Here is a 60,948-nt window from a genome sequence, read left to right as displayed (position 1 = left end):
ACAGGGCTGGAGAGTTGATATACCACGGAGGTAGGACAGTGAATGTAAACTGCTGGCCTTGCTAGCTGAATGCAAACTGTTTCTGATGGTCCTTATTAATAGCTATTGAGAAAAAAGCATTTGCCAGATCAATAGCTGCATACCAGGTACCAGGGGATGTGTAGTTTTGCTCAAGAAAAGATACCACATCTGGAACAGCAGCTGCAGTTAGTGTGACCACCTGCTGAAGTTTGTGATAATCCACTGTTATCCTCCAAGACCCATCTGTTTTCTGTACAGGCCAAATAGGAAGGTTGATTGGGGATGTGATGGGAATCGCCATCCTTGCATCCTTCAAGTCCTTGATGGTGGCACTAATCTCTGCAATCCCTCCAGGAATCAGTATTTCCAGAAGCAATACTGGTTTACTATTTTGCTAGGCAGGGGAAGTTCTAGTGGTTTCCACTTGGCCTTTCCCACCATAATAGCCCTCATGCCACAAGTCAGGGAACCAATGTGGGGATTCTGCCAGTTGCTGAGTATGTCTATTCCAATTATACATTCCAAAACTGGAGAAATAACCACAGAATGAATCCGGGGTCCCACTGGACCCAGTGTGAGATGGACCTGAGCTAAGAGTCCATCGATCACCTGACCTCCATAAGCCCCTACTCTGACTGGTGGACCATAGTGATGTTTTGGGTCTCCTGGAATTAATATCACTTTTGAGCCTGTGTCTAATAATTCTGAAGTGTCTGATTATTTCCTTTTTTCCATTGCAAAGTTACCCTGGTAAAAGGCAAGAGGTCTGTTTGGGGAAGGCTGGGGAGAAGAATAACATTGTAAATTTAACATTGTAAATATTTGGCAGTGTAACAGGGTCCTTCCCCAAGGGGACCTGGCCTTCCCTTTATTCAAGGGGCTCTGGATCTCTAAACTGTCTAGGAAGTGATTAAGGGGCCCTGACTCTATTATTATTATAATTTTGTTCACTTGATTTCGAACTCTTCTGCTTATAAGATCAAGTAAGAATTTAGTAGATTGCCCTTCTATTTTACCTCCGGGTATCCCGTGTTCTATTTGCCAAAGTCATAGGACTATGTGAGTCAGATTATTTTGATTACTGCTTTGAGTCTGCTTCATCCATTACAGTAGCCAGGCCCACCTTGTCTTTGGCAAATAAGTGCTGTCACTTGGCTTCTGCCAACCCGGGATCCGCTCTTCCCCACTGTGTTTAAGGATTCCAGCTCAGTGACAGCAGTTCCCACAGTAAAATCTGACCTGCAGAGAAGGGCGACTACAGAGCTCTTCAGGGATGATGGAGGTAGTGTCACACATTTATTCCTTCACAGTCCTGGTGAAAGGTGTGCTTTTGGGCATTCCTTGAGGTATGTGGGCAGCTCTTCCATGATAAATCCACTGTAACTTTCCAATCTTTCTAAGCCTTTTGATCCCCTCATCTAGATTACACCAGGGCAATCTGGCATTTCAACTTCAGGCAATGTAGACCACCTTTTGTTCCATGCTTAAGAAACCACCCATGCAAACTGTCAGAGCCCTTTCTAATCCCTTGGGCTTCAACATGGACTTCAGACACACACACACACATACACATGTATATATATTTTAAATATTATGAGATTTTTGGTAGTAATTGGCTCATGCAACTGTGGGCATGGGCAAGTCCAAATTCTGTAAGGCAGACTGCAAGCTGGAAACTCCAATGATGGTTTTCAGTGAATTCCCCAGGAGAAACTGGCTGGCTGAAGTAGAGATGGAAATTCTCTCTTCTGACTGCTGAAACCATCACTTCTCCCTTTAAGGCCTTCAACTGATTGGACGAGATGTCTCTCATTGCTGAAGGCTATCTCCTCTGTTGATTGTAGATGTAATCATCCATAGATGCATTCAACTGGCTGATGATTTAAGGGTTGCTTGACCAGACAACTGGACACCATCACCTGGCCAAGATGACACATGAACTTAATCATCACTCCATCTCTTCCGGTTTGCTAATGCTGCAGTTTTGCAAAACACCAGAAATGGACTGGCTTTTATAAAGGTGTTTTATTTGGTTACAAAGTTACAGTCTGAAGGCCATAAAGTGTCCAAGGTAAGGCATCAACAATGGGGTACCTTCACTGAAGGATGGCCATTGGCATCTAGAAAACCTCTGTTAGCTCAGAAGACACGTACGTGGCTGGCATCCGCTTGCTCCCAGGTTGCGTTTCAAAATGGTATTCTCCAAAATGTTGTTCTTGGGGCATTTTGTCTTCTCTTAGCTGCAGCTCCTCTTCAAAATGTCACTCTGAGTTGCTCTGAGGTCCCTCTGTTTGTGAGCTCTTTTTTTAGGACTCCAGGGAACTAACCAAGACCCACCCTGAATGGGTGGGGTCACATTTCCATGGAAACATTCAATCAAGAGGTCACACCCTAATCGAAGGTGTCACTCAACAGTTGAGTGGGTCACATCTCCATGGAAACACTCAATCAGAAGGTTCTAATCTAATCAACACTAATACCTCTGTCCCCACAAGATTGCATTAAAGAATATGGCTTTTTCTGGGGGACATAACATATACAAACCAACACATCATCAAATAATTAACATAAGGAAGGTAAGAATCGGAGGCTGCCAAAATGTTAAATGGAGCCAGTAAGGAAGTGGGGCTTGTTTTAATTTTTTTGGACTGTATAGCTATTTTTGTAACTATTACCAAGTGCATTGTTATTGTGACGATCAATTCTTCAGTGGAGAGACTGTCTTTGGACAAATGAGCTGCGTAAAAGGTCTGCTGTGATTAGGAAGTGTTCCTTGATCATTACTTTTACCTTTGGAGGCAACATGGGGTACTAATTTGGGGTCTGAAATCCCCAGTCTTGGGTTCAAGTGGTGGCTCCTCCACCCCTCATTTTCCAGCCTGGGCTAAATCACTCTGGCTTCATTGAGCCCTGTTTCTTGGCCATACACACTGGAGACAGCAGTGCCTCCCTTGTGGGCTGCTGGAATGACTGTACCCCAAAATAGACACACACAAAGTGTGTCGGATGCATGGTGAACACTCGGTAAATATAGGCTACTACTATCATTTTAACTTAAAACCAAGGGAATTTACACCTAAATGGGCATACCCGGACATGATTCTCAAGATGATTTTTGAGGGGAATCCAAGGATCTTAGGACTGCTGAAGAAACCTTGGGAGTCGCTGATTCTAACCTCTTATTCAATGCAAGGATCCCTTCTTCAGCATCCTGCCAGGGAAGATCCCATATAATTTCAGGACATCTTTAATTGTTTCATAGTTAGAAAACCGAAACCAGCCTCTCTGTGACTTTGATCCATTTGCTGGAGCTCTGATCTCTGGGGTACTGCAGAAAAGGCTCACATCTGACCATCCTTCAAATAATACTGAGGCCGGTCATCATAGCTCGTCCACCCTCAGCTTCTCTCTCCAGCCTGAGAAGCCCCAGTTACTTCAAGCGCTCCCCATGTGTTGTAGTCTCCACACGTCGTTTTAAAAAACAATTCGAAACAAAAAACAAAAAACAAAAACAACTCGAGCAGAAATCACCCACCCAGATTAGTGGGGCTTTCCTCCAAGCTCTTGCCCTGGGAGACTGTGTTTACGTACCTGCTCCTGCTCTGATTCGCATGCGATTTTGGAAATTCCCCCTTGGAATTGCCTCATTCCTTTAGAGTCATCGTTGATTCTCACCAAACATGGTATTGCCCCAGACTGAACATCAGCCTTGCCTGTCCATGACTCTGGAACGGTTCTAAATATCAAATCCATCCTGAAACAATGATTTGCTGTGCCCGAGGGTGTTCAAAAGTATGTGCTGTGAATTCTTAAAGTCATGTGAAAACTTAAGCCATAGCAACGCTATTGGTTCTGTTTGGGAGATGGAAAAGCTTTGGAACTAGAGGGGGAGGGCTGCAAAACCCTGTGAATGCAATTAATGCCACTGAATTGTACATTTAAAAATGGTTAAAATGACAAATTTTATGTCGTATATACTTTACCACAACGAAACCCAACAAAACACTGCTTGCTTAACTTTAAAAATAGTCTCAGTGGGGAAGCCTTTCTAATAACACAAAACCCAAACATCATAAAATAAATTTGTGCAAAAATAACATATGTTTGATAAATTTAAATACATAGAGATAACAAAATTCTGCATTGAACAAACCACCATAAACAAAGCCAAAAAGTAATATCAAAATGGGGAAAATATTTGCAGCATATTGTATCCATAATTTCCTTACTACATAAAGAGCTCCTAAAATCAACTACAAAATGACAATAATTGTATAGAAAAATGTTCAAGGCATGTGAACAGATAGTTTACAGGAAAGGACATACAATTGGGTCTTAAACACACCAGATGCATTAGGTCAATGTATATTAAAACTACCAGCCCCCCCCCCCTTTTTTTTACTTACGAAAATGGCAAAGATCAAAAAGTTTGGCCATAACTATAGTTAATAGTACAATTATATTCTTTCATCAGTTGTAACAAAGGTACCACACTAATGCAAATTACGGGGTTGGGTGAGTGGGTATATGGATATACTGTAATTTCTGCACGATTTTTCTGTAAATCGATAATTTCTCTAACAGAAAAAAAAGAAGTTTGGCCATAGCAGTGTTGGCGAGGGCCCCAGGCAGCCAGCAGGACGGTCTGTGAGATGCTGTTTTAAGTGAAAACAGAAAGTGGGGCATGTGTGGACAGCAGGCTAGTGTGTGGAGCGGGCCACACTTGTCTGGGAGCCAAAGGCCCCCCAGTCTGGGCACGCTTTTTGGGGAGGTGCGAGTGGGAGAGGCGGGAGGGGACCCGTTTGTGTCTTCACATCCAGGCCGATGTGCATGTGTAGCTATTTTTAAGAAACGAGAGCCTACTTTTGTTATCAACAAAAGACACTCAGAGCGAAATGACTTGCACATTTTGCTGGGTCCTGAAATATTCCATGACTTATTGGGTGATCTTTTGGGAAACTTCCAATTATTCCTACTTTTTTTAGAAGTGAGATCACTGACTTCCTTTAAATGGACTGAACCGATTTTCACTTCTAACTTAATGAATCTTTTATTTCCCGGCCTACTGAGTCCTTTAAATACTTAAACCATTGGGCATTATGGAGGGCCAGGGGCTGGGGACCTGCCAAGGCAGGGCTGCTAAGTGTCGGCGGGAAGATGGGCTTTGTGTGTCCTTGGCAATGGGTTCGTCCTTGTGGGTTTTTTTTTTAAACTCGGGGGTGGGGAGGAAGCCTCTCCTGCTTTGTCATTCTGTCTGGGTTGGCTACAGACCTCTGGACCTCCACCTCCACCAGTTCTAAGTTTTTGGGGGAACCACTGGCAGTCTTCATTGGTGGTTTGTGTTCTGGGGTCTCCCTCCAGCCTTTGGAGTTGTGTGCTGACAACCACAGGCTGGAGCGTGGTCGCCCCCTCTTTTCCTGAGCACCCTGCAGGCCCGGAGCTGCTCCACCTTCATTCAGACCCCTCTCTTACCTCTGCCCCCTGCAAGGAGCACCTTCTGGGTGCCGAGGAGGGCTCTTTTCTTGCTTCTCACGTGCAAAAAGCTCTTTTCCCTCCTCTGATGGCCTCTCACATGTGCTTGCTCACCTGGGCTCACAGGGCCCCAGGCACCCTGAACCCCAGCCTGGCTGGGATGCTGTGGGCCCTCAGTGCTCAGATTGGGGGCTGGGTTCCGAGGTGTTTGGGGTACATGTCCCATGAAAGCCAGGGAGGCCCTTCCCAAACACACAGGGTCTACAACGTGCTCTCCAGCCTCTTCTGGTTGGAGAAAACCGAGATGCTGGCAATGCCCCCAGAGCCTCAACATGGCCCATGGGGTACTACTGTTCCCGGGGTGGGGTGGGGTGGGGACAGTCTGCAGAACCCACAGAGGCTGCTTCCAGCTTGTCAGAGCAGCCTGTGCCCCATGGGCCCTGCTGGTCGTGCCAAGTAGGACCACTGACTGGTGGGAGGATGTCAGGAGGAACAGATGGCCAGGCCCCCAGGGGCCTCCTCCTGAGGCCACCTGAGATAAACTGAGAGGCCTTAAAGCCACCACACCCTCTGCCACCCCACTTGGGCAGGGTTCTTCAGATGTGAGTAATCGGGGCCTCATGCTCCCTCCACTGTGGCCAGGGTGGGTGGAATGCGGCTGCTGTTTGCACTGTGAGGGGTTAGAGAACACAAGAACCTTGTAAACCTTTATTGGAGTGGAGCACACAGGCCCAGCTTATTCCAATTCCTGTACATTCACAGAGCTCATCACGACCCGGACGTCTCCCGCTGTGGACGGACAGACAGCAGGGGTCCTGGGGCCGCAGCTCTACCCGTTGGGCCGCCGTACCCTCCGGCTGTGGCCTTGGCTCAGGGTAGCAATACATTCACTAGATGAGGAATTGGGGACAGACTGGGAGGGCTCAGAACAGTTTTACACAAGTACCCACACTACACAGACGTCACTCAGAGACCCGGGAGCTGAGGTCCCACAGCTCTAAACACATGTACAGTAAGGAGCTCTCAGCATCTGGCTTGTGTTTCAAGGCTTGTGGAAGGGCTGGGGTGCCTGGGTGAGTGAGGAGGTGCTGTCCCCAGCCCCTCTTCCTTGGGGAGCATGTAACCATTCGTAGGGACGACTCTGTCAGTGAACCCCAAACCAAACCACCCAAGGGTTCGAGGAAAACAGACTCAGGTCATCTCACATGTCCACTCTCAAGGAAAAGCCGAACACAGTCAGTTCGAGAGCTCCCAGTGACACCCACCTCCGGAGAGCTGGCAGTCCTGGGGCGCCCTGTTCCCACCCGACTCTCCCCAAGAGCAGCAGGGCCACCAATACAGCTGCTCCCCGAAGGTCGAGCTTGGCTCCCTGGGGAAGAAACCGCAGACGCAGCCGTCCCAGCAGGAGCACCCTGCGGACGGAGGGCCGTGGTGGGGAGCTCCCAGCAGGGCTTGCGGCTTGCACACAGCAGCTCATGGCGTCAAGGCAGGTAGACAGAGGCATCTGGGCTGGGGGCTCCACTCTATCCCTGCCCCCCCGGGTCACATGGGGTGCAGCTCCATGCTGCACAGGTGATGCTAAGGCACAGGCCAGGCCTGTGACACTGAGAACCCACAAGGTCTAGGAAATCTGCACAGGGGACCCCACAGCCTGCAGAGGGAGGAGGGCGTGCAGGCCCCCGGGGCCTGGGCTGTAGGCATCCTCTGGCACATCAATGGTCAAGTCAAGGATGAGATCACAGCACTGTGGGGCCAAGTGACGGACTGGGACAGAGGCTGCTCCCAGGGAGAATGTTGCCATTTTGAGAGGATGCTTCGGGGTAAATCCAAGTGTCCCGCCATATGGGCTGGGGGCCGGGAGTGGGGCAGCTCGGGGACAGGACACCCCATCGAGGAGCCGGGCTGCTACGAGGCTGAGCTCTTCTGTCGGCTCAGGGAGTCAATGTAATGAAAGATGGCGCCCAGGGCCCAGCTGGTCTCAACATTGTCGATCTTCCGTGTCAGCTTGAAAACACAAGGGAGGCAGAAAGGGCTGTCACACAGGAAAACCTGGGGCAAAAAGCTGTCAGGCATGTGGAGAGGCCGAGGTTGGGTCATCACACACAGAGGCTGGGGTCAGGTCATCCCACACAAGGACAAACCAGGGTTAGGTCAAACACACGGAGAGCCTGGGGTCGGGTCATCACGCACAGAGAGGCTGGGACCAGGTTGCATGCATACAGAGAGACGGGGCCAGGTCATGACACACGCAGAGAGGCTGGGGTTGGGCCACAGGACAACTGTGTGCAGAGGCAGGAGTGTGTGGAGCAGATGTGAAGCCACTGTGGGACTTCAGGACTTCAGGGAACCAGGAGCGTGTTGGGGAGCCACACCTCAGGGCCGCCTTCCCCAGACATGCACCGTGTCCAGGTGGGAGGTGGAGGCCAGACAGGCAAGTCCTTACCTTCAGCTCCTTGTCCCTGGGAAACCCGAGCCCCTGAAGCAGGAAGCTGATGTAGGTGAGATCCATGCACACGAAGGGGGCGTTCTGTGGGCGGAACTCCATCGTCCGGCACACTAGGGGAAGGACAGCAGGTCCCATCAACGTCCAGAAGATCTGCTCCCCGGGGATGGGGGCGCAGGGGAGGCGTGCAGACTGCGGCTCCACTACCTGGGGGCACCTGTCACAGCTGCCACCCAGTCCCCAGGGAGCAGGCAGCAGCTCAGAGCAGGAAGCTGAAGGCGAGAGCCCCCATGCAGGTGGGGCATGGGGACTCTGGGATAAAGGGGGACCTGCACTTTAGGTCTTGGTGTCCTGGTCGGAAGGCACAGGCCTCCAGGCTTCATCTCCGCCCTGGTGACCCAACTGCTCCCAAGGCGTGACCCTGGTGGCCCCTAGCCCCTCTGTAGGAGGGGAGCAGCCCAGGCTGGCTCAAGAGACCAGAGGACAACAGACAGTCCACCCCAAGCTGTCCCTGGATTCTCCCGGGAACCTGTGTCCTGATGGAGTCGGTTGGGATAAACCTGAAGTGACGTGAAAGTTTTAAAAAAACAATTCTTTTTGGCAAGGTGAACTTTCAGTGGGGAAATACAAAGGTGACCTCTTTTGATCTGTGAACTGGGAATGGTGGTCAGAAGGGCCAGACTCCACTTCCCAGTGGCTGTGGGATGAGTGTGGGGTGGGCAGGGGATGCAGGACGAAGAGGACCCAGAGCGGCCTGGCTGCATCCTGGTGTCCACGGGGACTGCCCTGGAGCCGTCCTCAGGTTCATGTGGCCACTGTGGCTTGCTGGGACACCCGAGCAGCCTCACAGAGAATCAGGAAAACAGGAACCCAGGGAGCCTGTCCCTCACCCCAAGGAAGGGCCTGGCACAGTGGCTTGCTTGCAGCTGGGAGCCTGAGGCCGAGCAGGGGGGTCCTCAACCCTGGTTAGGACGAGGCAGCCGTGGGCTCAGGCCCTCGGAACATCACGCCCTCACCCCCTTGGTGCTGGGGGTCCCCTGTCTGGTGCTGGGCGGCCTCTGCTGCTTTGCCCCTTGGCCTGGGGAAGCGTCACCACTACTCACTGTACTTGGCTGCGACCTCGAAGTCCCCGACCACCAGGCTGCCTCCTTTCTCAGCATCTGTGGGATGAGAAGTGGATGTCGCAGGCGCCCAAGAGCCATGAAGCCAGGACTCCACTGTGGTGCTGGGCCTGGGCATGGGGGCCGGACCGGAGCCCCAGGGTGCCCATGGCCACATCCAGACTCCACAACACACACCCAGGGCCTTTGTGGCACACCCTGCAGCCTGGGCCACCAGGGTGGGATGTGTCCCCGCCTGCTGCAGGGCCAGGGGCTGCCACACCGACCGATGGAGGTTCTGGAGGGGACGGAGCCTGGATGGGCAGGGGTCTGCACAGGACCACCTGGGGAGGCTGGGCAGGCAGGGCCACCTGCACCCCAGCCATATTTCCCCAGAAGAGGCCCACGAGACCCCTCGGCCACAAAGACTGAACAGTCTTAAAGTTAAAAAAAAAAAAAATGAAAGCAGGGAATTGCAGATGTTTCTGGAAGCTGTGGCACTGAGCTCAGCAATGGTACACTGGATCGATTTTCCGTTTGAGAAAGTCAGAAGTTCCCCAGTCAGCAGTGGTGTGCCAGGTCTTCGAGATTCCCCCTTGGAGCACAGGGGAACAGCTTCCAGGGCTCTCCGGGGGAGGAGGCCCAGGCCTCCCATGGCCTGACAAGAAGGGCCCTGCAGTCCACGAGGACTGCAAATGTTTTTATAAACACACTTCAAAACTTCCGTGCCCAAGAGAGGGTGGTCCTTTCCTGGTGGGCCTGGGAGGGGCCTGCCCACGTATTTTTGGGCCATTCTACATGTTGAAATAAGGATATCTCCTGACTTTTCCTTGGCTTTGGGCATTGTCCGTTAAGGGTGGATTTGATTTCTGAATACAGACCTAAGCTGTTTCTCCAGAGCCAGGTCTGACCAGTGGGAGAGATTAAACTAAATGACACTGAGCAGCCAAGATACTCATCCCTGTGAGTCGGCACAGCCCACTGAGCTCCGCCAGCCCCTCCTGGCTGACTTGGAAGATGGCCCTCTGGGGCAGGGACAGCCTGAGTCAGGATGGGGCCCCCAACAGGCTGCCCACAGTCGGAGTGACCCCAGATGCCAGGATGCCCCAAGTCAGGAGAGCTCAGGAGTCAGCTCATGGGGTGCCAGGGACCATGCCTTCTCTGTCCTGCTCCATGTCAGAGACCTGCTTGGGGCGAGGGCTCGTGGTTCCCCTGACTGCCCAGCCCCAGCGGGGTGTCCTGAGCACACTGGGGCATGAGCAGCAGAGCCCTGCAGAGACTGGGACAAGCAGCCAGGGAAGGCCACTCCCGCACCTGTGACACCATCTGCTTCTGCAAGTTTTTATTTAAAACGTTAATATCCTGACCATAGCCGTTCACTCTGGTATTCACAAATTATTTCATTTAAAAAAAAAAAAAAAATTCTGGTCATGACCCACTGAATTGACTTCACAGCCCTGTCATGAGCTTCCTTCCACCCACAGTCTGAAGTTCCTGACCCTGGGTGGTCTCGCTGGGGTGTGGCAGACAGGTGAGACCTGGACCCCGAAACATCTTTAGGGAGACGTGAGTAACGCGTCCTTCCCCTGCCTGGGGCGGACCAGCCAGGCACAAAGCGGAGGTGGGGGGCCAGGTGGAGGGCCCTGGCCTGAGACAGCCACCCCTGCGCAGGCCGAGGGCTGAGCCTCTGCAGGCCTGGGTCACTTCCACAGGCTCCCCGCACGGCTCTGAGGCCCCGGCCCGCCTGGGAGCAGGTGTCTAAGTCCCCAGCCGGTCACTGGATGGAGTCTAAGAAACGGTGTCTATTCATAGCAAGTGGACTTCCTGCTTCCTAATTGGATGACACGACAATGCAGAGCAGCCCGGACCCCTGCCCAGGAGCCCCCATCTCCCAGGCCCTGGCCCCCACCCAGCCCAGCCCAGCCCTGTACCTATGAGGCTGACACTGGCAGCGAGGTCATAGTAGTAGGAAAAAGCGTAGAAGTCCAAGTCCTTCACCTCTTCTGTGGTGTGTACTTTATCTCGGAGGACCTCTGCCACCCGGCTGGCGCACAGCTCGTAGAGGCCCGCTGTCGGGGGACAAGGAGGGCGCAGAGCGGTGGGAGGGCCGGTTCTGAGTGCCTGAGGCACACAGCCCCTGGGGGCTACCCGGTGACCCGGCCCCGACCTAAATCCGCAGGGGAGGTGGGACAGGAAACCCAGACATATCTGCACCCTAAGTACTGCTCGCCAGCTCCCCACAACTTCAGCCATGAGCAGTAAGAGCAAGGGGAGAGGAGACCCCTGGTATTAGGGTGGCTGGAGAGAACACACCTTCCATGACTGGGGGGAGAGGGGGTTCCCAGACCCCCACATGGGGTGGCCTTGGCTCCATGCCTCACCCCTAGACCCCTAGACAGGGCAGCCATGAACTCGTACAGCCACGCCATCAGCCAGCACCTCCCTCAGCTGAGGCCCCAGTGTGTGTCCATCCTGGGCCTCATCGCCACCTACGAGATGGGTGTACTCCCCCCAACCCCTGCTGTCTCTCAGGTGAGGAACCTGGGAAAACGGGCCACCTGCCAGGCTCACAGGCTGGTCTCCACGTCCTCACTGGATGGAGGAAAGCACCAACATGACAGGCATCACAGCTCATCCCGCCTCACTCAGCTCCCAGCCCTCCAGCCCCCTGACCTGCTCCAGCCCACCCCCCATCCAGCCAGGCGGCAGCTCTATCCTTCAGCTCCGAAGGCCAAAACCTCAAAGACTTGCCGTTTCCTCGCTCACACCCCATACCCGACCTGTATCGTCTGTACCTGTATCTCCATATAGTTCACTCTATCCGCTTCCACTGCCCCCAGGGGCCTGCGGTGCCCTGCGCCCCCCACTGCCTTCCACTCTCCCGGCCAACCCGGCCGCTGCCCTGGGCTGCTGCGCGTGCGGCTCACTCCCAGCCTCCTCACGTCCTGGCCCAGGGCTCCCTCGATCACCCTATTTAAAACCACAGTCACCCCTTCAGCACTCCCTTTCTCCTTCCCTGTTTATTTGTCTTCAAAGCGTTTCACTCGCTCTTTTCAACTTCTAGCCAAGCACACTGTTCCCTACTCAGCCCAGTTGCCCCGTTTCATGGCTACTTTTAAAATGTTCTTCAGAGCATTTCTGATGGGTCTCACTGTCTATCTCTTCCCACCAGGATGTGGATTCCATGGGGCACAAATGTCACACTGTCACTGCTGGGTGCCCCGTGCTCAAAACAGGGCCCGGAGCACGGCCTGTGTAGAAGTGAGCATCTGAGTCAGGGGACGGGCAAGGTCACCCAAGGAAGACACGGCCTGGCCTGGAGACCCAGCCGGAAACACTTCAGCATCTCATTTACCCGAAACCACAGAGCACAGAGTCACAGAGCCAGTTGTGGCGAGAGGGGAGGGCCTGGGCCTCTGCAGCTCCATCCTCGCCAGGGAGCCCGGGGCGAGGGCTGCATGGGAGGCAGATTCCATGCCGAGGACAAAAGCTTAGATTTTCCCTGCAGTCACCAAACTAGCCTGGCCAAGCACCTGAGCTGATGGCCCAGAGACAGCTGTTTGTCTGCAGCCCCAGGGATGTCCAGGCCCTTCCCACCACAGCACAACAGGAAATCCTGCCCTTTGGGAGGAAAGCATTTGGGGACTGCCAAGGGGCGGCCTGTGTGGCTCCTGCAGGTCGGTGGTCCTGGCACGCAGCCAAAGTCCCTTGGGGAGCCCGAGCACCTGCAGACCCTGTGCTGTTGCCTGGGCCGGGCCAGCCAGTCTGTGCCAGCCCCCTCGGCTCAAGGGGGTCTGGAAAGCACTGGGCAGGGGGCCATTCCCAGCCTTCCCGACCTCCAAGGGCAGCCCCCCACCATACCTGCCTTTTGTCCTGCGACTCTGTACGTCACCTCAGCATGTTCCCACTCTCCTCGGAAACTGGGGGCCAAGCAAGGGCTGACAAGCTCCCTTCCGTCCTGAGCTGAAATAAGATGAGAAAGAAGGCTGAAACCAGAGTACTGAGTGGGAGCCTACAGTGGGGAGGAACTTTGGGGTATCTTGGGGTCAGGAGGGTGCACTGACCCTCCCTAGGAGCAGCCCGACCCGTTGGTGTGCCCCATGGTAATAAGGGGCAGAACTGCCCTCACCTTGGATGCTGCAGCCAAGCTGTGCCCACCTGGTAATGTGGCCAAGCCGCGACCACCCCATCCCCGTCACTGATGACCTCTGGCTCCAGGTCACATCTGCTCGTCATGCGGCCCTAGGAGGCAGCCACCGCCACTCCCCAATCTTACAGGTGAGGCAGCCGAGGCACTGACCCCAGAGCCTGCATGTGGGCCCAGCACAAAGGCAGCCGGGGTTGCCACCCTAGCACGGCCGCCAACAAGGCCCCCTCCCAGGACACACTCCTCCCCCTGAGAAGGGATCTCTGCCCCCTCCCTGGATTCTGGCCTGAGCCTGGGTTTATTGATAGAAGGTGATAGAATGAGGTCACAGGACTTCACGCAGGCTCTGCTCCTCCCTCCGAGCTGCTCTGCAGGAGAGGCCGTGCAGAGGCTGGGGGTCCAGGAGGCCAAGTGGAAGTGCCGAGGCCCAGACCACGCGAGGCCCAGGTCGCGCTGGGAAAGACTGAGCCCCGCAGAAGCACAAGCCATGATGAGATGATGGCTGGCTGCTCTTTTGAACTGCTTATGTGCTGTGTGAAGCCAAATAGCCAACGAGGAGACATGTCCTCCTGGGTGGGGGTGTCCCCATGTGCCCCCAGCAGACGCTCTGGGGTGGGAAGAGCTTCCAGGCAGCTGGGTGGGAGACCCTATGGGACCATGGGCAGCAGACGGGGGCCACCTTATTCTCCTGGGCTAAGCAGCAGCCATCTTCTAGCCCTGGAGGAGGTCGCAGGTATTTCTGAGACTTGGGCATGTTTCTGGTTTACAACAAGAAAAGGTATCATTATGAGGCTAAACCCCAGGAGTTGAAAGAAATGCATTGACATGTGATGTACACGGAAAAACCACACTTCCAGTGGAACATTCTAGGCCCGGTGGGATGATTGGGTGCGTGATGGGCAAGCGTGGGCTCTCGGGCTGCATCTTACTCCTGCACCTCCTGGAGACACACGGGCAGAGGCCTTGATGTCTACCGACCGACGGAGTCAGGGAACAAGCTGGAGGCGGCTGCAGAGCACACCCCATGGAAAGGGGGTGCCCCTGCTGAGCAGGCACTCCTAGCAATGCCCCAATAACGCCGGCACCTGGTCCGATGCTGAGCGTGGGCTCCTCCATGCAAGTGGACCGAGAAACACTGGGAACAGACTCGAAGGACTCGGCCAGGCCCAGGCTTCATTCCAGTCAAGCACCGTGTCAAGAAGGAAGGCCAAGTTCACGTTTTATGATCCTCCATGGAGCAACAGATGATGAAGAAATGTTCTCATGGAGCTGGAGTTGTGTGAATGAGGAAAATCTCCTATGACAATGTATCAGTTAGGGTTCTCTAGGGAAAAAGAATCAATGAAAGATACTTATAAATATAAGATTTATAAGTGTCTCATGCAACTGTGGGTAGCACCAAGTCCAAATTCCGTAGGGCAGGCAGCAAACTGGCAACTCCAATGAAGATGTTCGATGAACTCCCCAAGAAACAAACTGGCAACTTCAACAACTTGTCAGGAAATGCTTTGCTGGTCAGCTGAAGAAGTGAAGATCCTCTACCTGTCCCATTTAAGTCTTCAAGTAATTGGATTAAATCCAGCTGACTGCATTCTCTCATTGTGGAAGACAAGGCCTACGTTGGTATCATCAGTCTCCGCTGCAGCCAATTGACTGATGATTTAATAAACCAGCCTATTGGTTTATTAACCAGCCACAAACGTCCTTGCAGCAACAGTTAGGCCAGTGCTTGCTTGACCAGATAGCTGGGTACCATCACCTGGCCAAGATGACACATGAACCTAACTGTCGTAGACAGCAACATCCCAGAATCAGCTCCACTGGGGACCCGTCCTGGCCTGAAGCACGAAGCCTTCTCGGCAGATCTTTCAAATCACGTCGACTCCAAACGTTCTGCTGTGCACCTGGGTTCTTAAATTCTTCAGCTGTGTTCCAGAACTGACATCACCAGCTTCTTTCTTTTTAAAAACTTAAGAATGTGGACGGATAACACATGTCCATTTCAGGAGAAGCAGAGAAGATGGGTCAGTACTCACCCTTCCTCCTCAGCAGGGCACCCACCGAAAGCACCGGGGCCACCCTTCCCACTCGGCCCCACGGGCTCCCTGCTCCAGGCCTCTGTCAGCCCAGGGCCGGCCCTGCCGTCCGTGAGAGCCGGGGACAGCCAGACCCACGCCTGTGGGTGACTAGCCCCAAGCCTCGGTGGGCAGCCAGCGGGCTGCTGGGACAGCAGAAACGGCAGGGGTGACAGAGAACCTTCTTCCCAGGACCCGCCACCCCTGCAGGAAACGGACAGCAGAGCTGCAGGGCCTCGGCCTCCACTCACCAGGCCTCCCTTCCATGCCTCCCAGGATTGCCAGCCGCGCCGACATCAATCCGAGCCCCAGGTAGCTGCGGGAGTAAACTCCAGTGAGGCCCGCCCAGCATGGACCCCGGGGGCTGCCTCGAGCTCTGCCTCCCGTAAGCTTTCCCGCCTGGGACCTCCAGAGGGTAGGAGGAGGAACCTGGGGACAGGGCAGTGGGCCTTCCTGCACCTCTAGGAGCCTCTCCTGGTAGATTTTAGGTGACGCAATTAACTCGCCCTACAAACAGGGGCCTGTTTATGTGCCAGGAGCTCACTCAGGAGTGGTGAGTAAGATAGATGTGGCCCTGTCTTTACAGAGCATGTCCATGTTCCCAAAGAACCCATTTAAGGTGCCATGTGGCCAATGGATGGTCCAAAAACTTCCTGCCAGTCTAGGGGCTCCTCCCCACCCTCCCCAAACTCCTCCAGAGCAGAGTAGAGAAAGGACAAAGAAGAAACGGAATTCTACTGTGGGTAAATTTTAAAATGAAGGAAGAAGAAGAGGGAAGAAGAAAGAATAGGGAAAAAGGGCTTTGGGGCTTCAGGTGGGGCCCAGCATGGAGGATTCCCAGGCCCGAGCGCCCATAAACTGAAAGCACCTGTCCCTGGTCCCAGGAGAACTGGTCGGCAGCCACGTGCCAGACAGCCCACCTCCCGCTCCTGAGTCCCGGGAACAAACCTGTAGGAATAGAGCTTGTAGGTTCGGTTGAACATCTGGAACGACGTCATGTAGCCGGCTGGGGAGAACTGCAGGGTGCCCTGGGGGAGACACGCATGTTACTTCCCGCTTGCCCTTCTAGAAAATCGTTCCCCGCTCCCTCAACCCGTTGGGGGGTACAGGGCTGTTCACAGGGGTTCACAGGGGTCTCCAATCAAGTTAGCGTTCACCAAGTCACATGCTGAGAAAGAGCTCGATGCAAGGGATGGAAAAGAAAACCTCCAAAATGAAAACTTTCGTTTTCCCAACTTAGGAGTGACGTGTCACACATTCTCAGCGAGAGCGCACCCTGACAACTCTACCAGCAGCCGATTCAAGCGTTCTTCTATTGAACAGTAAAAACACAAGTAACACAAATGGGTGGGTGAGGAGGGAACCATTTTTAAAGCAGCAGAAGCGTTTTCATCCTTTAGAACGTGCCTTTGGAAAGGACAGGAAGTCCCTCCCCTGTGAAAAGGAACAGGGAATGTCCTTGGGGCTGCTGCAGTCACCCCCTAATTTGTCATCCCACCAAATACCAAAACAAAACCCATCTGCCTCATGGATGAAAGCCCACGTGTCCTCATCACGATTTGTGCTGTTCTCCAGGCAACATTAAAACAGGAGTAAGATGCGGTCTCTGAGCAACTCTGGGCCTTGCAGGGCCAAGGCTGGGGTGTCTCCCAGCGCCACGCGTCCCGCACCTTGTCCCTGCCTCCCGCACGGGGCCCCCTGGCTCACCTCGGCCCTGGGGAGGAAGGTGATCTGGGTGGACCCCCCGCCCAAGTCCAGCATGCCGACGCTCCTTCCGGGCGCTTTCAGGCTGCCTGGAGCACAGGGAGGAAAGGGCAACACGGCTCTGAGGCGTCAGCAAGCAGCCAGGAGGAGGCAGAAAGTTAAAGAGCTGTTCAAAGCTGGGCCTTGCAGCAGGCAGAAAATCAAGACAAGAGAAGCGGCCACAGCAATTTAAAAACCTGCATTTAATGATGGTTACTCTCCATCACCAGCTTAAGGGACGTGGTCTGTGGTTTCAAACCGAGCCGGGACGGGACCGTGTTCGTGTGGACCTTCGGCAGATACGCCAGAGTGAAGATGCCCACGGGGAAGGAGCTCGCTGCGCCCCTTCAAAGGGGACCACAAAGCACCTAGGTGGAGGCCCTGGTCCACCCCCAATGTCTGTCTGTCTGCCTCTGTCCCCTGAAGGGGGCAAACCCTGCCAGGAACCTTCTTTCTTTTTCACACAAGCACCACATGGTGTTCTTTTACAGAACACAGACATAATTTTCCAGTAAAGGAACAAAAATGTTCACGTCCTGAAAATAACCTAAGAAAATTGCTCCCTGTGGCCTGTTTCCAGGAACGGATGTTTCTGTTCCCTGTCCTACTTACAGCCCAGGAATCAATTAAAAGGTGATCAGCATTCATGCCACATTCAAACCTGAAAACATTTTACTTGTTCCTTCTCTCAGAAAAAGGAGAGCAGAACTTAAACCGAGAGGACGGGCCCTGTGGAAGCTGCCATGGGAAAAGGGGCAGGGGCCGTGTGCTGGGCCCTAGACCCCACGGTGCAGCGGTCCCTCCCTCCCCACTGAACAGCCTGCTTGGGCTGTTGTGCCGTGGGAAACCCAGAGGAGCCACTTCAAGGGTGAAAGAGGCCCTGCTCCCATGGAGGGGGGTGGGGATGCACGCACCTGTGAGGAAGTTGACCGTGATCCACGCAGAAACGCCTATGAGAGAGTGTTCACAAACACAGGCATTTTAGTTACTGGGGATGCTGTGAACGTAACATGGGGTACCCACAAGTGCTTCTTTTCTGATTTCAGAGGTGCAAACAGAACAAAGCCATCTCTTTGTCACCCAATCTCTGCATCATCCAGAGATGAGCAGGCTTCCGAAGTGCATTCCACGGTTCTAGAGAATACTAGAAAGCTGGAGTACTCTCTACCAAAGGTCAGTCCTCCCTCTGGCTCTTATCCTCATTTCCTTCTTTAGGAAGAGTCAGGAAAAGGGCCACACATCCCCTCCCCTGGCCCCATCCAGCCCTGTTTATGGTCCGGGGCTGGTGTAGAACCTGTGTAAATGGTTTTTTTAGGATTGGTGGTGGCAGCAGCTTCCTGACCAGGACAGCAACCGGGGACTCTAAGTGTTCTGAACATGGACAAGGTGGTTTGTTTCAGACACTTCACCTGTGCCTGGCTGGGAGCTGGGCAAGATGAGGATGTGTCTCCGACAGCGGTACCAGAATGGGAGGGTAACCTTAATGATTATTTGCCACTCGGCTGACCGAGAGGAAGCTCCTGCACCTGGAATTCTAGACAGAAGCCCTTCACAGAGCCAGCCTCACTGTGGCAGCCCTCGTCGTACACAGGGGCTCCAACCGTACCTTCATCTGTGCCGTTCATGATGGAAACACAGTTGTCCCGGACAAGGAAAGGTGAAGCCTCAAATACTTCTTTCACCTAAATGTCAAGAAAGACCTTGATTTAGCTTTTAGAACTGAAAATCAGTCATTTCCAGGGGCACTATGCTATCCCCCCGGCAGGAAAAAAGCACCAGAGGGGCATTTGATGGTGTTTTGAAGTCACGAAGACCAAGGTTCTGTTTAAGCTCCTCTAATCCTTTTGGAGGTGTCTTCTGGGTTGATGCGCTCCCTGGGCTGGCGAAGGTGGATGCCGCCCTGGACAGGTAGTGCCCTGGGTTGGGGGACAGGTGGCTGGTGCTCTGGGGTGACTCTCGAGCTTCCCGGGTATGGAGACAAAGAGGAGTTTGCAGGGACTGCCGTGCACAGCCCGGCAGGCACTGCTCCCCGCTGGGATAGAGGGGGCCTCCTGACGGCCATGGCAGGGGGCAGGCGGAGGGGCTGCGGGCACTAGCATCTGCGCGTCCTCCTCCACTTGCTAAAAGCTCAAGGCACGGGAACTTCGGAACAGCCGCATGCTCCCACAGCACTTGCGTCCACAGCTGAAGGTACGCATTTAACAGCAGTCTTTGACAGGTGCATGGCAACCCATCACTTAGCAGATAAATAGTTTGGAAATGGTTTAAAGGACGAGGAGGCTCATTTCGCTCAAAGCAGAGCTTCCCTCACTTACCTGATGACAAGAGTCACCCAAGCACCTGGGAAAGAGATTCAGGGAGCCCCCGGCAGAGGGCCGGAACAGGCTGGGGCCCGGCGACACAAGGAACCAGAGTGGGGAGGAGAAGGAAAGGGGCCTCCTCAGTGGTTACATCTGAGTATCGGATCAAGACCAGAACTGGAAGCTTCCAGAGAGAACGAGCACGTTGAGCTGAAATGCCAGGGATGGAGCTCACCGAGCGACACATAAAGTCCCTGAATGGAAGGAAGCGCTTCAAAAGTACCACATGCTTTAAAAATAAAGAGAAAGCCTCTTAAATTATATATATAGAAATTTCTTGTTATAAGAAAATTGTCTTCCTCCTAGACTCGTTCTAGAACAGCCTTAAAAGTTGCGGGGAAGGAACTACCGTTTGTCTGTGATCCCTCCACCGAAGATGTCGACACTGACATGTTTCCCTCTTCAGGAAGCTTCCCTGCAGACTGCTTGGTGCATGGAGAGGCCGGGTGTTTAGCATTTTGGGTTTCATTAACCACCCCAAAGGGGAAGAAGGGTGCGCTCACTTTTTGCAACAGCTTCTGGGCCTTTTCTCCCGGTAAGAGGCGCAGACCGGCGGTTGCCTTGAGCACCACAGGCGTGGCCTTCCAGAAGTCAAAAGGGATTTCTTGTTTGGCAACGTCCAGCAGCTCCTGGATCCCCTCGGTGCTCTGTGAACAGGGGGAGGAGGAAGTGTGGTTCTGTTAGCACACAGCCCTGGGGCTGCAGAGGCTTCCCCCACCCTTCCAGTTTTCAATAGTTTATATATAGTGTTATTTTTTTTATTTTCCAACTAGGCTGGAAACAAGGACTCGAGAGGTAAAGGTGGTTGTGGGGGCGACCCGGGGACCTGGGATGATGCCCGATGATGGGTGGCAGGGCTTGGATGGGGGGCAGGAGGGAGGTGAAATGAACCCCACCCTGCCACCGAGGCCTCGCCACCCTAACCTTGCTGCCCTTGCCACACAACCTTGGATGAGCCCCTGGACATGGTGAGGGTGTGGGAGCGCGTATACACTGGGGTCCCTTGCAGTGCTAGGAGTCGGGGTCCAAAGGTCGGATTGGGCTGGGTCCATGCGGGGAGGGTGGGTGGCCTTGGCGGGTGTTGCTGGGTGTGCCAGCACTTGCGACGCCATGGGATGGTGTGGCAATGTCTGCCCAAGGGAAAGCACAAGTCCCTGATACGCAGCAACCCATTCCTAGAAGCCACACGAGACGCGCCTGCACGTGTGTGCAATGAGGCCTTTTTTGTTGTATTAAGAGCCAAAGATGACATCTTATCTAAATGCGCCCCCCCCCAGGAGGGGCTACCATGAACTAAAACGCATGCGCTGGAATACCACGCAGTTGGAAGAAACAGGGAAGCCCTTTACCCTGACAGTCAATGATCTTGGGGTTATACATTATATGGCAAGAGCCGAGCACAGGGCAGTCTGAGCATCCTTTCATTCCTAAGCAAAACAAACAATGGTGGAGTGGGGTTGGGGGGCGAGTGCACAGACGCACTTGCACTTGCCTCTAGGCGCCTAAAGAGCCCTGGGGGGACACCCCCCAGGAACCGGCGACCAGGGGCTCGGGGGAGGGGGCTGGAGCGGGAATGCTCCCTCTACATCCTGTGCAACTTCTGGGATACAACTCAACTGGGAGGATCACCTACCGAAACAAGGAAGATTTTAGGAATCCTGAGTTTACTCTAAAGGTAGCTAATTTAATCACGTTTAATATGGTCACTCTAGAACTGCCAGTTCCAATTTTTGGTTGCACTTTGCCTTTTAAACAGGGAAGTGAGGCTGTAACCACACTGGGCGCCGGAGGTATCTGTGAGCAAGCACGCTACACCAACTTCCGACCCTGGGAACACTTAAAAGGAGCCCGCAACTTGATTTGTAACCAGTTCCATTCACACCTCACTGGAAACGCAGAGCACCCCAAAGACTTAGTGCACTTGTAAGGTTTAAGGACTTTAGAAGCATAAATGCCACCAATGAACAAAAATCATTATTTGACAGCTCAATTAAATATCTTTTTAATTACTCAGTTTTGTGAAATTTGCGTAACACATTTTTGAGTTTCTCATTTTGGTTGATACTTGCCATCTTCTGTCAGAGGAAGTGAAACAAAAAATTAAGATTAAAAATGTATTATCCTGTGGACCTGGCATCGTGGGACTGAGAGTGTCTTCTTGACCAAAAGGGGGATGCAAAATGAGACGAAATAGTTTCAGTGGCTGAGAGATTCCAAATGGAGTCAAGAGGTCACTCTGGTGGACATTTTCATGCACTATATAGATAACACCTCTTAGGCTTTAATGTATTGGAATAGCTAGAAGTAAATACCTGAAACTACCGAACTCCAACCCAGCAGTCTGGACTCCTGAAGACAATTATATAATAATGTAGATTACAAGGGGTGACAGTGTGATTGTGAAGACCTTATGGATCACACCCCCTTTATATAGTGTATGGATGAGTGGAGGAATGGGGATAAAAACTGAAGGACAAATGGGGTGGGATGGGGGGATGATTTGGGTGTTTTTTTTCACTTTTATTTTTTATTCTTGTTCTGGTTCTTTCTGATGTAAGGAAAATGTTCAGAGATGGATTGTGGTGATGGACGCATAACTATGTTGTCATACTGTGGACAGTGGATTGTATATCATGGATGATTGTATGGTGTGTGAATGTATTTCAGTAAAACTGAATTTAATAAAAAAAAAAATGTATTATCCAAAATTCACAAAACTAAATTTAGATGTAAAGGAAATTTAAATAAATTTTCAAGTTACACTTTCTAAGTTTGTACTGTTTATACTTCCAAATGGCAATGAGACTTCTGGGGCAGCCCATGTCGGGGGGCACACAGTGGTGGGGTAAGACTCCGAGCATCTCAAGAGGGCGAGGCCCTTCCGTGAACTTTCTAAGCCGGGCCACTTTTCCCCATTTTGCCATTCTATGTGGTACATAAAGGCCCCGTGTCGGTGGGATCCAAGGTGACATTCCCCTTGAAGATGAGCTACTGCATTTCTGGAAAAAGGGAGCTGAGTAACAAATCAGTTTGTTAGAAGATGCATTTGATGAACAAAACGGACATCAGAGAAAACCAAGTTACCTTTTCCACGTCATCGGCATAAGCAGAAAGGCCTGGCTTCAGTGCTCTGAAGGTTTCGTGTGTCAAGGTAGGAGTTTCTAAAGGGAAAACGTTTCAAAAAGTGCCGAGCTAGAATTTTCTACTGAGGCATCACTGCACGAATAGCCACGTATTTTAGAGGCACCTGACAGCTCAGAGCCAATCCCAGGTGCCTCCCCATGAGCAGACAGGCCCTCCTTTGTTGTTTCTTATCTAAATTCCACCTCTTTAGTACGGTTAACTAAGGTATTATGCCTTTCCTGAAACCTTCAGTGTTTTGACCAACAAAACAAAACAAAACAAAACAAAAACCCAAAAAAAAAAACCAAGCTCAACTTTACTGAGACCTAATTTACACACAATAAACTACATCCATTTAAAATGATAAGTTTTAACAATATTAATTCTTGCTAACTTAACACTAGAGGAGGCAGGGTAAATGATTCCAAAACACAAATGTGAAAACCACTTCCTCCACTCTAGGATGGAGGTATTACAGAGTTCTAAAGGGTTCTTCTTCTTTTTTTAAAAACCAAGTGTTTTAAATTATTAGGAGTAGTTTGGATTCCTTGGGAAGTGTTCGGGGCACACAGTCGCTGAGGAGACAGGAAGCCCCAGGAGGGAAAACTGCCGGAAAAATTCAAATGGCAAACGTCTTTTTGTAAGGACTTCCCTCCAAAGACGGAACACTGGAGTAATTTTGTGAACATGCAATGCCACCATGTGCTGAACACAGTTTTATGCTCTTACTAACACGGTAACTTTCAATCAAAGATTAGCTTAACAAAATGGGCATGCTTCTGCTTTCCCAAAAAAAAGTTAACTGTCCCATATCAGATGAGTTTTCCTAATGGTACACTGTTGATTACCGTTAAGTGAAAATAGGTACAGAATTGACTGGACAGCCTGCCACCAACTGGGTTCCAAAAAGAAGGGAAGAGAAGAAAATACATGTATTTGTACTTATTTGTATATGGAAAAAAAAAATCTCTGGAAATGGCAGGACGCTTTAATGTCTGATAAGTGTAACAGAAGAAGCTTTGTCCAGGTTATACATGTTAAATATTATGTAGCAACCTTTATGGCAGTGATTGTAAAATACAGCAATTGTTCTTTTTTTACGGGCCTCTAATCAAGAAAAAAACGTTATTAAAAACAATCTCTGGAAAGATACCCAGGAGACTAGTAATTATGCCCACCAGATGGAGGAGGGGAAGACTCAGCCCTGCACATCCTTCCATGCTTTCTGACTCCTGAAATGTATTATCTACTTAAGTGTGTAAATTAGTAAATAAAAAAGCCACAGGTCTCTGGCCATGAAAGGACAACCTGTGCTGTCTTAAATGAGGCTTCAAACCCATTTTCGGAGGCAGGCATGGAATCTAGATATTCAATTATTTCAGTAAGTTGAAATATAAGGAAGAGTAAACAAATTAAAAGCGACTCAAACATGCCACGTTAACTTTGGAAGGAGTCCAGAGCCACTGTCTCAGTTACAGGCCCAGAAGGGTGTCAACTCAGAAGGTCAAAGGGGTTAGCAAAGAAGCAGTGGAGGGACCCCGCTGGGCTGCTGGGCATCAGGGCTGGAAAACCCTGGTGGGAGCAGGGGGAGACCCTGAACCAGAAAGGGCTCGGCCTTGGGCTGGCAGGTGCAGAAGTGGTTGCTCGGGCACCTCCCAACTTCCCCTCACCACTGCTGCAAGCCCCCATCGGACAGCAACTCCTTTCTCCCTTCCGCCATCCACCGCCTATAGCCCCCTTCTCACTGCTGGGGGTCCTAGCTGGGCTATTTATCTGGTTTTCCTGGCTCTGGCTCCCACTGGCTTGAATCTGAGGTGACTTCTGCCTTTACTCCCCAGATGTGCCTTCTGCCCTCAGCCGTGGCCTCAGCCCCAAGCACCCTGAGGGATCTCGGCCGTCACCCCAGACCCCAGTGTAAGCAAGAACTGCCCAGGAGTCCCAGAAAGCCTGGAGTCCTGGGCCCCGCCTCACAGCTTCTCTGGGAAACTGCATTCTTAATGAGCTCCCAGGTGATTCCAGCAGGGGGTCCCCAACACACCCTGAGAAACCAGTCTCTTAAGGGCTGACCCCACCTGACCCCACAACCCCACCCTGGGTACCTCCAGGCTGCTGGGCAAACTGGAAGATGTGCACGCGGGTGCCGGTGCTCCCTGCGTCGAACATGATCCCGTAGAAGACCCGGGGGCCCCGTGTGGCGGTCCCGGGGGCACTGCGGGCGGGCTGGCCCCTCCGAGCCCCAGCGGCTGCCTCGGTGATGCTGAGGAAGGCCTGGGTGGCCGAGGCCCAGTGCCATTTGATGTAGGCGACGTAAATGAACAGGCACACGAACAGCCCCAGGGGGTACGCCACTTTCGTCATCTTCAGATTCCCATTGCCCGGCGTTTTTCTCATCTCCCCGTCTGCTGAAGTCCGCAGCCTCACTGCTGGAGGAGAGCAAAGGGGGCAGTGAGGATGCATCAGACACCCACCGTGTCCGGGACAAGTGCCACCATCAACTGCCCTGAGATCCTCCAAATGATTCCGGAAGGCACGAGTCCTACAGCACAGAAGGGCACCGAGGCTTATAAGGACTAGATAACCTGCCCAGGGTTTCAGATCTTGCAGGTGCTCGACTGAGGTACAAACTCAGCTGCCCAGCTCTGAAGCCTGGGCTTGGCCTCATTAACGGCTGCTCCCAACAAACGGTGTTTGGACTTGTTGCTATTTATGTAAAACAGCCATTCATGAGCCACAGCCCCTAAATCTTGTGAGAAAATATAAATGTGTACCCGTATTAACTTTTTAAAAAGTTTTGAACCCTGGTCTCTGGGAACAACAGAGAGGGCAAGAAATCAGAAAAATGAAGTCTATTTTGGGATGTTTTGCAACAGATGCCACTTTCCATCCACACGGCACATTCCTGCCAAAGAGGAAATAATAACTACGTATTTTCAAAGCCTATAAAAATTCTACTTGAGCACCAGGGTGAATTAAATGACCATCAGTACTTCTGGTTCAACACACCCCAACATGGAAGCATTTGTTTGCGTTTCATGAGCAGCTCCCAGTGTGAGACACAGCATGAGAACTGGAAGCTGCAAAGGAGAGGTGAAAGGCTGCCTCCGAGGGTCACCCTGAACCCGGGAGAATGTCTATCTGCCCGTCCGTCCATCGGGGGTTGGAAGGAGACAGGGCGGGGCCAGGTGTGCTGGCCCTGGTGGGTCCGTCTCCGGGTCCGTGAAGTGGGAGGTTCACACTGATGCCCTCGCCTCGCTGCTGGGGGTGTGGGTGGGAGGCGTGATGTGCTCAGAACAGGTGCAGGGAAAATGCTTTGGCTTTGCAGAGGCAGTGGATGTCACATCCACCAGAACTGGACAGTGCCAAGCAGGTGCCCTGGGGGACAGCACGACCACACAGACTGGGGAGGGCAGCGCAGACAGGCTGGGAGCCCTGGGCCAAGATTGTGAGGCCTCAAAGCCAACCTGGAGGCTTTCTGGGCAGAGGAGGATGGAGTCCAGGCTGTGGCCTGCCCTGGAGGCCCACAGGTCCTCGGGGGTCAGTCAGACAAGGGCTGCCCACCTCTGTGGCCACTTGGTGCCCTTGGCCTGGGGAAGAGCCTTTGCCAGTGGCCCCGTCATCCAAGCTGGGGCAGGGACAGGAAAGAACAGGCTTCCTTGCACATCCACCAGTTGTCGGGCTGCAGGAGGGGCTCTCTCAGCAGGTGGCAAGTGTCAAGGGGCAGCCATTCTCCCCCTTTCCTGGGCCTCTCCTTGGCCTCACTGTACCTGGGACCCTCCCATCCACTTGGCTGCATGCTTGACTGTCACCCGCAGCCAGCCCTGCTGGTCTCTCCAGCTGCACCTCACACCTTGCACCCTCACTCACAGCTCCCCACGAGCACCGTGCCCCCTCAGCCTTTATCACTCAGCTCCTACCTGCCGCAGGTCCTTGGCACACACCATTAACTGCTCCCCGACCCAGCCAGCATGTCCTCACCCCCAAGCCTCAGCTGAAATGCCAGTGCCGCTGTCTTCCCCGACTACCCTGACTCGAACGAGGCTCTCTCATCCCCTCTCTGAGCGCCAGCTCCCCTGTCCCAGCTCCACCATGGCTTGCGATGATGTAGGAGCTGAAGGGTCCCCATCTCCCCTCCAGGCTGTGAGTTCCACAGGGCAGGGACCTGGCCAGTCTGTGCCGTTGCGCCCGGCCCAGCCCCAGGCCCTGTTCTGGAACGACAGCCTCGTCCACCTTCCACACCCTAAGTCACATGAACGTTCCCTGCTCAACATGCTTCAGTGGTGCTGAGGGCAGGCAGGGAGCATCCCTGAGCTATGTGGGGTGACTAGGGCAGACGGGGACAAGGACGAGGAATGGGCCGGTCCAGGGGTGCTCAAGTTCAGACCCTTTATGCTGTGAGTCACGCCTCACTCTCTCAATGAGATGCCGGGTCAGGCTTTTTGAAATCCTGTCTGCCTGGGAGGTTGTTTTATTATTATTTTTAAGCATCTTGTTGTTTGTTCCTTTCTCCACACTCCTGCCAACCTCCCAGGATGCTCACTGTCTCTCTGCACGCTCAACATGCCTCCGCTTCCTCAGTAAATCATGTCGAGTTACTAGTTTGTGCCTCTCCCCTCTAGGTGGACAGACCCTCTCTGGGAACAGGGACCAGACTCTCGGGGAATCACCAACTCCCAATGCGAGGTTCGGCCCAGCAGCTGCTCAGCCAACCTTGCTGCTGATGGAAGAGCTGGCAAGGTTCGCGGATGGTTCAGCAACTGCCAGGGCAAAAAGGAGGCAAGGGGGAGACGGACGCATCAGCGCTCAGGACTCAGTGGCCATGAGCAGAATCGGCAATCTGGGAGGGGCTGGTTTGGCAAGAGGTCACAATGAGTGGGTTTCCTACAGGTTGTATTTGATAGGGGAGAGGGACGTCTGTCAGAAAGGGGACCAAGCCTCATGAGATGACAGGCTGGGGGCTGGGGGTTGGTCTGCATTGAAGGACATTAGCTGAGCCCAGGAGACAGAAGTCAGCGACAGAGACAAGACCAAGGACAAAGCAGGGGCCGAGGCGGGGGCCAGGAGAGAACCCACCCAGCCAGCCAGCATTCACCGTACAGGCTGCCCATGTTTGTTACGTTACCTTACTGTGGATCAAAGCTTTGCATTGCTACATGACCATTAAACGTCGAATTAAATGAAAAAAGATTTATTGAGAAAGTTCCAGAGAAACTATTTCCAAGGATGAATAGTGAGGACACAAAAGCATTATAAAAACCTTAGAAGCATGAAAAGGGTCTCATAAAATCCTTCATGTAATCAAGTTTTAGCACTTCCTATGTTACCTCTACACGGTCAGATTAACAGCTGGTATATCAACTTTGGGGGTTGGGGATTGAATTGTGGCTCCCACAAAAGGCTTGACCAGGACCCACCCTGGTCCTGTGGGGTGGCCCCTTTGTAAACAGGCTCTCTTGAAGATGTATTTGGGTTAAGGTGAGGCCCGAGTCAGGATGGGCTTTAACCAGATTATTGGAGTCCTTTACAAGCAGAATGAAATTGAGAGAGAGAGAGAAGCCACAGGGAGCAGCCAGAAGCTGGAACCTAAAAGAGAAAAGAGAAGACACCGCCATGTGCACTGCCACATGACAGAAAAGCCAAGGAACCCCAAACAGTGCTGGCCAGCCAGAAGATACTGACCCAGGGAGGAAGTACACCTTCGAGCCTCTGAAACTGTGAGCCAATGAATAAATAAAAACCCTTTGCATTATATTTGTTTTGGCAATCAGGAAACTAAAACAAGAGGCAAAGGTTGCTCTTTATTAAGAAAACAAACCAAATCCTTCTATAGATGCTATTTCCTGTTACGCCAGGAGGCTAGTCTCAGTGCCCTCATCTTACAGACGACTGTTCTAAGCCCGGGAGTGTTTGCCAGTGGACCTGCCTGAGATTGCGGGGCTGGCACGGGTAGAACAGACAGCCCATGGCTGCTGTCTCCAAATCTAAGGTGTGTTATCACTTCACTTCCCTAGAGATACCAGACTCTGTTTTAGGCAACCCAAAACTCACAGGAAATTACACACACACATGCTTTCCACTGAATGGGGTCCAGCCCTCCATCCAGCTCTGGGTCCCTCCATGGCCTCTCCCTCCCTCGGCCTGGAGCACTGGTGAAAGCTACACACCAACAGGCATAGAAGGATATAAAAACTGAGCCCAAATAGAGCACAACACTGAGGGACGGTAAAGGCCAGAGCAGTCTGCTCACCTCCATGCTGCTCCCCGAGACCCAATATAAAAACCAATGTCATTGGTTCCTCGGGGTTAAGGTGTTTGTCCAGAGCTAAGACACCTGCAGGAGAGGCCACTGGATACCACAACCCCACAGTGCACGTGTGTTCATCACGATTCACCGAGGATACCAATTCCAGTTAGCTTAATTTTGTTCTTTAGGGGAGGGAGAGCCTGGAGTAAGGCTATTAGGAAGACAAGCCAGGTGTGGAGTGAGGGGTGGGCTGGGCGGGGGCAGTAGGTTGGCATACAAAGGCAGAGAGAGGGGTCCAGCAGGGTAAACCCTGTCACGTGCTGGGGCTGCCCTCTGACAGGGTAGAGGCAGAAATCAGAGAAGAAATCTGGGTTTCAGATCTGGTGCCGTGGGAGGAATCTTCCTTGCCCCTTGGCTAGCTTTCTAGGAGTTGGGGACAGCAGTTTCGTTCTCAGAAACACAAGCTGGGTTGGATGCCCCTCATTTGCTAGCCAGTTTCTTCATGGTTTCCCGTTAAAGTACACAAAGGACTGTGAGTGCAAATGACTCCCACGTTTGCTGAAAACATACCTAAGAACCAAGTACACGAATAAACCCTCACTCACTCCACTCACTCTCCTGGCTGGTTTAAACAGGCTTTTCTCCCTACCCCGGAAGAAAACTCTACATTTCATTAGCGATGTAGCAGGAAAGGCCAATCAGCCATGCACGGCCCCTGCAACCCCACCTGTGGTTTCCAAAGCCTTCTCCTAGGATGCAGTGACCCAAGGGAGGCACCTCCAGAGTTAATACAGTCGGGGTCCACCCCTCTGGTTCCTGGAGGGTAACAGACACACATATTTGCTCACCAACTCTTGAGAGCAGAAGGAGGAGGACAAAAAAACCAACTTCTGGATTGGTAACATTACTCTTGCTATATTTTTCAGGAACGCCTATGTTATCAATAAAATGGTAATGCCAATGAGACAAACTCTAAACCACCCCGCCCCGCAATGGCTCTTAACAGGGCTGAGAGGCCCTGTGATCACCAACCCCTCTCCCCAAGGAACCTCCTGTGGGGGGCTTCAGACCCCTCACTGCTGGGCTACAGACTGGGACTCCGTCTATATCCTGCACTGCATGGGCAGGACGTGAGGCTCAGCAAACATGATCCTGGAGGGACACCTGGACAGCCTGGGGAACTTCCAGGTGACGGCTTTCCTACCAAGCAATTCAGGCTACCCCCCCCACCCTCCACTCCCCAATAACTTCCAGCTACCCTTAAAATAGAAACCACACTCCCTTCTGGGGTCTCCTGGCCCCAAATCTGCTCCTCTTCTTTCACAGTCTCTACTGATGTCCCCTCTGCCCAGCTCCAGGCCTCTCCATGGCCTCTCCCTCCCTCCCCCTGGAGCACTGGTGGTCAGCTCCAGGAGAAGGACCCTGACCCCTTCATGAACTCTTCTCCTGGTACTGTCCCAATGCCAGTTAATTGCTCTCCTATCCGCAGGACCGTATGGATAACACGATCTTATCTATTCCCTGAGTTTCCCAACTGGGCTGGGAGACCCTGGGGGGAGGGGCCTGCCGGTCCTGCCCCAGTTGTTTCTCTGGTCCCTGACACTGAGCTGGGGGTGGGAGATTGGGGCTGGTCGGCGAATGTCGCTGAATGAATGAATGAATACAGCGGGCTGGACACTCCCTGAGTGTAGAGATCCTTGCTGTTTGGACCATACTGTTGCCCAGAACACTGAACGCTGACCCCCACCCCACTGTGCACCCCTCAAGGGTCAGCGGAGTCCTGGATTCAGACGTTCAGGGAGGACTAAAAGAGGGGGGACAAGAAGGTGAGGGTGGGAGGACTGTGCATGCCAGTGACCTCGAGGCCTCCCTGCAGGCGCTGCGATTTGGGACGGGGGCCCCGACGCTCTCAGGCGCCCCGGGCCCGGGGGTCTGCGCGCGGGGAGGCCCCTGCGTAAGGTGCTCCGGCCAGAGCCCGCCGGCACCGCATGCGCCCGGGCGGGATGCTTACCCTGCGGGTGCCGCTCCCGGAAGGCGGACGAACGGGCATCGGAGGCGGCGGCTTCCCGGCCCTCCCGCCCCGGGCCGGCTACGCCACGGCTGCCACCCTCCGACTGCGACCCGAGGGGATCCCGGCGGCGAGCCTGGGCCCGCCCACATGCAGGTCACGTCACCGGCCGGGCGGGGCGCCGCGGGCCCAGGTGCGCAGGCCCGGCGGGAGGGGCGGGGCGTCGTGGGCACCGGCGCGCAGGTGCTGTGGCCGGCGGCGCGCCGTGTACCTGGTTGCGCAGGCGCGGCGGGAGGGGCGGGGCGTCGTGGGCACCGGCGCGCAGGTGCTGTGGCCGGCGGCGCGCCGTGTGCCTGGTTGCGCAGGCGCGGCGGGGGGCGGGGCGGGGCGTCTTGGGCTCGGCTGCTCAGGCCTGGTGGTCGGCTTGGGGCTGGTGGCGGCAAAAACGGGGTCTCTACTGGCCTAGGCCCCAGCACCCCAGGGCGCCCCTCACCGTCATCATTCTGCGTCAGGCCTGGCGTCCGGGGACCCTCGTGACTCGTTCTCCCGGCGCCGCGGGTCAGCCTCCGTCGCACCTGGTGGAGCGGCTCCCACAGCCTGGCTGCCGCGATCCGGCCCCGGAGCCCCCGAGTCGCTCCATTTTAAATTGCCTTGTTAAGAAAGAGGTAGGCGTTGCAGTGCAGCCTCCCCGTGGGCGACCGCCACTTGCTGATCTTCCCGTCTTCCGGGTGAGTCTGTGATCCGCGGATCCTGGGGTCCTGGTGGCGGCCCGGAGGCCGCCAGTGAGGGAAGGAGTCCGGGCATCGGAGTGACCGCGTCATTTATAGTTGGAGAGTGCGGGTGGGAGCCAGTCGGTTGAGGGGCGGCACGCGTGGAGCGGGCAGTCTGGGCGCCGCTTACAGAACTAGCTCCTCCGTCCTTTATTGGAGGACCTTTACGTTACTTCAGATTTTTGCTGTAATGCCACAGGGCCCGAGGTCCGTCTGTGCATACGTGGGTATATCCAGGAAGAATCCTTAGCTTAAAAATGGAGTTGCGATGGTAAAGTATGTGCCCCCTGCTTTTTTGTAAATATGAATTCTTGTGGCTTAATTTACACGCCCACTAGTAATGTGTAAGAGTGTTAGTTTCCCCATCCTCACCGACGGTGTGTTTCCAAACCTTTGGATCTTTGCTGATCCATTAGTTACAAAATTATATCATATGTGGTTTTAATTTACAGTCATTCACATATTTTGGAATTTGTATCCAGGAGACTGTGATGGTCCTGCTTTGTCCACCTCCCAGCATCTCATCACTTTGGCCCCTTTTCCTCAGTGTTTATCCTTGAAGTTTCTGGAATTTGTCAAAAGTTTTGCTGACATGGGCTTTTCCATAGGTATTCAGTGCCCGAAAGCTCTTCCACCAGGTTTTCCCTTAGTGGCTGTTTCTCAAATGTCCCCCCTTCAGACCACCCTGTCAAGAGTGAGTGAGTGGCCTCCACAGCTTAGTCTTACATTTACTTCATAGCACTGATCCCCGCCATCATTGCTGTATTTGTTGATCTGTTTATTGGTATTTATTTTTTTATTCCATTACTGAAATGTAAGTGCTGTATGAGAACAGGGAAACTGTCTGTCCTAATCGCTGCTGAGTGTCTGGTGCAGGGCAGGTGCTGGCAGCACACACTATTGGTGCAGGTACTCCTCAGCCCACCTCTGACTCCAGCTCTCCAGCTGTGGTGGAGGAGCCCCCTGGATGCCCCTCTTGCATCTCTTTGCTGCTCTCTTTGGGGCTCACCTCAGGACTTCCTCTGGAAGCGTGGGCCCTGGGAACCAGCACTGCCTGGAAGTGCAGGGACATTAACCTCCCCAGGGACAACCTTTAACCAGCTAGGGATAAATGTCTCAGCCTTCCGTCCTTCAGAGGACCAATCCTGAGGTACACTCCACACAGATTCTTAGAGTCCTCAGTGGAATTGAGCCTCAGTTTCCCACAGTGGTAACTGCTTGGTAATGCACCCTTGGGTTGACTTCCCCTTCTTCCTTAGTCCCCTCTCCCCTTTCTTCACTCCACATCAACTGCCTACATCAGTGTTCTTGTCTTGGACTGCTTTGGGGGAAACCCATACTATGACAGAACTTGATAAATATTTGTTGAATGCCAAGATGAATTAACCCTGGTATTACTGGAGTTTTCACTTGTCAGCCAGAAGCAGCGGCTCAGTCCTGCTGGCAGGAGATGATGGAAACCAATTGGCTCCGGGCCCTGGAATTCAGTAGGGGGGACAAATAAATAGGATATGGGTTCTTTTTTTTTTTTTTTTTCCACATACCACGCAGTCATACAAAACAAATCGTACATTCGATTGTTCACAGTACCATTACATAGTTGTACATTCATCACCTAAATCAATCCCTGACACCTTCATTAGCACACACACAAAAATAACAAGAATAATAATTAAAGTGGAAAAGGAGCAATTGAAGTAAAAAAGAACACTGGGTACCTTTGTCTGTTTGTTTGTTTGTTTCCTTCCCCTATTTTTCTACTCATCCATCAGGATATGGGTTCTAAGGAAAACATACACAAGTGAGAGAAGTGAGGAGTGCCTGGCCCTGCTTTGGGGAGTTGAGAAAGTCTTAGAAGACACCTCAGATGAGTTACTAGTTACTTCAGTTTCCCCGGTGTAACTAAGGTTGGAGTGGAGGAAGCCCACAGTTTTGTGCAGGTGCCTGCTCTGATTTGCCCTCTGTTTACATTGATGCAGGAGGACAGCTGCAAAGGCTTTAAAATGAAGAAGCCTAAGTGGGCTCCACAGGGTCCCTGGTGGCAGTTGCTGCCTTGTGTCCGTTTCAGTACATGCTTGTGGTATCCCCGGCAAAACACACACAGTCGTACCCTGAGGGCTTCCTTTTTGGCCTGAGTATACCCAGCAAACTGGAGGTGCCAACGGCTGCCTTGCCTTTTTCTCCCTTGCCTCTCAGGTGGGGCAACTCTTTGGCATGTTCCATAGTGGAATGGAGCCCCAGCTGCCCACAAGTGTTGGCTTTCTTCTCTTCCCTCTTTCATTTCCCCACTCTACTGATGTTTCCTGGAATCACCTCCCAAATAAACTACTAGAATTTGTTTTGGGCGGAACTTGACCTCAGACACCCAGTATTTCCTAGGTCAGCAAATCAAAGTCTTAGACTCTTCTCTCGTTTCTCCTTCTGGTTCCCTGAAGCCCATAACCACAAATTACTGCCTTCCCATCCAAATCCTTTAACTTCCTAGAAAAGTCAGACCCCCTTCCCTCATGGCTAGCCTTCTCATTTTCTAGAATCTAAGACACCCAGAGAAGAATTTGAGGGAAATCTCACCTTACCTTGCCCAGAGGGAGATGTCTTTTCTTCCTGTGCTGCAAAGTTGGCTATTACCTGGTCTTTTTTTCCTTTCCAATGGAAGGTGCTATAGAGGTTACCTTGCAACAGTAGTGATAACTTAGTTGGGACAAGAAGAGGTGCAACTGTGACAAGTAAAATTCTGAGCAGCTGTTGAACATTAGAGTGGGGATAGACTGGTGTGGATGACTGGTCCTGTTTAATTCCTCAACTACCTGTTTATTTGCTGTCTTCCCCTCAACGACTTTTCACATTTAACTGTTAAGCATGACAGTGCCCTTTATCAGATTAAGACAATTTTATTCTATTTCCAGTTTAAGAATTCCCCACATCTCTTGAGATAATCGTATGATTTTTTTCATTCGTTTGTTAAAGTAGTAAATTAATTCTAATGGTGAATCATTCCTGCCTTCCCAGGATAAAGCACTTTTTTTTAACCCATTGCTGGATTTGATTTGCTAATATTGTGGTTAGGCTCTTTGCTTCTTTGTTCTTGAGAGAGATGGGCTTCTAATTTAGTTTCTTATGTTTTCCTTGTTTGGATATACTATCGAGGTTACATTAATAAGCCTTACAAAATGAGTTGGAGGATTTCTATCTTAAATAAATGTTTATGTAAGGCCTGAATTTCTATTCCTTGAATATTTGATGGATTTGCCTATTTTCTGTGTGAAACATTTTTACACTGCTGATCCCATTTCTAACCATTCAAGTTTTCTATTTCTTTTTCTAGGTAATTTGGGTATTTTTAGGAATTTGCCAATTTCACCTAAGTTTTCAACTTTATTGGTATAACACTGTTCCTGTCTTACCATCTGTAGTTAATAGCCTCACTTCCACTCATTTTTATTTATTTGTGCCCTCTCTTTTTTCCTTGATCAACATATCCAGAGATTTGTAAATTTTATTACTTTTTTCCCCCCAAGAGCTAACTCTTGGCTTTGTTGAACTCCTCTGTTACAGCTTTGTTTTGTATTTGATTAATTTGGGGGATATTTATTATTACTTTCTACTTTTTTTGAGTCTGTTTTTTTTTCTTTTTCTAACTTGACCCCTTATCTCAATATTGAGTCTGTCTTCTTTTCTAATAAATGAATTTATAGCTTTAAGTTTCCCTCTAAGTACCACTTGAGCTCTAGCCCACAAATTTTGCTGTATTGTCTTTTTGTAATTGTCAGTTTGAAATATTGTCTCAATTCCATGTGTTATTTAGAAATGTGTTTTTAAATTTTTAAATTAACTTTAAAAATTAACCTATTAATTAGTGAACTCTCGCTTGATTGCATTGTGGTCAGGAATTGTAATCTGCATGATACCCATTCTTTGAAATTTGTTGAGATCAGCTTCATATCCAGTTTGTGCCTACTTTTTGTACATCTTCCAGGTGTACTTGAGAAGAATGTGTGTGCTTCAGCTCTTGGGTGGATAAAATGTCCATTAGATCATGCTTAAGTTTCATATTTTAAGCAAAATTCAGAAACAGAGACCACCTCGGCCTAACGAATATAGAAGATTATGACTGCTCTCCATCAATTTCAAGGCTGGCGGCTCTCTTCCACCTGGGCTTGGCCACCTTCAGCATGTTGGTGTCCAAGGGCACCCGCTCTGTAGACTCTGAACTTCAGGAGAGTGAGCGGGTGTCTGTTTTCTTCACACTTGTTTCACCACACAGTGCCCAGCACAGGGTAAGCATTTAATAAGTGTTTGTGAAGTACTTCAATCAGTGATTGAGGGAAAGAAGGTCCTTTACTCAACAGAACAGCAAAAGTTAATAAACAGAATTTTTTTCTTTTTAAAGTTTTAATTTCTCTTTTCCATTGGAAGTGCATTCTCTTGGGTCAAATTTCAAAAGACACAAAATAATACACAGCAAAAGTTCCAGTCACCCAGTTCCTCTTCCTGCAGGCACCTAAGGTTAACAGTTTATTTGTATTCTCCAGTGGTATTTTATACGCATGCAAACATTTATGCATATGCTTCTAGACTGGTTTCTGATATCTTTTTCAGTCATGGTAAAATGGTTCAACCTCAACCTTATGTATCTATCCCATTATTTCTGAGTTTGTGCCGCCAGTCTCCTGGGAGAATGTCTTTGGTGTCAGTTTGGTGAGGGGACGCTAGGTGGCAGGATGCTACCGTTAAATGGGATGGGGGGCTTGGTTCAAAAATTGAATCACAATTACACAGTTTTCCTCTGCATAACAGGTCTTCTGACTTCTCATGGCTGCATGTGTCTGAATGTACATATATATAGATACATGTATTATAGCTCACCTCCCCCAGTTTTCATAAGTTAATAGTATTTGGCCAAGTTTAAAGTCTTATAAAATTGGATCAGGCATGGGTCTGAACTAAACGTGCTTACTTTTTTTTTTTTTTTTTAAATTCAGTTTTATTGAAATACATTCACACATCATACAATCATCCATGATATGCAATCCACTGTCCACAGTATGATAACATAGTTATGCGTTCATCACCACAATCTATCTCTGAACATTTTCCTTACATCAGAAAGAACCAGAACAAGAATAAAAAATAAAAGTGAAAAAAAAACACCCAAATCATCCCCCCATCCCACCCCATTTGTCCTTTAGTTTTTATCCCCATTCCTCCACTCATCCATACACTAGATAAAGGGGGTGTGATCCACAAGGTCTTCAAAATCACACTGTCACCCCTTGTAATCTACATTATTATATAATTGTCTTCAGGAGTCCAGGCTGCTGGGTTGGAGTTTGGTAGTGTCAGGTATTTACTTCTAGCTATTCCAATACATTAAAGCCTAAGAGGTGTTATCTATATAGTGCATAAGAATGTCCACCAGAGTGACCTCTCGACTCCATTTGGAATCTCTCAGCCACTGAAACCATTTTGTCTCATTTTGCATCCCCCTTTTGGTCAAGAAGATACTCTCAGTCCCACGATGCCGGGTCTACATTCATCCCCGGGAGTCATACTCTGCGTTGCCAGGGAGATTTACACCCCTGGGAGTTGGGTCCCACGTAGGGGGGAGGGCAGCGAGTTCACCTGTCGAGATGGCTCAGTTAGAGAGAGAGAGGGCCACATCTGAGCAACAAAGAGGTACTCAGGGGGAGACTCTTAGGCACCATTACATACAACTTTAGACTCTCCTTTGTGGTAATGAGCTTCATAAGGGCAAGGTCCCATGCTCAAGGGCTCAGCACATCAAACCACCAGTCTCAATGTTTGTGACAACATACGCTAGGGGATCAGCATCTCAAAGTTTAGAGATAGGCCTTACAATTCAGGGATAGAGTTAACTGCTGTAAGAGCTTACAATCTCGGTACTATTACAATTATTGTGTCCACGTTAGGCTATGTTCTAAGATTCAATTCTGAGTTTACACATTGTAGTTAGTCCATATTGGTGAGGCATCATTGCTCTCACCATGTTTTCTCCAACACTTTTACTCCTATATATATATTTTCCTACAATTTTATAGACTTATATTCACATACCATACATTTATCCACAGTGTACAATCAGTTGTTCATGGTATCATCATAAAGTTGTACATTTATCACTACAATCAGCATTTGAACATATTGATTACTACAGGAAAAATTGTTTTTTTTTTTTGTTTTTTTTTTTTTTTTTAGCAATAAGAAAAAATGTTAAAAAGAAAAATAACATGTCATACAATACAATATACTACTAAGGACAGCAAATAACACCACTACCAAGAATCCCATATTACTCCCCTATATCCCTTTCTCATATACATTTAGCAATGGCATATTGCCTTTGCTAAACGTGCTTACTTTTATTGAGGAAAACACAATTTTAAAATAGTTTCCAGTCCAGACTGATTAAGCTTTCTCAGTCATGCACTTTTATATACCACATTCCTCAAAACTGTTAGCTTCAAATGACTTAAACCAAAACAACAAATGTAGTTTGTGATGCTAAAGTAGTAGTAGAGCATTCTCACCTTTCTAGTGCTCTACGTTTTTCCCTTGCTTTAAAAAGTGAATTGACTCGTTTCTTTACAGGTGTTTCCCACCCCAGTCCCACAGCACCTGGTTCTTTTCTCCCCTGGCAGCAGTGATTCACCCAGTTCTTGTAGTTCCTTTTAGTGAAATTCTACCCGTAGGTAAGAATAGACATGTATTGATTTCCTTTCTTAAAAACCTCCAAAAAAGATTGCGTTCTAGAACCTTGAAAACATAGTGCTAATTGGAACGAGCCAGACACAAAAGGACAAATACTGTTTTATTCCACTTACATGAAGTGCCTAGAAAGGTAAATTCATAGAGACAGAAAGTAGAGGTTACCTGGGCCTGAGGGAGGGGGATGGAAAGTTATTGCTTAATATGTATAGATTTTCTAATTGGGGATGATCCACTGGAAATGGATAGTGATGATGATTGTACAACATTGTGAATGCAATTAATACCACTGAATTGTATACTTAAAAATGGTTAAAATGGTAAATTTTATTATATTTTATGATAAAATCTTTAAAAAGATTGAATTCTATATGTGCTCTCTATGCATTTTTCATTCAACACTGTACCTTAAAGGTGATTTCTTATCAATATGTATGTAGAATTAATTTTTAGAGCTTTTTAAAAATTGAGCTATAACATATGGTGAAATGCACAAGTCTTAAGTGTGGAACTCAGTTTTTTACAGATGTTCACAGCTGTGTCACCACCAACCCTTTATGATGCAGCACATGTCCAGCTCCCAGCAGGCCTCTCCTGGTCACTTTATTGTGCCTAGCAAGAGAAGACCATGGTATTCCATTGCATGGATGTGGTTTATTTAGCCAATTAGGTTAGCTCCAGTCTTTTGCTCTGGCAAATAATAACACAGCTGTCCTTGAACGTGTGCCACCTCTTGTCTACTCACCTTACATTCAAGCCCAAACATATAAAGCACATAAGAAGTAATTTTAAACAAGTATCTGCTTTTTTTTTGGTCCTGCTACTTCTTCCAGTCATTTCTGCCTTTTATTTTCTGTACAAATTCCGTTCCCTCCTTTGAATTCCTATCATTCTTCCTATCTTACCAATCAGTGCATTGCCCCCACTCTTGCTTTTATCTTTAAAGCACCCTTCTGCCTCTCCCATTAAAATAGAGACCCCTGACAGCCTGGCCCTGGGCCTCATATCTCTTTGTATTCCGGTGCTTGGCACAGTGGCTGGCAAGTCCAGATGGAATTAAACGTCCGTTGGATAAACAAATTTGTATGACAATATGCTATATCCTTATGGGTATTAAAAATACCCAGTGTCCTCAAGGATCAGATATCTGTCTTCTAAACAGCTAGTGACAATACTATATATAGTAATAGACTGTGTGGACCAGACTCTAATTGCTTAGAAGTTTTAAATAGCTATAATTAGCCTTCTTAAGGGATGTGCCAAGTGCTTTATATACACGCTCTTTATTCTTTTAAAATAATTTCAAACATCTAAAAAATTGCCTGAATAATACAAAGAACTTCTAAATTTCCTATCATTTTCTTTTTGTTCCCCCTCTATGTACACACACACACGTACACACACATACGTTATTCTTTCTGTTTCTGAATCATTTGAGAGTAAATTACAGCTATGATGTACCATTATCCCTAAATACTTCATTGTGTATATTCTAAAACCCAGGGCACTCCTACACAGCCGTAGCATGCTCAACAAAATCAGAAATTTACTATTGATAAAACCATTCGATCCACACATATCATTAAAATTTTACTGACTGTCCCAATAGTGTATTTTATAGTGAAAACAGAACAGAAAGTTCATTCTTTTACCCTCCTTTTCTGGTCCAGGATATGTTCTAGAACAATTCCTTAGTCTGTCTCTGTATTTCCTGTCATTGACATTTTTGAAGACTATGAGCCAGTTGTTTTGTAGACTCTCAATTGGGTTTGTCAGATGTTTCTTCATGATTCAGTTCAGGTTCTGTTTTTGGCAGTAATAACCCAGAAGTGGTGTTGTATACTCAGTATGTCATATCGGAAGGTCCATGATGTCATTTTGTCCCATTAATGGTGATGTCAACTTTGATCACTTGGTTGAGAATAGTATCTGCCAGTTTTTTTTTTGTTTTTTTTTTTTTTGTACATTTACCTTTTAAATTCCTGAGATAATTATTATCTTTATTTTACAGATGAGGAAACTGAGGCACAAAAACATGAATAGCTTACCCGAAGTCATACTGAAAAGTGAGGATCCTAACCCAGCTAGTCTGGCTGTAGACAAATACTCCTAACTTACCACATTGGAGAGAGATTGTTGGGACAGAAGGACTTGATGGAGGCCTGCTTTTGGGGAGCCTTGGAGGATAGGTCATTGTGCCAGTTTGAATGTATTGTGTCCCCCAAATGCCATTATCTTTGTGGTCTTGTGGGACAGACGTTTTGGTGCTGGTTAGATTTGCTTGGAATGTGCCCCACCCAGCTGTGGGTGGTGACTTTGGTGGGATACTCCCATGGAGGCGTGACCCCACCCATTCAGGGTGGGCCTTGATCAGTGGAGCCATATAAAACATGCTGACTCAAAGAGACTGAACGGAGTGCAGCTGTGAGTGATGTTTTGAAGAAGAGCAAGCTTGCTAGAGAGGAATGTCCTGGGAGAAAGCCATTTTGAAACCAGAACTTTGGAGCAGATGCCAGCCACGTGCCTTCCCAGCTAACAGAGGTTTTCCGGATGCCATTTGCCATCCTCCAGTGAAGGTACCTGATTACTGATGTGTTACCTTGGACACTTTATGGCCTTAAAACTGTAACTGTATAGCCAAATAAACCCCCTTTTTATAAAAGCCAGTCCATCTCTGGTGTTTTGCATTCTGCAGCATTAGCAAACTAGAACAGTCATATTTGGGTAGGCAGAAAGGCTAAGCCTGGGGTGCCTTTATCTGTGTGCCTGGCTTGGGGCATGGTGCCCTCCTGGACTCCGGCATTACTCCATGGGTAATTTTTGCTGAGGATGGACCTGTGGCTGATACTGATTTGGCCCTCCCTCTCTGGTATGTTGGGAATGGGCTGGGATGAGCTTACCACCTCTCCAAATCTTCATTCTGAGTGAAAGTTTCTTGTGGCTCTTGGGAGGTCCTGATGTGCTCCAAATCTTGAGTTTCTGTCCCATTGATGAGCTGCATTGTAGGAGCATGGTGAAGTTGCCATAATTAGGTCCATGAACAAAAAGAGTTGATCTGTATTTTGGATGCCATGTTAACAAGAGCTAAGACCTGCTTTACAAATAAGTCCATGTCTTTTAGAGTCCAAGATGACCCAGGGCTAGAGAGACACTACCCTGTGGATTTGTCTGAGCAGATCTACTCCTGACTCTTTGTTCTTCCCTCTGATTCTTTTTATTCCTGTCCTTGCCCCCAGCTCTTCCTGGCCCTTGAAAGGCTCTTAGTCATCTGATCCTGCTGGGTCCTCATAATGGGGCATACCCTTGGCCATGCCCTCCTTTTCCAGGCCTGGCATTCCTCCAGCTTTCTACTCAGTCAAGTTTCCTCTGCTTCATGGATTCATACTCTTTTAATTTGGGTCCCCCCAGAAGCAGAGCCTGAGGGAGGAGGGAGCCAGGGCATTTACACACCAGCTCCTGCCAGTCATTGGCTGAGTGTTAGTTTCCCTGTACATCTGGCTTAGTGTGCATGCAAGTTTTTGAAAGAGCCCTCAGGCACAGAGACCAGCTACTGGTAGTTAGAGTTGACTGGAGTTGATGCTAGGGCTTTGGGTGGGACATTGAGACCCCAGTTCAAAGACCGTAAGTTTTAGAGCAGGGAAGAATTTCAGAGATAATGAAATACAGTCTCCCCAAACTTTACAAAGGAAAAGTTAAAACTCAGGGGAGAGAGGAGTAACTTGTTAATCATCACACAGCTAGTGTGGGACGGAGAAGGAGAATCAGGGATGGGCTTCCTTGAGAATTGCATCCCTAGGAAGAGAAAGAGACAAGAAAATTTTCTGCAGACCCAATTTGTTCTCCAAAGCTGACAAGAGTGAAAGATTGTGCCATATATGCATGTATTTTATTAGATAAGTTTGGAAGCTTCTCATTTATGGATGGAATATAAAGGAGTTATTATAATTGATGTGTCTTTACTTTCACCCATTATGATCCTGATTAGTATTTTAAAAACAATACTTAACATTCAGAAAGTAGCTGGCTCTCCTCCTATGTGAAATAAATAGACATGCACTCTCAGTATGACGTGGAATTTAAAAGGGCTCTGGGTTCGTATGCCACCTCTGCATTTTACTAGCTCTGTGATAGATGATGCTTAGCTTCTCTGAGCCTCACTTATTTTTTTTTAATTAAATTCAGTTTTATTAAAATATATTCACATACCATACAGTCATCCATGGTGTACAGTCAACTGTTCACAGTACCATCATATAGTTATGCATTCATTACCCCAATCTATTTTTGAACATTTTCCTTACGTTAGAAAGGATCAGAATAAGAATAAAAAATTAAAGTCAAAAAGAACACCCAAATCATCCCCCTCATCCCAACCTATTTTTCATTTAGTTTTTGTCCCCATTTTTCTACTCATCCATCCATACACTTGATCAAGGGAGTATGATCCACAAGGTTTTCACAATCACACTGTCACCCCTTGTAATCTACATTGCTATACAATCGTCTTCTGGAGTCCAGATGACTGGGTTGGAGTTTGACAGTTTCAGGTATTTACTTCTAGCTATTCCAATACATTAAAACCTCAGAGGTGTTATCTATATAGTGCATAAGAATGTCCACCAGAGTGACCTCTCGACTCTATTTGATATCTCTCAGCCACTGAAACTTTATTTCGTTTCATTTTGCATCCCCCTTTTGGTCAGGAAGATATTCTCAATCCCACGATGCTGGGACCAGATCCATCCCCGGGAGTTATATCCTGTGTTGCCAGATTTACTCCCCTGAGAGTCAGGTGCCACGTAGTGGGGAGGGCAGTGAGTTCATCTGTCAAGGTGGCTTAGTTAGAGAGAGAGAGAGGGCCACATCTGAGCAACAAAGAGGTACTCGGGGAGACTCTTAGGCACAATTATATGCAAGTTTAGCCACTCCTTTGCAGTAATGAGCTTCATAAGGGTAAGTCCCATGATAGAGGGCTCAGCACATCAAACCACCAGTCTGCTGAGCCTCACTTTTATCATGTGTAAAATGGGGATTAAAAGCACTCTAGGAGAAACTAAGATGGCGGCTAGCTGAGACAGGGCGAAAAAAACGCCTCCTTGAAAAACACTAGCTAAAAACCAGAAAATGACCTAGAATTCCGGTTACAGCGATGCGTCAGCTGGACGAGGGCTCCTAGCTCCAGAGGGGCCGTATACTTGGTGAAACCGGGAGTCGGCATTCTGAAACGAGTGAGTAAGCTGGCTGGAAGACCCACAGCCGCGCGGCGGGCTGGGGAAGCCAGGGTTCAGTGTTTGGAGACCAGCTGGCTCTTTAAAAAAAAAAAAAAAAGGAGCAGCTCTAGCAGCAATTGTGGGAACCACGCAGTAAAACACAGCAAGAGGGGACTGGGCTGGCCTCTTGGTGTCTGGCCGGGAAAATAGCCTGCAGCAGATACCCTTGGGTTCGGGGGAACGGAAGGGAAAGCCGGAAGCAGAAAGAAACCCTGTGGCTCGCAGCTGGGCCCCCGAAGGGCTGCATAAACTCCTGCCGAGGGCCGTGCCCACAGCCCAGAGCCCCACCAGTTGTCCCGGAGCTGGGAAGGAGGAACTGTGCGAGGAGGAGGGAGCTGAGACGCCCCATTCAGCCATTTTTGCCTCTGGCTGAGAGTGCGCAGCCACATGGCCCGGTGGCCCGGGGCTTCCCTTGTGGGACGGCGCGCAGTGGTGACGTAGCACAGCATTCCCTCGGCTGAGCTCCTGGAGGAGCGCGGCTGGGAGGGGGGATCCGCTCGGAGAACCCAGGGATGCTACGCCAAGTCCGGTGGTTTATGGATCAGCGAGAGAGAGGGTCTGGGGCTGAACTGAAATGAAGGCTTAGACTCTTGTGGCAGCCTTGAATCTCCAGGATCCCGGGGGATTTGAACATTAGAACTGCCCTTCCTCCCTGGCCACCCGTACACACGCCCCACATTCAGGGCGGACATCTCCAGCAACACTCCCAAACTGGGTTCTCCAGCTGAACCCACAAGAATCATCTCCCCACACACTGCGGAAACAAGTTGAGAACTGACTTGAGGGATATAGGTGACTCACAGACACCATCTGCTGGTTAGTCAGAGAAAGTGTACGTCACCAAACTGTGTTCCTGAAAAATTAGATCGATATCCCTTTTTCTTTACAACTTGAAAGAACCCTGTCAAGCAAAACAAATGCCAAGAGGCCAAAAACGACAGAAAATCTTAATGCATATGATAAAACCAGAAGATATGGAGAATCCAACTCCAAACACACAAATCAAAATATCGGAAGATACATTGTACCTCGCAAAATTAATCAAAGAACTACAACCGAGGAACGAAAACATGGCAAAGGATTTAAAAGACATCAAGAAGACCATGGCCCAGGATATAAGTGACATAAAGAAGACCCTCGGAAGAGCATAAAGAAGACATTGCAAGAGTAAATAAAAAAATAGAAGATCTTATGGAAATAAAAGAAACTGTTGGCCAAATTAAAAAGACTTCTCTGGATATTCACAATACAAGACTAGAGGAAGCTGAACAACATCTCAGTGTCCTAGAAGACCACAGAACAGAAAATGAAAGAACAAAAGAAAGAATGGAGAAAAAAATTGAAAAAATCAAAATGGACCTCAGGGATATGATAGATAATGTAAAACGTCCAAATATAAGACTCATTGGTGTTCCAGAAGGGGAAGAAAAGGGTAAAGGTCTAGGAAGAGTATTCAAAGAAATTTTTGGGGAAAACTTCCCAAATCTTCTAAATAACATAAATACACAAATCATAAATGCTCAGCGAACTCCAAATAGAATAAATCCAAATAAACCCACTCCGAGACATATTCTGATCACACTGTCAAACACAGAAGAGAAGGAGCAAGTTCTGAAAGCAGCAAGAGAAAAGCAATTCACCACATACAAAGGAAACAGTATAAGACTAAGTAGTGACTACTCAGCAGCCACCATGGAGGTGAGAGGCAGTGGCACGATATATTTAAAATTCTGAATGAGAAAACTTTCCAACCAAGAATACTTTATCCAGCAAAACTCTCCTTCAAATTTGAGGGAGAGCTTAAATTTTTCACAGACAAACAAATGCTGAGAGACTTTGCCGATGAAAGATCTGCCCTACTTCAGATTCTGAGGGGAGCCCTGCTGGCGGAGAGACAGGGAAAGGAGAAAGAGATATAGAGAATTTTAACAGACATATATAGTACCTTACATCCCAAATCACCAGGACATCACTTTTCTCTAGTGATCACAGATCTTTTCCAGAAGGGACCGTAAGCTGGGACATAAAACAAGCCTTAAGAAATTACAAAAAAAAAAAAAAAATTGAATATACTCAAAGCACATTCTCCAACCACAATGGAATACAAATAGAAGTCAATAGTTTTTGAACTGTAATTCCACTATTTACTTCCTACATGATATAAAATACACAAACTCTAATGACAAATCAGTGGTTTTGAACTCAATGTAAAATATGTAATTTTAGACAACTATGTAAAGGTGGGGGAATGAAGGAGTATAGGAACATAGTTCATGTGTCCTATTGAAGTGAAGGTGGTATCAAAGAAAAACAAGATTGATATGGATTTAAGAGGTTAATTTTAAGCCCCACAGTAAACACAAAGAAATTATCGGAGAATATAACCATAGAGATGAAAAGTAGAGTTTGGGTTAAGAGAAATGGGGGAAGGGGCAATGAGGAGTTAAGAAATGAGTGTAGGGTTGCTGTTTGAGGTGAAGGGAAATTTCTAGTAATGGATGGTGGGAAAGAGCATTACAACATTCTAAACATGATTAATCCCACTAATGAAAGGCTAGGGAGGGGTTGGAATGGGAAGATTTAGGCTGTATATATGTTTCCACAACTGAAAAAAAAAAAAGACAGTCTAACTAGATGACAATTGAATGCTAAGGATGAACTTGGATGGGACTGGAGGATAGAGGACTGGTGGCTCAAAGGGACACAATTGAGACATAAGGAAAAGGAAATATAGAATGTATGCTTTGTATCATTGTTGAATCTATTGTTCTTCTTAGCTGTGCTTAATGGGATTGCATAAAAGAATGTTCTTCTTCATGGGAATTGTAAATGTGAATTATAGTGTATGCTCAAGGATGTGTGCAGCTAGCTCTCATATGTTCAGAAGACAGAGCAATAGATGATGGATGATAGGGAGGGAAAGAAATAGCGATGTGACAGCATGTTAAAGTTGGTGGATTGATCTGTCGGGGGAGGGGGTCAGGGTATGATGGAATTCTGTGTATGGGGCTAGTATTGTTTTTGCAACTGTTCATATAACTTTGAGTTTAAGAAAAAAAAAGTAAATGAACAATGGGGGGAGGAGGGGAATGGGATTTTTTGGATGTTCTTTCCTGTTTTAATTTTAATTTTATTTTTTGAGCAATGAAAATATTAAAAGTTTAAAAAAAAAAAGCACTCCAACCAGTGGGTAACAGAATAAAGAATAAATGTTAGATATTACTTTTGGGAGAAGAAGTAGGCTTGTTGTAATAGGTATTGCCACAATAGTGTTGTGAAACAAACTATCCCCAAACGCCATAGATATAGGAGCAGAAATTGCGTATCTGGAATGGTGGCATGAGGAGCTCTGGAAGCCTCCTAAGCAAAACAGCTATCATTGGTGAAAAGTATTTAAAAACCCACAAATATAGCATTTAAAGTTTCTGGAAATTCTCTTAAGGGCATACTGCAAATAGAAAAGCATTTATTCAAGAAATCCTACTATATCTTGATAGAACAGTGGTTTCTGGCATTTGAACCATGAACTGCTCCCTCTCCCTCCCTGCAGTCTACACTATGCAGTCAGCTTTGAGTCTTTCGCTACATTCATCCCAGGAGGGGAAGTCTGCTGGCATCTTTCCTCTCCCCCCAGCTCCTGTTGCAGCAGCTCTATTCCAAGAAAGTGCAACTGAGCTGTCCGGGGCTGCCTTCCTCTCCACTCAAAGAATGGAAGCTCTACCCTAGGTGCGGCGGGTCAGTAATACTGGGTCTCAATCATTTTTGCCCCAGCTCATCCATAAGAAAGAATTTCCATGTCAGGAGAGGCAAGCAAAGAAGACCCAGCACCCCATTTATAAAGCAGGGGTGTCATCCTGAGAGAACTGAGCCTCTGTCTCCACCCTCAGAGCCATAGCAGTGGTGCAGAGTCTGCCGTGGAGAGAGGCAGTCATAAGAACACAGAGCTCTGTAGCTCTCCCCAGGGGGACTGACTTTATTTGGAACAGAGCGTGAGGAAGTTCAAACCTAAGGGCACTGACAAAATCAATGGAGACTTTGGTGGTAAGCAATTAAGAGAAGACAAAACTCCATGATAGGAACAGTGAAATGGTAGACCAGCTAGACTTTATTTGTTTGTTTACCATATTTTTTATTGTAGAATATAACATTTACATAAAAGTGGTAACTTTCCAAGTGCAATTTAATAAGTAGTTAGCAAATTTCAAAGAATATTGTAGGTTACAATTCCACACTTTCAGTTATTTCCTTGTTATGAAATATAACATATATACAAAAAGGTAATACTTTTCAGTGTGATTTAACTAGTAGATACATAGAAAATTTCCAAAGTTATTATGAGTTTTAGTACCATAGTTGCAGTCATTTCCTTATTGTGAAACCTAACATATATTCAAGAAGGTATCGCTTTCAAATTACAATTTAATAAGTAGCTAGATAGCAAATTTCAAAGGATGCTATAGGTTACAGTTCCCGCATTTCTATTTTTTCCTTCTAACTATTCTAATACCCTAGCAACTAAGGGAAAGAAACTTATATGGAGCTTCAGTAGTCATAATCCTTTGTTAAATTCCATCTTGTCTGTTGCTACCCCTTCCTCTAGTTCAATCACTTTCCCGATCTTCAGGGATGTCTAGGCAGTGACCATACTAACTTGTTCATGTTGAAAAGGGTGTCAACTTTATGAGCAAAGGGGACATATCTAGTCAATGTTCTTGAAGAGGCAGTTGCCTTTGGGTTTCGGGACTTAGCTGGCAGAGGGGTACTCTGAAGGATTTAAATTTCTGACGGATAAACTTAGTGAGTGAAACTTTTACACAGTATTGTTCTAGTCTGCTAATGCTGCGGAATGCAAAACACCAGAGATGGATAGGCTTTTATAAAACGGGGGTTTATTTCACTACACAGTTACAGTCTTAAGGCCACAAAGCGTCCAAGGTAACACCTCAGCAATCGGGTACTTTGACCGGAGGATGGCCAGTGGCGTCCGGAAGACCTCTGCTAGCTAGGAAGGCAGCTGGCGTCTGCTCCAAAGCTCCGGCCTCAAAACGGCTTTCTCCCAGGACGTTCCTCTCTAGCAAGCTTGCTCCTCTGCAAAACATCACTCCCAGCTGCACTCTCTTCCCTCTCTTTGAGTCAGCTCATTTATATGGCTCCACTGATCAAGGCCCACCTTGAATGGGTGGGGCCAGGCCTCCATGGGAACATCTCATCAGAATCATCTCCCACAGCTGGGTGGGGCACATTCCAAGCAAATCCAACCAGCACCAAAAACGTCTGTCCCACAAGACCACAAAGATAATGGCATTTGGGGGACACAATACATTCAAACCGGCACAAGTATGGTATTCCTATTAATTATAGTCCCTAGTACACAATGTGTAGATTTTTCTCATGTACTCTTCTGTTGTCAACTCTCTGTGCCAGTGTCATACCTTAAAAGTATATTATGCAGGCACCTATCTCTATTTGTGATGCTGATCTGTGAGAAGCATGCCTTTAAACAACCCCTTTCATTCCTATTCACCTTCAATAGAGCTCTGATACTTGTAATCCCATTAACAAACAACTGTCACCCCTATGTATTGCCATACCTTTGAATTTGCCATCACTAACATATCTGAACATATTAGATTAATTCATTCCCCCTTGCTAGCTACCATCTATCACTAGGTCCCCAATGTTCTTACATTATAAGACATTGATTTTACATTGTTCAGATAATTCATAGAAGTGGTAACATACAGTATCTATCTTTTTGTGCCTGAGTTATTTCACTCAGAATTATATCTTCAAGGTTCATCCATGTTGCCATATGTTTCAAGATCTTGTTGCTTCTCACCACTGCATAGTATTCCATTGTATGAATATACCACGTTTTGTTTATCCACTCATCTGTTGAAGGACATTTGGATTGTTTCCATTTCTTGGAAATTGTGAACAATACTGCTATGAACATAGGTGTACAAACGTCTGTTCATGTCACTGTTTTCAAACTTTCTGGGTATATAACAAGAAATGGAATTGCCAGATTGTAGGGTAATTCAATATCTAGTTTTTCGAGAAACCGCCAAACTGTCTTCCAGAGTGGCTGTACCATTGTACAGTCCCACCAGCAATGAATAAGAATTCCAGTTTCTCCATATCCTCTCCAGCATTTATAGTTCTTGTTTGTTGGATGGCAGTCATTCTTATTGGTGTGAGATAATATTTCATTGTGGTCTTGATTTGCAACTCCCTAATAACTAGTGAAGATGAACATTTTTTCATGTGATTTTTAGCGGTTTGTATTTCCTCTTCAGAGAAATGTCTTTTCATATCTTTTGCCCATTTTATAATAGGGCTTTTTGTACTATTGTCATTGAGTTGTAGGATTTCTTTATATATGCAAGATATTAGTCTCTTATCAGATACATGGTTTTCAAATATTGTGTTTCCATTGAGTTGACTGCCTCTTCACATTTTTGACAAATTCCTTTGAGGTACAGAAACTTGATTTTGAGGAGTTCCTAGTTATCTATTTTTTCTTTTGTTGCTTGTGCTTTGAGTATAAGGTCTAAGAAGTGACCTCCTAATACTAGGTATTGAAGACGTTTCCCTACATTATCTTCTAGGAGTTTTATGGTACTCTCTCTTATATTGAGGTTTTTGATCCATGTTGAGTTAATTTTTTGTATATGGTGTGAGGTAGGGGGCCTCTTTCATTGTTTTTGCTATGGCTATCCAGTTCTCCCATCCCCATTTGTTGAACAGACTGTTCTATCCCAGTTCAGTAGATTTGGGGGTCTTATAAAAAAATCAGTTGGGGGGGGTCTATTTCTGAACTCTCAATTCAATTCCGTCGATCAATATGTCTATCTTTATGCCAATACCATGCTGTTTTGACCACTGTAGCTTTATAGTAGGCTTCAAAGTCTGGAAGTGAAATTCCTCCCACTTCGTTCTTCTTTTTTAGGACGTTTTTGGCAATTTGAAGTCCCTTTCCCTTCCAAATAAATTTGATAACTAGCTTTTCGAAGTCTACAAAGTAGGTTGTTGGAATTTGGATTGGAATTGCATTGAATCTGTAGATCAGTTTGGGTAGAATTGACACCTTAACAATATTTAGTCTTCCTGTCCACGAGCATGGAATATTTTCCCAAATATTTAGGTCCTTTTTAATTTCTTTTAGTAAAATTTTGTCATTTTCTGTGTAGAGGTCTTTTATGTCCTTGGTTAAGTTTATTCCTAGGTACTTGAGTTTTTAGTTGCTAAAACTCTTGATTGCCTCTTCAGTTAGTTCATTACTAGGGTATAGGAAGATAACCAACTTGTGTGTGTTAATCTTATATTACACCATTCTGCTGAATTTGTTTATTAGCTCAAGTAGCTTTGTGGTTGAATTCTCAGGATTTTTCAAATATGAGATCATGTCATCTGCAAATAATGAAAGTTTTACTTCTTTTCCAATTTGGATACCTTATATATCTTTATCCTGGTGAATTGCTCTGGCTAGAACTTCTAGCACAATGGTGAATAATAGAGGTGACAGTGGGCATTCTTGTCTCATTCCCAATCTTTGGGAGAAGGCCTTTCAGCCTTTCACTGTTGAGTGCTGTGCTGGCTGTGGGTTTTTCATATATGTATGCCCTTTATCATATTGAGGAAGTTTCCTTCAATTCCTACCTTTTGAAGTTTTTTTTTTTTTTAATCAAAAAGGGATGTTGAATTTTGTCGAATGCTTTTTTCAGTGTCTATCGAGATGATCATTTGATTTTTCGCTTTTGATTTGTTTACATGTTGGATTAACATTAATTGATTTTCTTATGCTGAACATGTGAACCACCCTTGCTTTCCAGGAATGAATCCCCCTTTGTCATGGTATATAATTCTTTTAATGTGCCTTTGGATTCAATTTGCAATTTTGTTAATAATTTTTGTATCTGTATTCATTAGAGAGATTGGCCTATATTTTTTCTTTTTTGTGGTATCTTTATCTAGTTTTGGTATTAGAGTGATATTAGCTTCATAAATGAGTTAGGTAGTGTTCCTTTTTCTTCAATTTTTTTGAAAGAGTTTGAGCAAGAATGGTGTCAATTCTTTTTGGAAAGTTTGATAAAATTCCCCTGTGAAGTAATCTGGCCCTGGGCTTTTATTCGTAGGAAGATTTTTGATGACTGATTGGATGTCTTTGCTTGTGACTGGTTTGTTGAGGTCCTCGATTTCTTCTTGGGTCAGTCTAGGTTGTTCATGTGTTTCCAGGAAATTGTCTATTTCCTCTAAATTGTCTAGCTTGTTGGCTTACAGTTGTTCATTGTATCTTCTTATGATTTTTTTTAATTTCTTTGGAATCTGTAATAATTATTCCCTTCTCATTTATGATTCTGATTATTTGGGTCTTCTCTCTTTTTGACTTTGTCAGTCCAGCTAAGGGTCTGTCAATCTTGTTGATTTTCTAAGAACCAAATTTTGGTTTTATTTATTCTCTAAATTATTATTTTTTTTTTGTCCTCTCGCTCATTTATTTCTGCTTTAATCATTGTTATTTCTTTTTGTCTACTTGCTTTAAGGTTAGTTTGCTGATCATTTTCTACTCCCTACAGTTGTTGTTAGGTCTTTAGTTTTAGCTCTCAATCACTGTACTATAACACATTAAGAAATCAAAAGGGAAAAATCAAATGAATACCTCAATAGATGCTGAAGAAGCATTTGACAAATTCCAGCATCCTTTTTTGATAAAAACACTTCAAAAGGTAGGAATTGAAGGAAACTTCCTCAGTATGATAAAGAGCATATATGAAAAACCCACAGCCAGCATAGTACTCAATGGCGAGAGGCTGAAAGCCTTTGCTCTAAGATCAGGGATGAGACAAGGATGCCCGCTGTCATCACTGTTATTCAACATTGTGCTAGAAGTGCTAGCCAGAGCATTCTGACAAGACAAAGAAATAAAAGACATCCAAATTGGAAAGGAAGAAGTAAAACTGTCATTATTTGTAGATGATATGATCTTATATTGGGAAAACCCTGAGAAATTGATGACACAGCAACTTGAGCTAATAAACAAATTTAGGAAAATAGTGGGATACGAGATTAATGCACATAAGTCAGTAACATTCCTATACAGTAGAATTGACCTAACTGAAGAGACACTCAAGAAAAAGATTCCATTCTCAGTAGCAACTAAAAAAATCAGGTACCTAGGAATAAACTTAACCAAGGATGTAAAAGACCTAGGCATAGAAAACTACATAACTTTACTAAAACAAATAGAAGGGGACCTAAAAAGATGGCAAAATATGCCTTGTTTATGGATAGGAAGGCTAAATGTCATTAAGATGTCCATTCTACCCAAACTCATCTACAGATTCAATTCAATTGCAATCAAAATTCCAACAACCTACTTTGCAGACTTGGAAAAGCTAGTTATCAAATATATTTGGAAGGGGAAGATGCCTCAAATTGCTAAAAACATTCTAAAAAAGAAAACGAAGTGGGAGGACTTGCACTCCCTGACTTTGAAGCTTTTTATAAAGCCACAGTAGTCAAAAAAGCATGGTACTGGCACAAAGATAGACATATTGATCAATGGAATCGAATTGAGAATTTGGAGATAGACCCCCAGATCTACAGTCAGCTGATCTTTGATAAGGCCCCCCAAACCAATGAACTGGGACATAGCAGTCTATTCAACAAATGGGGCTGAGAGAGCTGGATATACATATCCAAAAGAATGAAAGAGGACCCCTACCTCATACCTACACAAAAATTAACTCAAAATGGATTAAGGACCTCGGTATGAGACAATACCATAAAACTCCTAGAAAATGATGTAGGGAAACATCTTCAAAACCTTGTATTAGGAGGTCACTTCTTAGTTCTTACACCAAAAGTACAAGCAACAAAAGAAAAAATAGATAAATGGGAACTCCTCAAATTTAAAAGCTTCTGCACCTCAAAGGAATTTGCCAAAAAGCTAAAGAGGCAGCCAACTCAATGGGAAAAAATATTCAGAAGCCACATATCTGACAAAAGGCTGATATCTTACACATATAAAGAAATCCTACAACTCAATGGCAGTAGTACAGACAGCCCAATTATAAAATGGGGGAAAGATATGAAAAGACATTTCACTGAAGAGGAAATACAAATGGCTAAGAAACATGAAAAAATGTGCATCTTCACTAGTTATTAGGGAGATGCAAATTAAGACCACAATGAGATATCATCTCCCACTGTTTTAGTTTGCTAATGCTGCAGAATGCAAAACACCAGAGATGGATAGGCTTTTATAAAATGGGGGTTTATTTCACTACACAGTTACAGTCTTAAGGCCACGAAACGTCCAAGGCAACACATCAGTAATCGGGTACCTTCACTGGAGATGGCAAATGGCGTCCGGAAAACCTCTGTTAGCTGGGAAGGCACATGGCTGGCGTCTGCTCCAAAGTTCTGGTTTCAAAACAGCTTCTCCCAGGACATTCCTCTCTAGCAAGCTTGCTCTTCTTCAAAACGTCACTCACAGCTGCACTCTGTTCAGTCTCTTTGAGTCAGCATGTTTTATATGGCTCCACTGATCAAGGCCCACCCTGAATGGGTGGGGTCACACCTCCATAGGAGTATCCCACCGAAGTCACCACCCACAGCTGGGTGGGGCACATTCCAAGCAAATCTGACCAGCACCAAAACGTCTGTCCCACAAGACCACAAAGATAATGGCATTTGGGGGACACAATACATTCAAACCGGCACATTCCACCCCCTGGACCCCAAAATGATATTATCTTTCCAAATACAAAATACATTCATTTCATCACAATATCACAAAAACTTAAACCATTTCAGTAACAAAAGTTAAGTACAAAATCCCGTCAAAATCAATTTAGGCGTGGTGGGTCCTAAGGCACAATTCTCCTTTAGCTTTGGATCTGTGGACTTAGAACAAGTTATATGCTTCCAATATACAAAGGAGGGACATTCATAGGATAAACATTTCCATTGCCATAAGGAGAAACAGTAAGGAAAACAGGGTTAACAGGAGCAAAACAGTTCCTAAAACCCACAGGACAAAGTCCATTAGATTTCAAAGTCCGAGAGTCATTTACAGAACAATGTTGCATCCTTGGGGCTTGAGAGAGCTGGAGCCTAACCCTTCCCAAGGGCCTTTTCTGCAGCCCGTTCCTCTCCAAACACTTAGGTGAGTGCTCCAACATTTCCACACATTGGGGAGACCACCTTCTCGGCCCCACCCTCCTCAAACATCGGGGCAGCTCCCGGATTCCCTTCCATCTCCGGGTCACACGCTCAACCCCTTCAGAACAGTGTGGTGGCAGCCAGGCTCTCCCCAATTCCCTGGAAATGTGCTCCACCCTCTTTGGGACCTGAGGTGGCAAAACTCTTCCAGAGCATCGAGGCGGAAAGCCCGCCCTCGACCTCCAGGGCAAACTCACCCTTTCCATGCATGTGGGCTGCTCCGCTCTCCCAGCCCTAAACCTCTTGACTCCAGACCTCAACCTCCATGGCTCTGTCTTTGAAGAGATTTTTCCTTTAATTTTTTCCTTGTCTGTCTCCTCCAGTCCAGACCGGCAATGGCTCCGTCTATAAAGATCTCGCAAAAATTCTGTTGGCTTTGCATGAAGCATGCAGGGGTCAAAGCCATCAGACAATAGGAGTTTCCACAAATCCTTTCTGCTTAACTCCTTATCCAATCTTGGCTTGTCCTCAGGTTGGGCTGTAGCTTCTGGGATTCTACCCACTGGAAGCCCGTAATTTTCCAAGCCATCAACTTCTGGTTTCTTTGAACCCAAGAGTTCAGTTCTAAGTTTCTCTCTCTCTGCTCGCATTTTACTATAAGCTGCAAGGAGAAGCCAGGATACGTCCTCCACACGTAGTCTGGAGATCTCCTCAGCTAAGTATTCCAAGTTGTTGCTTCCAGATTCTTCCTTCCATCTGACACCAGGACTCAATTTTGCCAAATTCTCTGCCACTTTAAAACAAGGATCGCCTTTCTTCCAGTTTACAACACATTCATCATTTCTGTTCAAGTCCTCATCAGAAGTATCTTTAGAGTCCATATTTCCACAAACAGTCTCTTTAAAGCAGTTTTGGCCTTTTCTGTCAAGCTCCTCACAACTCTTCCAGAAATTCCCCCTTATCCATTTAAAAAGCCGTTCCAACATGTTTGGTATTTGCAAACTCAGCAGCAAAAGCACCCCACTTCTCTGGTACCAAAATCTGTTTTAGTTTGCTAATGCTGCAGAATGCAAAACACCAGAGATGGATAGGCTTTTATAAAATGGGGGTTTATTTCACTACACAGTTACAGTCTTAAGGCCACGAAACGTCCAAGGCAACACATCAGTAATCGGGTACCTTCACTGGAGATGGCAAATGGCGTCCGGAAAACCTCTGTTAGCTGGGAAGGCACATGGCTGGCGTCTGCTCCAAAGTTCTGGTTTCAAAACAGCTTCTCCCAGGACATTCCTCTCTAGCAAGCTTGCTCTTCTTCAAAACGTCACTCACAGCTGCACTCTGTTCAGTCTCTTTGAGTCAGCATGTTTTATATGGCTCCACTGATCAAGGCCCACCCTGAATGGGTGGGGTCACACCTCCATAGGAGTATCCCACCGAAGTCACCACCCACAGCTGGGTGGGGCACATTCCAAGCAAATCTGACCAGCACCAAAACGTCTGTCCCACAAGACCACAAAGATAATGGCATTTGGGGGACACAATACATTCAAACCGGCACACCCACCAATTAGAACGGCTGCCATTAAACAAACAGGAAAGTACAAAGGCTGTAGAGCATGTGGAGAAATTGGAACTCTTATTCATTGTTGGTGGGACTGTAAAATGGTACAGCTACTCTGGAAGAGAGTCTGGCAGTTCCTTAGAAAACTAGATATAGAACTACCCTTCCATCCAGCAATTCCACTTCTTGATATATACTTGGAATATCTGAAAGCAGTGAAATGAACAGATACTTGCACACTGATGTTCATAGCAGCATTATTCACAATTTCCAAGAAATGGAGACAATCCAAAAGTCCTTCAATAGATGAGTGAATAGGCAAAATGTGGTATATACACACAATGGAATACTACACAGTAGTAAGAGGGAATGTGGTCATGAAACATATGACAACGTGGATGAACCTTGAAGACATAATGCTGAGCAAAATTAGCCAGGCACAAAAAGAGAGATATTGTATGTTACCACTAATGTGAACACTGTGAAAATTGTAAAATAAATTGTTTTTATTGTGGAATGTAGTGATAGCAAATATTGAAGGGGGAATGATAATCCGGTAAGAAGAGCTAAGTTATGGCGGGTAAACTTAATCTTATGGGAATGCCCAGGAATGTCTATGGTTTGTTAATTTCTGGGGGATATGGTAGGAACAAGTTCAGAGAAATGTAGTTATTTTAGGTTTTCTGTTTTTCTTATTCCTTTGTTGGGTTAGAGTCTATTTTCTTGGGTCAGGGTAGGAACATGTTGGAAGCAATGTAGTTATTTTAGGTTATTTGTTTTTCTTATTCCTTTGTTTTGGGTTTTTTGAAATCGTTTTTTTGTTTTTTATTTTTTTGATAAAGTTAAAAAAACAATGAGTGAAGAAAAGTAAATGAACAATGGAAGGAGGGGAATGGAATGTTTTGGATGTTCTTTTGTATTCTAATTTTATTTTTTGGAGTAGTGAAAATTTTCAAAGATTGATTTTGGTGATTAATGCAGAATGCTATGATACTATCAACAGCTGACTGTACACTTTGAAGGATTGTATGTTATGTGACTATATTTCAATAAAATTGCATTAAAATTAAGATAGGGTATCATCTGGTTCATGTCTATGTGTCCTGATTATATTGGTATGATCAGGATGTCAATTTGTTTTGTGCTGTCTGTACTTTAGAGGGTCTCTTTCTGAATGTGATGAAGAAGAAGGACCCACATTTGCTCCGTTCCATATTAAAAGATTGTGAGGGTCGGAATAGTCTACCAAACTCAGTAAATTTATTTATACTCATTAGGAACAGTATGATCCTATGATTTTCATCTTTAGGCTTTGTCTGTGTGCTTACCATCAGAGAATTTTTTAAATCCACCTAAATTTTTAAAAATGCACCAAAAACATATTCTTTGGAATGAAATAAGCCAAAGACATTGTAAGAAAGGACTATGAAATGAATGGTGGAATCAGCCTTTCAGGAGATTGGGTTGAGACAATAAAATGAGAGCTCTCACTGCTCCATTTTAGTCCATACAGTTTAATAAAATGGGCTCAATGGAATTTCTGGCCTTAGAATTCAGTCAAGTGGCTTATCAAGTGTCCTACAGATGATCAACAGGGATGTGTAGGTGTGATGGTGACTCTTGACAGCCTTCCTGGAGTGAGGATTCTACCAGGTCATAGGGAGCCCTCATGCCTCAGTTTCCTAATATTGAAGAACTAGGGAGTATATAGCATGTATTAAGCATTTGGTATGTATAAGCATCCTTAGTTCTCTTGACTTGAAGAATTACAGGATATGATATATTGAATATGATATAAGAATATCATATTCTTCTCCACTGCCCATTAATAATTTTGGATACATGTCTTATACCTTGTAATTAAAAAGTTTTATAGCTGACTAATTTTTCTAAGATTGAAGTGTGTTTTTACAAGGGAAATATTAAACCACTTCTTCATTTTCACTTCCTGTTTGACCTCTTCATATTGGACCATTTTTGCCATAAACTGACACCCAAACATTGTCAGGTGGAATTACAGCATAGTAAGTTGCGTTCTGCCACAATTTTGAACTTTACCTATCTGCTTTATGGGATGTTACAGGAAAAGCCATTGAAAGGAAAAGTGGGAAAAATATTATCTAGAGTAAATAATTGCTGACTGAACACTACATGAAGCATTGCTTGTATTAAAATGTAAACCCTGGGAAGGCAGAGTTTAGTATACAGTGAGGTGTGTTTAGTATGGCAATGCAGTTTTGGGGTGTAAGGATGTGTGGGTGGCTTGTGTGTGAATTTGTAAACCTCAAGGAGAAATGAGGACAGAAAATTGCATTTTCACTTGCTGCTCACCTTAGGGGAATATTTAACTCTTGCAAACACAATTCCTGACCTATGTACTGCCAAAGAAAAATGGAAAATCAGGCCAAAAAGAAACCGCTCTGTGTTAAGTGAATGCCTGTTATATCACCCAGAAGACCGGGCAACTCAGCACTTCTTCTGGCCTTTGACACATGGCTGTCAGGTGATGGTCAGGGAGGAAAGTCATACACTGACGGCCCTTTAGATATTTCCCACTCTGGAGATTCAGGGACAGATTTTAAAGGTCAGTTATGTCACAGAGATGGGAAGACCAGAAGTGCCTATTTCTGTTGACTGCTCAACCAAGCAAGGATGGGAAAGGAAGATGGCAACCAGGTGTGTGAGGATAAAATAGGAACACCAGAATCCCAGAACATAACAGTGATGAAGATTTCCATTCCTGGCTGTGCAGACAAAACAACAAGGCTGAACTAGATTACTAGAAGCAGGACTCGTTTAATATTCTGAACATTCTGAGCTGCACTGTCTTATGTCCCTTCCCAATGAAGAACTCAGAATGTACAGGAGTTGTTTACATGCATAAAATCATACACCAGTGAATGATGGAACCAGGTCTCTGTCATTTGCTCAACATATTACCACTGAATGAGAAATGTGGGTGCTGGTCTAGCCATCAGGGTACAGCAGGTGGAGCGGGGAATACCTGGTAGAGATGCTCATCCCAGATCGGCCTCAATGGTGCAGTGTTTAGGAATCTTCTGGACATTAGGTGCTTAGTGTCCAGACATCGTCATAGTGTCTTGGAAGGGCATAGCCTGTGAGCCCCACTTTTCTTTGTTGAAGACCAGTTAGGAACAGAGAAAGGGCAGCAGCTGGAATAATCATGGCCAAGAGTAAAATTCCATTGCTCAAAAGACCAAAAAAAATCAGGCAGATTCTTGATGCTTCCCACTTGGGAAGGAGATGTCAGGTAGCATAGTAGAAACTGTAATGCGGAACTGTTAATATTATTTGTGGGATGATGACAGGACAGGATCCTGACGTGTCCCTTTCTATCTCAAGCTGTTTGCAGGAAGCAAGGATGGGTCTCAGGCAACCTTACTGTAAGGAAGGGTATGTCCCTGTGCCTGTTCTAATGTGTTGTGTCCCCCAAAACACCATTATCTTTGATGTAATCTTGTATGGGCAGACGTATCACTTTTGATTAGATTGTAATTCTTTTGAGTGTTTCCGTGGAGACGTACTCCACCGAACTGTGGGTGAAGACTCTGATTGGATAATTTCCATGGAAGTGTTTCCCCACCCATTCCAGGTGCGTCTGAATTCAACTACTGGAGCAGTATATAAGCTCAGACAGAAGAAGCAAGCTTGCTGCAGCCAAGAGGGACACTTTGAAGAATGCACAGAAGCTGGGAGAGTAGCTGCAGAAGAGAGACAGTTTGAAGATGGCCGTTGAAAGCAGACTCTTGCTTCAGAGAAGCTAAGAGAGCAGAAACACCCCAAGAGCAACTAAGAGTGACATTTGTGAGTAATTGCAGCCTAGAGAGGAATGCCCTGGGAAAAAGCCATTTTGAAACAAGAACTTTGGAGCAGATGCCATCTACATGCCTTCCCAGCTAACGGAAGATTTCTGGACACCATTGACCATCCTCCAGTGAAGGTACCTAATTGCTGTTGTGTTACCTTGGACACCCTATGGCCTTAAGACTGTAACTGTGTAAACAAATAAACCCCCTTTTATAAAAGCCAATTCATCTCTGGTGTTTTGCATTCTGGCAGCATCAGCCAACTAGAACAGATTTTGGCAGCAGGAGTGGGGTGCTGTTGGGTTTGCAAATACCCAACATGTTGTAACGGCTTTTTAAATGGATAAGTGGAAGATTCTGGAAGAATTGTGAGGAGCTTGATAGAAAAGGCATAAACTGCTTTAAAGAGACTGTTTGTAGAAATATGGACACTAAAGATACTTCTGATGAGGCCTTGAGCAGAAATGATGAATGTGTTGTTGCAAACTGGAAGGAAGGCAATCCATGTTTTAAAGTGGCAGAGAATTTGGCAAAATTGAGTCCTGGTCTTGGATGGAAGGCAGAATTTGAAAGTGATGACCTGGAGTATTTAGCTGATGAGAGCTCCAAGCAAAATGTAGAAGAATAGACTGGCTTTTAAGTGCAGCTTATAGTAAAATGTGAGTAGACAGAGAAAAGCTGAGAAATGAACTCTTGGTTTCAAAGAAACCAGAAATTGATGGCCTGAAAACCTCTGGGCTTCCAGGCGGTGAAACACTAGAAACGACAACCAAGAGGGACACTTTGAAGAACACATTGGAACTGAGAGAGGAGCTTCAGCTTAAAGAGACATTTTGGATACAGCCTTTGAAAACAGACTTTTCCTCCAGAGAAGCTAAGTGAGGAGAAATGC

General features: G+C 47.2%; 2 protein-coding genes across 3 annotated transcripts; one reads left to right on the top strand and one right to left on the bottom strand.

Moving 5' to 3' along the window:
• Positions 1 to 6,187: 6,187 nt before the first annotated feature.
• On the bottom strand, positions 6,188 to 30,911 carry ENTPD6 (ectonucleoside triphosphate diphosphohydrolase 6). Of its 2 annotated transcripts, none has more exons than XM_037811981.1 (14): positions 30,737 to 30,911; positions 24,584 to 24,904; positions 22,446 to 22,522; positions 19,865 to 20,008; positions 18,608 to 18,683; positions 17,916 to 17,951; positions 16,966 to 17,051; positions 16,207 to 16,286; positions 15,510 to 15,574; positions 12,898 to 12,999; positions 10,968 to 11,105; positions 9,040 to 9,096; positions 7,937 to 8,049; positions 6,188 to 7,497 (listed from the first exon to the last, which is right to left on the bottom strand). In XM_037811981.1, the coding sequence occupies exons 2-14, from the start codon at positions 24,873 to 24,875 to the stop codon at positions 7,399 to 7,401; spliced, it is 1,365 nt and encodes a 454-aa protein (XP_037667909.1). In that variant the 5' UTR covers positions 24,876 to 24,904; positions 30,737 to 30,911; the 3' UTR covers positions 6,188 to 7,398. The 2 variants fall into 2 exon arrangements, with proteins under 2 accessions (XP_037667909.1, XP_037667907.1); XM_037811979.1 differs by having other exon boundaries at positions 24,584 to 24,907; positions 30,737 to 30,909.
• On the top strand, positions 29,872 to 40,545 carry LOC119516039 (translation initiation factor IF-2-like). Its single transcript, XM_037812232.1, has 4 exons — positions 29,872 to 29,913; positions 30,215 to 30,218; positions 30,602 to 31,461; positions 40,241 to 40,545. Exons 1-4 carry the CDS (start codon positions 29,872 to 29,874, stop codon positions 40,340 to 40,342), a joined length of 1,008 nt encoding a protein of 335 aa, XP_037668160.1. The 3' UTR covers positions 40,343 to 40,545.
• The last annotated feature ends 20,403 nt before the right edge of the window (positions 40,546 to 60,948 follow it).

This window comes from Choloepus didactylus, chromosome 19 (assembly GCF_015220235.1).
Source record: "Choloepus didactylus isolate mChoDid1 chromosome 19, mChoDid1.pri, whole genome shotgun sequence".
NCBI lineage: Eukaryota > Metazoa > Chordata > Mammalia > Pilosa > Megalonychidae > Choloepus > Choloepus didactylus.
This window is presented reverse-complemented; position numbering and strand designations above follow the sequence as displayed.

Coding starts and splice junctions, on each gene's coding strand:
- ENTPD6 (XM_037811981.1), bottom strand. CDS start 24,875: ATGAGAAAAACGCCGGGCAATGGGAATCTGAAGATGACGAAAGTGGCG. Junction 20,009..22,445: donor ATGCCGATGACGTGGAAAAG/GTAACTTGGTTT, acceptor CCCTGTTCACAG/AGCACCGAGGGGATCCAGGA. Junction 17,952..18,607: donor CATGAACGGCACAGATGAAG/GTACGGTTGGAG, acceptor ACTCTCTCATAG/GCGTTTCTGCGTGGATCACG.
- LOC119516039 (XM_037812232.1), top strand. CDS start 29,872: ATGATCCTGGAGGGACACCTGGACAGCCTGGGGAACTTCCAG. Junction 31,462..40,240: donor CTGATCTTCCCGTCTTCCGG/GTGAGTCTGTGA, acceptor TTTATTTTACAG/ATGAGGAAACTGAGGCACAA.